This window comes from Mangifera indica, chromosome 3, assembly GCF_011075055.1.
Source record: "Mangifera indica cultivar Alphonso chromosome 3, CATAS_Mindica_2.1, whole genome shotgun sequence".
NCBI classification, from domain to species: domain Eukaryota; kingdom Viridiplantae; phylum Streptophyta; class Magnoliopsida; order Sapindales; family Anacardiaceae; genus Mangifera; species Mangifera indica.
The window spans coordinates 14,635,377-14,707,465 of NC_058139.1; the positions used below are offsets into that span (position 1 = coordinate 14,635,377).

Below are 72,089 nucleotides of genomic sequence, written 5' to 3' on the forward strand. Positions count from 1 at the left end.
TTATCTTGCAAATTTATTTTTAAGTGCACTTTGTTATTATATCTTGTACATATGTTAATCAATAACTAATTAATACTTACTGCATCTCTAATAAAGATAGTTGAGATAGAATCTCATCCCAGGATGTCTTTTGTGTGTCATCTCAACATTCGGATAGCTCTTGAAACAAACGAGGTATCTACCCATTGATGTAGCGAGTCCAGTGTCTCGTATATCTAAAACTGTAATTTCAACTTAAATCGGTTACTATATATATTTAGAATCGTATTAAATTAATTTTATTTTAATCACAATTTTTTTTAAAATTAATAAATGTCACAATTACCTAAAACGTTAGTGGAAATCCCATGATACCATACTATTTAAGCTGGTTTTCCTTCTTCTTTTTCAGGCCAAAATCTATAAAAGTTTGGAAGGTATTATCACAAATCGAATAATATGTCATCTGCCATACTCGTACTCCCCTTAGGTATGCATTAAACCTATTAAGATGATCAACCAATTGTAATATCTTCTAGGGAATTATCTTCCTCAAATCATTCCCTAATAACCCCATATAAAGATAAAACAACAGCGCTAACTTTGTTGCATTAGTGTCATCCTACCCCTATGGCCTCTGTTGGAAAACACGACTTAGATCAGCATATGTAACTAACTTACACCTATAAAAATATGTTTAGAGGATCCAATATGTGGCCTTCGATGGAATATAGATGTCAATATCTACCATATGACTGAATTGAAGGTCTGTCATAATAGCAAACTCATACAGACTGAACCTTACATCCACATTATTAACTTAAAACCATAACTCCTCTCTCGAGGTTACCATATTTACTGCTTTAAAGATAAAAGAGTATATTAAAACCCTACTAATCGGTTATCTTTCCAAGAAATGTCCAAAACAGGTATATCGAAAAATTTGTAATTGTCTCTTTGTTAATAATTTTTTGATTACAACTCTCATATCTCTATATCCATGTGTAGTAACTTGACTCTTGAAGTGTTTTGCGATAGGAAATCACATTTTATACTTGCTCTCATACAATTTTCTCTTTTGTCCCACTCCCTATATCAAAATTAAATTGTGATTATATTAAATTTATATGAATTTTATTTATAAATTATTCAATTCTGAACATAGCGGCCTTATTTAAAAAAAATAGATATAAAATTTGAATTCTACACATCAAAAAAACCTTAAGATGCACAAATTTAAATTTATCCCTTATATGGAAAAAATAAAAAAACCCTAAAATTTTGCATAACATCATTCTGCCCCCTAAATCCAACCACATGAATTCACATGGTGGATAACTTTGAAAAAATGCATTTTTCCCTCCACCACGCGAATTCACGTGCCAACCACACGAATTTGTGTGATTGACCATTACCTCGCATGTCAACCAACTTTTCGAATTTGTATTTCGTCCTATCGCACGATTAAAACTCATATTTTCATCTCTAACCACATGAGTTCGTGTGGTCCAAGAAGTTTGAAAATGCATAAAACCTCCTCATCTCTGACAAATCTCACCACATGAACTCATGTGGTCAGCGTCCCAATTACGTGATCACTACTGAATTCGTGTGGTTATATTTCACCTCCCAAACTTTATTTTTCAATCGTTATTTTATCAACAATCAACTTTATACCTAATATAACACAAAAGCCTAAACAAATCAAGCAATTTCATCAAATCTTTCAAATCGGAACCCTAACACTAAATATGCAAATTTCACATCAAATCGAGTAAATCTTGAACCGAAATGCATAAAGAGATGACAATGATTATTTTACTAACCTTTTTGTCTATTTTCGTCATCGGAAACGTCACAAAAATTGCCTGATGTGTGTTTGAAAATTTTGTTTTCGTGTGTCAAACCGCTAAATGCATCGTTTTCTTTGTTTTTTATATGAGGGGTATTTTCATCTTTGTAGGAATTTAGGGCATTTTGGTTTAAAATTCAAATACAAGGATACTTTTATTTTGCCGCCTTAACTTTGGAACAATTTAATTAATTTCCCTTTTGTTTCCCCTGATCTTGAAAAATTCTAGAAAAACTGTGTGAATCCTAGGAAATCATTCTCTTTGCTGTTCATTAATCACGCTTCAAACTTTTTTCCTTGGTGTTCCTGTCTTTGTTATCCAACAAAAATTCCCACTGAGAATTTAAGAGTGTAAACGCAAACATCACCGAAAGTAATTCTTAATATCCCATTTGCATTACCCGGATTCACCGTCTAAACTCGCAAAGATGCCATCTTAAATTTTTCTGCAAAAAATGAATACACCTATTGAAGAATATTCTGAGAATTTTCAAAATCCAAGAGCTTCATCCAAAAACAAACAACGTCAACTCAAGGGCGGAGAATTTGAGAAGAGAAAACATTTTTTGAATACATGGAGTCTTGACAAAAAATTAGCTACATAATCAGGGTTTTCATAATTTATTAAAAAAGGCCAATAATGCAATCAACAATACATTTTCTTCGGTTAAGTTCAATGAAAAATCCAGTGAAATGAGGACTAGGGTTGGATTTTAAAAATATGTAGGGGTTTAGTAATCAGGCCTCCACTAGTCAATTTTTAATATGATTTTATCCGTACCTGTCTTCTCACATGCGTTGTCCTTTGAAAATTCAAAGATGGTAGTTAACTTAGAGAAAACGCAATGAAAAAAGGTGCATTGTCTGTCAACATTGGCACGGCTTTCACACTCTAGTTTTCCAAGCCATTATTTAGCAAATAACTTTATGGTCATGAAACCATGAATTGAAAACATGTTATTTTCCTTTCCCACCTAGTTCAATGACTTGAATTTAATCATGTACATACTAATATTATGTGTAATTAAATTTGACTATCACCAATATATCCTTCACCTTTTTCTTTAATATAGTAATTTCTTAAGAAGAATTAATCAAGGCAAATTGAATCGGATAATTAGGATTGCTTTGTCTATTATCTGTGTCATTTTTGGTAGCTTTTATCTTTATGTCAGCATAGGTATCTTACTCTCCTAAAAATATATTTTAGAATCTTTTAAAGCTTAGGAGGGTCCTTAAAACACATAAAGAAAGTATTTGTAGAGGTAAAACTCTTTTTCAGAATTTAATCTAGTGCATAGTTTACTTCTTGGGTATAATAAGAATGTTTATGTTCTAATTCAAAGAAAGCAGACTTTGTATGCTAGTAATAAGGCTGATATTAGGACCAAAAATAGAATCCTTAATAAGAATAATGTCAATTGCATCTTTGCAATCAGACTCTATCTAAATACTAGATAGATGATGAGCTCAAACAAACTTAAGTCTATAATAGATAGACACAACTCTGCAATAATGGGTGTACAAGATTCAAACGACACCATAAAACCATTCATGAACTTACCTCTATTGTCTCTAATCCGCCTGCCAATGAAAGTAGAACCTGAACTATAGTAACAATAGCATCTACATTAACTCTATATCATCCAGCTAGAGGAAGTGTCTATACTTTCATTATGGGACAACACATGACCACCGGGTATATTTTTTAAAGAAAGGTTCCAAGCTTCCGATATTCCAGCCACTTGTCTGTGAATCTAAAAGGGGTCATCATTTTGGCCTTAAGTAATCTAAGTTGTGAACATCTTAGTTTCTCCAAAACCATAATGAGTAAGTAGTGACAAAAAATGTGATGTCCCATTTGGAACAAGTATGAGTCTTAGACAATAAAAGATTACATCATAACTATTCTTTTTTACTTGACATAAAAAATAGGGCTCTTCAACTAGGGGGAATGAGACTCAACCAGATAGACAGAGCAAAGTAACAATCTCTAATTGCACAGAAATGAACAAGATGGGTTAGTAGATGTTAGTATCATATATCCTTTCATTTGTACAATTATTTTCCTTCTTAAATGTTGATATGAGAAAGATTCGAAGACACAAGATGTCTTATACAAGGTGTGGTTAATGTAATCAATATTATTGATATATAGATTTTAAATGTGTTTCATGTCAAGCATATAATAATTAGATTCCCTTGATTAAGAAAAATGTCACCCTACCCTACCTAATTATACGAGCAATTGACTTGCATATAGCTCCGACCACTGTAATAACTCACCCAACATTTGATACTTGAATCGGCTCTAAGTTATAATAATGAACTTATAAGAATATCTAATTACCAGCTGGGCATTTGTTTTATTATAAGAATATTCTTAAATAACAAATCAATATATTAGCTAATTTATTAAATAAATTTATAAAAAATATATTTATAATAATAAATGATCCCAAAAGAAACAAAACCGCGTTGGCCAACAACACCAAAAGCAGAAACAAACGAAAAAGTTTTCAACGTCAATATTGTATGATGCATGTGCCATGCATGTGCTTTTGTAGGATTTCCGATCAATCACAGCCGGAAAATTTGGACCTCCATTATTGATTATGACATTTCACTTGTTTTCAGTATCAATTTTTTTTTTTTAAAGATTTTATTCTTCTGAATTTGTGGCCGACACTCGCCCCAACTTTTATTTTATTCACACTCACTATTCAATGTTTTATCAAGTTTTATTTCTATAATAATATATCATTATATAATTAAATAATTTTAAATTAAAAATAAAATAATATTTAATTATATAATAATTTATTATTATTTATTTATAAAATTATATTCGTTATTTATATACAAAATATTATTTTTATTTTATGGTTTCTAAATAAAAATATATATATTGGGAGCTTGGGAATGAATTTAGACCATTTTAGAAAGTGTTGGTCCATAAATGTTTTTGTTTTTGTTTTTTTTAAATCTTATCAGTATACTGTCTTGAAGGGAATTTATTTTAACTTTAAATTATTAGAAATATTGATAAGATTCTGCTCGAAAAAATAAAATTACATTTTTTTTCTTTCTAAAGTTTATTTAGAAAAACGTTTTTAAAAATAGAATTGAATCTTGAATAGACCATCAACATGTTATAATATTTCTTTGTTTATTTTTTATTAATGAAAGATTTTATGAAATTTGATTCTTCCAAATCTTCATTGAAAAAGTTTACTACAAATGATTATAAAGTTACGTCTGGGGATGAAATCATGCATGTCTGAATTTCTACGTCGTGATTTAGACATTATGGAAGAAATAAAGTAATAGAAAAAATAAAATCAAATTGGTGTTTATTTATTTATATATATAAACAAGAATAAACGCAGCTATATCTGATTTAGGTTAAGTTGATAATTGGTTATGGGGTCGCCCTGCCTGTCGGTTCATAAATCATAATAATAAAGAATGATTATAACATGACGGCGATGTCATTATTATCTATTTTTTATTTAAATCATAATAATTTATTTAAACCTTCTTTTTTAATAACTTCATACAATTTTAATCCATTTTTTATGCATTCATGTCTATTTCTCATTATCCCTCAGGCAACAAATTATTTTTTATCCAAGTTTTAGTTCAATTTTAAAATTATATTCATAATAATTAAAAAAATTTAAACATTTATCTATGATCTAATTTCTATTTTTTTTGTTAAAAATATAGTAAAATCGTTATTTTATTATTAATATTAAAAAGATATAAAATTTATTATTTTTTCTTTTAAATTTTAAAAACTAACAATTTTACCTTACCTTAAATATTTAAAACTTTGAAAAGTAACATTTTCACCCTCAAACTTAAGGTTTTCATATTTTTTAAATTGCAGTCGTCCCTTAAAACTTCAAAAACTGTAGTTTCACTCCTGTTCACCACTTTTGAATAGGGATAAAACTACTATTTTTAAAAGTTTTGAGGGACAGTTATAGTTTGAAAAATATGAAAACTCTAGGTTTGGAGATAAAAATATTACTTTTTAAAGTTTTAAAACTTTAAGTAAAAATAAAATTATTAATTTTTAAAATCTTGAAAAAAAAATTTAATAAATATTATATTTTTTAAAATTAATAATAAAATAATAATTTTACTCTTCCTTATAATAAAAAAAAATTAACATAAATTAGATCATATTTGGGTTTTTAATTACTACGAATGTGATTTTGAAATTGGGTGGGAAATAGTGCTTGGCCCTTATCCTTGACACTAAGAATAGTAATATAAACAGCATTCATAAAGAATACCCGCTGGCCATTTATCTGATAAACAATAAATACCTCTCGAACAATATCTCATCAATCCACTTGTCGGCGGTGAAAAATGCTCATAAACAATATTTATAAACCCCTATTGAAGGGATATTAATTAAAATAGGCGAAAAATCTTTTGCTTATACCTTTTTAGGTAAATATATAGTAGTTTTACTTTTATAAGCAAATTTTTTTGTAACTTTTATAAGCAAATTTTTTTGTAACTCCAAAAATACCCTCCCAGCCCTGTAGGTGTAGGCGCTGGAAGGAAGGTGTGCTGCACGCGGTGTGTGCGGAGTGCCCGCGGTGTGTGCGTAGTGTGCGCGGTGCGTACGCAGTGCGTGCGGTACGCACAATGCGTATGCAGTACGTGCGGTGTGCGCGGTGCGTGCCCAGTGTACAGTGTGTACAGAATGCGTACACCCTCATATAATATATATAAACAATTGCGCGCACACTTTCTTATATATATATATATATATATATATTAAATAATATAATATAATATTTAAAAATTATAATAAATAAATAAATATATATTAAATATTATAATATTTAATATAATATACATAAATAATAATAATAATAATAATCATTTTTAAATATATATTATATTATAATATTATATATATAATATATATTTAAAAATTATTATTATTATTATTATTTATGTATATTAGATTAAATATTATAATATTTAATATATATTTATTTATTATATTTTTTAAATATTATATTATATTATTTAATATATATATATATATATAAGAAAGGGTGTGCGCACCCCGCACTCTGTTTATATATATATATATATATATATATATATATATATGAGGGTGTGCGCACTCTATATGCACCGCACGCACCATACCTTCTTTCCAGCGTCTACACCTACAGGACTGGAAGGGTATTTTTGGAGTTACAAAAAAATTTGCTTATAAAAGTAAAACTACTGTGTGTTTACCTAAAAAAGTATAAGCAAAAAAGTTTTTGCCTATTTTAATTAATATCCCCCTATTGAACCCACGTCTACCAATCAAACCTTGTGAATAATACTTGTGAATAGTGCCTGTGAACAATACCCGTGAATAATTACAGCCCCTACCCGCGCACCCATGCCTACTAACCAACTCTGTGAACACTAGCAATGAACATTACTTGTAAATAGTGTTCATAAACAGTATTTATGAATAGTATATCTCCGTTTTAATTTCTTCAGTTCAGAGATTAGTGTCTTGAATATATTTGTATAAAACGTAAAAAGTGAATTAAAATTGTATAATATGAGTAAAATACATAAAATTTTTAAGCTTAATGCAATTTATTTGTTTAATTGTTTTGCGCCAAATTAATAATGTACACTGTTTTTAAATTCTTGATTTCTTGTGTTAATAGTGAGAAATGAGATTGATTATGAAGGTTTTCATGGATTAGGAAAAGAGAATAATGAAAACGGTGAAGGGATTTGTTCTGAGAGAAGAGAATAATCCTTTGATGCTGAAGCTAGTAATTTAGAGAGAAGCTTTCAAGTTGAACAAATGCATGAGAGCGTAGAGCGAGAAAATAGTGTTTAAAGGGCTTGAAAATTGAATAAGCATACAGCAATTCTTCAATTTTAAGTTCGCCATGATGACCCAAATGGATTTGGATCACATAAAATTGTACTTTTTTTAATTCTTTTAAATGAAGACCTGTCCATACTTATTATAGAGATAAACCCAAAATAGTGATTAGATCACAATTTTTGCACCATCAAATAACAAGATAAATTAAGATTTCACAAGCATAATAAAAACTAAATCTAACCCTTCACTTCAAAAATTCTAATACTCCATTAGTTTTACTAACCCTTAAAATCATAATTTTGATATTGATTGATGTCATGCAGTAAATGTATTACAACATGACCTGAGGTTTGTGTTTATAAAAATGGATTCGGTCCTAAAGACATGGAAAAGGTTCTCTGATAATGTTAAAAACAAATGATGGTGCGGCTTAAATATATATTTCATATAATGAATACACAGATCGGATTTCTGGTTCAATAATAACAGTGAAACTATAAGAGCTTGATTTGCCCTGAAACCATTCTTCAACCAGCATTCTCTCGGTTGAATTACTTCTTCCGCCGTTCAGTTCTAGGCTTCCTTAGTCGGCTGCATCTTCTACCAGATCTGGGAGGCTCTCCAGAACCTGTATAAGTACGAAGTAGTTGTAGTAAATATTAATAAGCTAATTAATAAAAATGTCGTCACAATCTTACAAAAGAAGGTGAAGTGGAAATTGTTGATTACCTGATACAGATGCCATGAAGCATAAGCATCTGTTGCAGCATATTGTAGTTTCGCCTTTGTTAACACATTTGCCTCCCAATTTCCCAGTCTGATTTTGTTGGGCTTCGGAAGCTTCAAAGTTAAGAAACTTAGCTAACATTTCCCAACTAAAATATTCAAACTTCTTTCTGCATACCAGATTACAACCTTGAACAATACATAACAGACAATACCCAGGAGGAAGTTCATAGATTATTCTAGTTAATTGTCAGATTAGCATGTAGTTTCTGTGATATAAATATGTATAACTCAGCAGCACGTTTGTCAACCAGGTACCACAATTAGAGTCACAACCAACAATAAGAAAAAAAAGAGGACAGAAGAAACCACAGAAAAAAAGCGCACAAGGTAGAGAGTACTAACTTATATTCACTGCAACTTTATATTTAGCAGAAAATGACAATGCGGTAGTACATATTAGTCATTACTAACCTCCCACGTGCAAATATCTTTATTTAACATACATCCAGCTTCTTGCACATCACAGGTAACTTATTAGAATTAAATGCCATGTAAGACATGTAGTTGGTGAATCTAAAAATTTAAATTATGCAGATCATTTTTTAGTATATTTCATAATAACTATCAACCTGACCGGTGCAAACTAGGGAAAATTTAAATCTATCCAGTAAGGCTTCATTCAGCACACTTTGATATGTACCTCTTTGCAAAGAAGCATTTCAGTCAGGGATGCAAGGCTCCATTTCTTAAAACTTCCACCTAGTTTTTTATTTGCTCGATAGCAAAGATCATTCACACCTTTAACAGATACATCATAATCATTAAAAATTTTAGTAGCATCATTGACAATTCCAATTCCAACCTGTAAATGCCAAGCTTTACGTTAAAAGTATAAACTAAATATACAATGCAGGAAATCCTGTAGATGCAGAACTTCAAGTAAGAGATGTTACATACCTTTAAAACTGAGGAATCCTCAAGGAGAGACCGCAGGCTTGGAGGAATTCCTGAATGAATAATATGCATGACATAACAATGACTGGTGTCACCACAGATCTGCATAACTGCAGCCTTTCCTGGCAAAACACCTGCAAGATCAGGGCTTAAGAAATTAATGATCCATAAATCATATAATAAAAATTCTAATTTATCAGACTATTGTATAAGCATTAGCCAAACAGATTTCACTAGAAGACTGATATTTAATGTTGTGAAACCAGCAAATCTATGCAACTTTAGATTTAGATAGATAAACAGTTGAAAATTTGTGACTAACCAAAGATCAAGGTCCCGTGTCCAAATACCATCTATGATAGAATCCAAGACATAATTTGGTATATAGGGCACACAACAACATTTCCACAGAAGACTAGCAATGCTGAATTCTATCTAACCACATGAGAGAAGATATCTTATCGACATTTGATAGATAGCAATGACCATTTAAATTTGTGGTCACGGTGGGACCTAATGTTATTTGATCATTGTTGCATGAATCAAATAACGTAATTCAAAGATCATTTTGAGGTAGACATTACTTTTATATCTTAGCCTTGATGAGGATCGGTTGATAAAAGGATTTGATTGCACGGTATCCGGGTCGTTGACATGTTCATGTCTTTCGCTAACTATTCATTATTTAAATGGTCATGATGTATTATTAGAGATCAATCTTGGTCTGTTGAAGACTAATTGATTGTAGATCAGTCACAATTCTACTCACCGCCAACATGATGAATAACCTATGAGTCACATATAATAGGAGATTGAATGCAAAATTCAGAAGTTATGGGTTGTATAGAGTGAATCACATCCAGTTTTTGGAACGGTGATTTTGAGCTCTATGAGGTTCTTGGACCTAAGTGAGATTTATTTATGGCCGGCTCGAGTTCGGCTCGAGCTCGACTCGATTTATTTATGGTCGGCTCGAGTTCGGCTCGAGCTCGAATCGAGCCGAGCTCAGCTCGAGTTCGGCTCGTTTATGGCTCGGCTCGGCTAGTTTTTCATATCAAAACGACATCGTTTTGAATATATATAGATCAAAACGACGTCGTTTTGTATAAAAAATTTTTAAAAAAAATCTACCAAGCCAACTCGAGCCAGCTCGAGCTCGGTTTGAGCTCAAACCGAGCTCGAACTGGCTCGTTTCGGGCTCAAACCGAGCCGAGCCGAGCAGAGCTCGAGCTCAAGCTGGCTCGGCTCGAGTCCAACCCTAGTCTAAAGATTCAATTTTTAATGAAAAAAATCAATGAAAAAATCTAAGTAATCCATAAACTGAAAAAATCAATCAAACCGTCCAAAGAAACCAACATGAGAAACACCTTGAGAACAATCATCAGCTTGTCCAGGAACCTCTTACACTGTGAATTAGCAAGGTTGGAGAGCCAAATTCCGATTCAAAGGATGGAAATCGAAAGAAGAAAAGTGATTATGCTGAGAATGCTAATGAAGTTATTGTTCAAAGGAAACATTGTGAAAACTGAAAGAAGTGAAAACCCCAAGTGCAGGAACAAATCTAATAAGCTCAAAAGGTTCGTGCGAGTGCCACGAAAAAATTTTACACGTGTTAAGTTGCATGAGCCATGCATAAGAATTGGTCTTAAGAAGAACCACGTCAAATGCTTGTTTATGAATAAGTTTAGTAGTTTTTATTTAAATCCAATAATATTGTTACTTTGTTGCAAATTAGTTGTTAAGGTCCTAATTCTTAGGGATATAATTTAAGGATTAGATAAAGTTGTTATTTTTTTCTTTTATATTTTGTTAGGAACCCAACTCATATTCTATTCAAACACAAAAACATAGCAAACTAAAACTATTTCATTAATCAAAATATTACAAAGATAAACTGAACATTTCGAAGAGTTCGAGGCCTCCCATTTTTCGGTCGTTCGTGGCGTCGGAGACCTCCCTAAATCAGCCAAAGATGACTGCCCTCAAACAAAACCCTAATATATTTTTTCTTCTCCCCTTTTGAAACTTAAAACATATATTTATAATAAAGAGTGATCGTTGGATTGAAGACAAGTGTCTCAATCTTAACATTTCCCTCCCCTTCAAGGCAGCCTTCTCCATGAACATTTTTTGACGACTTTTCACTTTTCCAACCATCATCTATCTTCTCCGCTGGATCGAATGTTTTGATACCATTTGTTAGCAACCCAACTCTTATTCTACTCAAACACAAAATTAAAACACAAAAACATAATAAACTAAAACTATTTCATTAATCAAAATATTATAAAGATAAACCGAACATTTCAAGGAGTTCGGGGCCTCCCATTTTTTGACCATTCGAGGCGCCAGAGATCTCCCTAAATCAGCCAAAGATGGTTGCTCTTAAACAAAACCCTAATATATTTTTTCTTCTCCCCTTTTGAAGCTTAAAACATATATTTATAATAAAGAGTTACCGTTGGATTGAGAACAAGTATCACAATCCTAACATATTTAAACTCCTTTCAGGAAAAGAACAGAGGATGCTTATTCCAAATAAAATTTTGTGGTTGTTCTCACCCTAAGTTGAACTCTCTTTCGTTATTAATTATAAGCTTTGATTATGACCTACCATTGGTATCAGAGCTTGACACAATGGCTACTAATAAAGAACGAATTGAAAACCTTGAAGCAGGACTCGGTGGATTGCAACATAGGTTTTTCCCACTTGGAACTCGGCGTCACTGATTGACTGCGCAAATTGGAGGATGTCATTAGTAGGATGTCTGAAGTCCTTTCTAAGCAAGAAACACCCACCAAGAGGACCAATGATTGCCATGGGAACTCTTCCAATGGTCGATTCCACAAGACAAGAGAAGGAACTCGGGATACCAATGAAGGTAGGCAACCCTTGCTCTCTTCCAAATTAGCCAAACTCAAATTCCCTAGATTCTTCGGTGACGACCCTACCGAATGGTTCACCAGAGTGGACCAATTCTTTGAATATCAATGCACCCAAGAAGCACAGAAAGTGTCCTTGGCTTCCTTCCATCTAGAGGGTGAAGCAAATTAGTGGTGGTAATGGCTGCATTGGGCTTACAAGGAAGATGGCAAAGAGGTGACGTGTAAACTATTCATCGAAGAACTATGGGCTCAGTTCGATCCTACAGATTGTGAGGACTTCAATGAAGCCTTGTCAAAAATAAGGCAGGTCAGCTCCTTACGCAATACCAAAAAGAATCGGTATGGACACAAAAGGCGTTGGTCGAAACATTCATAGGAGGACTCAAGGTAGAGATAGGAGAAGGAATTCGGATGTTCAAATCGAAATCCTTGAAGGAAGCAATTAGCCTTGCAAGGATGAGGGATGATCAAGTTAGCCAACAATGGAAACTCATCAAGCCAATTGTTTGAACATCAGCTGACTCTTCTTCCTCAACACCAATCAAAACCTCAACTCCCGTGAAACAGTTGACTTGGGATGACATGCAAAAACGGAGGACACAAGGACTTTGCTTCAATTGTGACGAAAAGTTTGCACCTGACCATAAGTGTCGAGGTCCTCAACTCCTTTTGCTAGAAGGTGGCGATGATCATTCGGATGATGCAGTGAACCTAGATGTTCAACCCGAAATATCTCTTCATGCTCTCTCGGGTTGGTCGACATTTCAGACCATGTAGGTGATGGCAAAATACTTTGAATTTTTCTGTGGCACTCTGTTAGAGAAAGAGTTTATGTGAGGAAGAAAGGAAAGAAGCAAGCTGCAATAGGGAGACCAAGTGGCCAAATGGGAGAGCTATCAGATGGCAAAAACCTGTTGGAGAGACAAGCAACAGACAACAAAGAGGATGCAATGCCCAGCCTTTCAGAAAATAGGACCACTGAGAGTGTGTACACTGAGGTGGCAGCCTTAGAGAGAGAATGCAATTATGAAATCATGGGGGAATATAAGCAAGAGGCAAAAAAAGGAGCAAGAGAGGAAAAAGAAAATTGAAAAAGTAGAGCATTGAAGAGGAGTCCCAGCCTCTCGAGAGTTGATGGAATTGTTCTTGATTGTTGTTATTATTTTTTTCTGTAATGTCTCTTAAGTAGTGATTGTGCTAACATTGAGCTTATATGAACCAGATTGAATTCACTTTGAAGTACTTATTAATACAAGAAAAACTAATTTCATTGCTGTTACATTTGATTTACACTCAGCAGTGTTATCCACATTACATTCTCACATTTATGCATCTATTTCTTACATTGGTTTCTTTATTCATTGGAGTTGGAGCAAACAGCTTGTTGTGGCAGCGTTAGGTTCCTATCATAGTGGCATCAGAGCATGACTAGAATGGAGGCTGGGGTGGAAGGAGTTGAGAAAGAAATAGGAGGGATGAAAGAAAGTTTGGAGGGGATGGGTAGACAGATGGTTGAGATGAACAGAGAAATGAGTGACCAAATGGATAACATGGAATCGAAGGTTGAATCTCTTCATGGGTACCTCCGTGAGTTGCGAGATGCCATCGTCGGAAAAGAGAATGAAGATAAAGGCAAGGCCCCAATGGGCCAGGGGGCATCCCCTTCTTATTCGCCTTCCCCATCGCCGCCGCCGCCGCCACCACCACCACCAAAGGCAGAAGCTCCACCCATCATAGGAGAAAGGGAGACAGAAGAAGTACAAGGAGCAACCTCAGGAGACACTACTGAAGGACATCAAGATACCCCTTACCAACGCTTAGACCATCCCATATTTAGCAACAACGATGCTCTCGAATGGATTTTCAGGTGTGAAAGGTACTTTGATGTCAGCCATTTGGACGACCAAGAACAACTCACAGTAGCCGAGGTGTGTATGGAAGGTATCGCTCATGGGTGGTTGAAATGGAGAGAAAAGAGAATGAGGTTTCGGAGTTAGGTGGAGTTTAGGAACGCTATGCTCAAACATTTTCGATCAAGGCACGAACGGACACCCCAAGAGGAGTTATTGGCTCTCCGACAAATAAATTCAGTTCTTGAGTATCAGTGTCGATTTGAGTTACTGTCGTCGGCGGTGGATGACATGACGGAAGAGACCTTAACTGATTTATTAATGAATGGCTTGGTGGATGACATCCGAGCAAAGATCAAATTGTTTCATCCACGTGACTTGGAGAAGGCAATGCAACGTGCAAGAGAGGTGGAGGAGAAGAATGAGATAATTGATGGAAAGTAAGGAGTACGACCTGACCCAACAAACCCAAAACAAGCGACCAACCCCACCCGTTTCCCAGGCCCATTTACCTTTAATAGCCCAGCAAACCAGCATTCGAATCATGCCCAAAGCCAAACCGCGTCCAACCTGACCCATACCGTTCATCTCAATCCAAACCGAAATACATATCTGACCCATCAAACTAGCCCGATTAGAAACCCCGAAAATACCCATCCCCCTCCTCAAATTCACACAAACCAAACTCCACAGGTAACCTCCACAACGATGAGGGCTCCCATGAATTCAATTGCATCTTCTTCCACTCTCCAACGAGATGGAAACCCACGGCGACTCTTCGACGAAGAATATCGAAAGAAGGTAGAGAAAGGATTGTGCTTTCGCTGTGATGAAAAATTTGTACCTAGCCATAGATGCAAATACCAACAATTGAAGGTGATGATAGCTGGTGAAGAAGAGGAACGAGAGGATGAAGCTGAAAGGGAAGAGGAGCCAACGCCGGTGGAGGAAAGAGAGATGGAGGCCACTTTAAACGTAAGTTTTGTGGTCGGTATTAATAAGCCAAAAACCATGAAAATCTTGGGGTCTGTTAAAGGGAAGGAAGTGGTGGTTCTCCTGAACAGCGGAGCCACCCATAATTTTATTTCAGAGCAGTTGGCGACGGAGCTGAGAATTCCAACAAAGTCCGCAAGGTTTGAAGTGATCCTGGGAGATGATCGTAAAGTGAGCGGATTGGGAAAATGTGAAGGAGTTGAAGTGAACATGCAGGGAATCAAGATCACTTAAGATTTCTTGCCTTTTTGTTTATGAGGGATTGACGTTATTTTGGGAATTGACTAGCTCACTAGATTGGGAGAAGTAAAGATAAATTGGAAGCATCAAACGATGAAATTCACGTGGAATGGCAGTAGGATGGAATTGAGAGGTGATGTGTCATTAACTCGATTGGAAACGTCGCTTAAAACTATGCTGAAATCTGTATGGGAAGGTGGAGAAAGCTATTGGATTGAAGTGAAGCCAGCCATGAAAGAAGTTGTAACTATGGAAGAGAATACTATGCCAAAACTGAATAGATTATTAGAGGAATTCTCTCCCTTGTTTTCAGAACCATAAGGTTTGCCACCTAGTCGCACCAAGGACCATGCAATACGTCTAATGGTAGAAGCTCAACCCCCTAATATTCACCCTTACAGGTATCCACACTACCAAAAAAATGAAATCGAAAGGATCATCCAGGAAATGCTCGTGGCTGGAATCATTAGACCTGGCACAAGTCTGTTTTCGAGTCCAGTAATTCTCGTGAGAAAAAAAGACAGTGGGTGGTGATTTTATGTTGATTATCGGGCATTAAATAAGATCACAATCCTTGATAAATTTCCCATACCAACAATTGACGAGCTTTTAGATTAATTGGTTGGAGTCGTGATTTTCAGTAAGTTAGATCTTAAATCTGGCTATCATCAGATACGTGTTAGAGAAGACAACGTCGAGAAGATTGTCTTTTGAACACACGAGGGGCATTATGAGTTCCTTGTTATGCCTTTTGGACTGTCGAATGCTTCAGCGACCTTTCAAAGTGTAATGAATGAAATTTTCAGGCTTCATTTGCGAAGGTTTGTTCTAGTGTTTTTCGATGATATATTAATGTATAGCAAGGGAGTTCGGAAGCACTTACTACACCTCAGGGAAGTGTTACGTTTGCTACAGGAAAATAGCATGGTAGTTAACAGAAAAGAGTGTTCATTTAGGTGTGAAAGAATGGAATATTTGGGGCATATAGTAACCAAAAATGGGGTGGAGGTTGATCCAAGAAAAATTGAAGATATGCAAAATTGGGCCACACCAAGGGACTTACAGGAATTAAGAGGATTTTTGGGGTTGACGGGGTATTACCGTAAGTTTGTTAGCAGCTATGGAAGGATCGCAGAACCTCTTACTAACTTGCTAAAAAAGAATGTCTTTCGATGGAATGAAGAAGTGTAGAGGGCTTTTGAATGTTTGAAGGCTACTATGACGTCTACTCCCTTGTTGGCCATACCGGATTTTTCAAAAAAATTTATAATGCAGACTGATGCTTCTAGGCAAGGATTAGGTGTTGTGCTCATGCAAGAAGGGAGGTCGATCGCATTTCTAAGCAAGGCGTTATCCCCAAGAAACAAGGGGAAATCGGTGTATGAAAGGGAGTTAATGGCGATAGTATTAGCTTTTCAAAAATGGAAGCACTATCTTTTAGGACGACACTTTAAGGTACGAACAGATCAGAAAAGTTTACGCTTTTTAACCGAACAACAGATAATCGAACATGAACAACAGAAATGGTTGATCAAGATGCCAGGGTTTGACTTCGAAATTGTTTATAAGTCTGTGTGTGAAAACAAGGCAGCAGATGCCTTATCCAGTAACCCAAAATTTAATGAAGAAATTAAAGCCATTTCCGTAAGTAAGGTGGTGGAAACAGAAGGCATTTAACAAGAGGTGTTAAATGATGCAAAGCTCTAGCAGGTGGTTTAACAAATAATTAAGTAGCAAGGTGGTTATAAAGGGTACTCACTCAAAAACGGCACCCTTCTTTATAGAAACAGATTGGTGTTGCCGAGATAGTCACGACTCATTCCTCAGCTTTTGGCAAAATTTCACGCCTCCCTCTACGGCGGACATTCAGGATTTTTTAGAACATATAAAAAGATTAAATCAATATTATTTTGAGAAGGGATGAAAAGGGACATTAAACAATATGTAGCAAAATGTGAGGTATGTCAACGAGTTAAATACGAAGCAATGTCTCCAGCGGGTCTCCTGCAGCCACTACCAATTCCATCAAATATTTGGAAAGATCTTTCAATGGATTTTATAACGGAGCTGCCAAAGGTCAAGGGGGCAGATGTTATACTAGTGGTTATCAATAGACTCACGAAATATGGACACTTCCTCACAATTCGCCATCCTTATATTGCAAAAGACATCGCTGAAATTTTTATAAAAGAAGTTGTGCGACTTCACGGCTTCCCTTGATCCATTGTCACTGATCGTGATAGCGTCTTCATGAGTAACTTTTGGTTAGAACTGTTTAAGGCAGCAGGAACGACTCTAAAATTCAGCTCGGCTTTCCACCCCCAAACGGATGGACAAACTAAGGTCATTAATAGAAGCATTGAAGACTATCTTCGCTATCTTTGCTGGGACCAATCGAAGGCATGGGTTAAATGGTTGACATGGGCTGAATATTGGTATAACACGAGCTTCCACAGTGCAACAGGGATGACACCATTTAAAGCCATATATGGGAGAGAACCACCACCTCTGTTAAGATTAGTATAAGAGGATTCAAAGGTGGAAGAAGTGAATGTAATGATTCAAGAAAGAAATTCGGTATTGGATCAATTAAAAGTGAATCTCAGCAAGGCTCAGTCTCAAATGAAGAAAAATGCAGATAAACATCGTAGAGAGGTGGAGCTCCATGTGGGGGATTATGTATTTCTTAGACTACAACCCTATCGATTTCGTTCGTTAGCTTCCCGCCGCAATGAGAAGCTAAGTCCACGTTTCTATAGGCCATATGAAGTAATCGAAAAAGTAGGAAAAGTCGCATACAAGCTGAAACTACCTGATACAACACTAATACATCCTATATTTCATATCTCACAGCTCAAAAAACAAGTAGGAGCGAAGACTACCTGTCAGCCACTACCAACTGGATTAAATGAAACAGGGGAGTTGGAAGTACAGCCTGAAGAAGTGCTTACTCATAGGTACAATCAGCAAAAGGAGTTAGAACTATTGATTAAATGGAAAAATTTACCTACTTATAAAAATTCTTGGGAGCTCTTTGTTAAAATTAAACAACTCTTTCCTACTCTGCACCTTGAGGACAAGGTGCCTGTTGATGGCAGGGGTAATGTTAGAGAAAGAGTTTATGTGAGGAAGAAAGGAAAGAAGAGAGCCGCAATAGGGAGAACAAGTGGCCAAATGGGAGAGCTAACAGATGGCAAAAACCAGTTGGAGAGACAAGCAACAGACAACAAAGAGGATGCAGTGTCCAGCCTTTCAGATTATAGGACCACTGAGAGTGTGTACACTGAGGTGGCAGCCTTAGAGAGAGAATGCAGTTATGAAATCATGGGGGAATATAAGCAGGAGGCAGAAAAAGGAGCAGGAGAGGAAAAAGTAGAGCATTGAAGGAAAGTCCCAGCCTCTCGAAAGCTGGTGGAATTGTTCTTGATTTTTGTTATTATTTTTTTCTGTAATGTCTCTTAAGTAGTGATTGTGCTAACATTGAGCTTTATGAACCAAATTGAATTCACTTTGAAGTACTTATTAATATAAGTAAAACTAATTTCATTACTGTTACATTTGATTTACACTCCACAGTGTTATCTACATTACATTCTCACATTTCTGCATCTATTTCTCACGTTGGTTTCTTCATTCACTGGAGTTGGAGCAGACAGGATGTTGTGGCAGCGTTAGGTTCCTATCACACTCGCATGGACCTTCTGAGCTTATCAAAATCCTAGATTTATTAATTTTATTTACCAGTTTTTTCCAAATTTGACCAAATTTTTATTCAGTCAATATTTAAATGAAAACTAGAGCAGATAGAGTATCGGTTCTTGATTTGACCGGGTGAACCAACCAGTCTGGTCCGGTCTAGTTTTCAAAACCTTGTATAATAAGCACTGTTCTTTCCTTAAATGGATAAGCAAAGACTCACGAAGATTCTTTGAGATGAAAAAGCCACCCACATGAGTAAGTAATTCCAAACAACTTTCCATTTGTTTTAAAATGCATATTATTCCCAAGATTCTAATCTTGGCAATTTCATATGAATATTCATGTTCTCTTTTATCTTTTTTGGAATGTGATATGATATTTTGATCTTGCTCTTGCAAATCCAATAGTGACTAACAAGGACAGGAAAAATGCAAAAAGCTAAAAAAAAGAAAACAAATGAAATCCTTATAGGAATACATGAATGCATGAATTTGCACAAATTGAACACAGTATCAAACAGAAAAGCAATGCAAAAAGAGAAGATATAATACCTCTCTTGAATGAGGGTCTCCATTCAATATCAAACCCTATTGCAACTTGACCAGTTTCCTTTTTCTTAACTTCAAGAAACTGTAAAAGCTCCACTGCAGCTTTCTGTACCTCTGTTGATGTTTTACTATACAATATCTGACCTCCAAAACTTAAAGGTTGGTATTTCATCCTTAAATTTGCTGCCATTAAACGAGATAAATGAACCAACATTAAAATTCCATTTGTCTTTATCAACTTCAATTTAAATAAGCATATTACAAAAACATGTGTTTTAACAAAGAATTCGATTAATGGTAAATTATAAAACAGAAGTTATAGGGCTCGCTTGAAAACTTGCGAAGGCTATCTGAAGCTCAATTCCAAAAATTTCTCATTTGACAATATAAATCTTGATAACCATTAGACAATAATGATTAAAAAAACAATACAATTATTACAAATTTTGCTGTTTACCAATCCAGTAACGCTAACAAAAACATGAATTGCAGCCACATAACTTCCCGTATAAGAAAAAATTTGTATTCTGCGTTACAACAGTGTTAAACTTTATAATTATAACGTTATTAGACTAATATACACATCCCAAACAGCATCTTAAAAATCATTTCCTAGCTATTAGTGGTCCATACTACAAAATTTTGATCAGCAGATAACTCGTAAAATGAAGAAATTAATAAAATTTTCCTGGTTGAATATCAGGAAAATCAATAACCAATAGACACAACAATTAACTAATGATAAAAAATACCAATACAACGATTACAAATTTTTGTGTTACAGATCCAGCAACGTTAACAGGAACACGTATCGTAGCCACATAACTTCCGGTATATGTTACAGCCCAAACAATGTGAGTCTTGTTTACTGTGAAAAGTGAAATTATAATGGCATAAATCGCAAATAACGTCTCATAAAACATTTCACAGTGACTAGATGGCGATACCACAAAATACTTCAACCCCAAACGCTAGTAAAATGAAGAAATGAAGAGTAATTTTCAGATTATCACCTTGACAAGGTGTAAGAGAAAATGAAGATGAAGAAGGCGAAGCGAGAAGGGAAGAGGGTAGGTAGCGGTCAGTTCTGAGACGGGCTTCGCGAGTGTGGTCTGCTCTTGAGAGTCTTTTCTTAGTGTAAGAGGCTTCGATTGCGTCGATCATTTGGAGTTCTTGATCTGTGAAGGGTTCTTGGAAATCCATTTATCTTTTATTTTTTTGGAACGTTTCAAGGGAACATGGGATTTTAAGGAGTTTCAAGTTCAAGGAAAGGCAAGGAAACAATTCGCTTCTAAAGTTTATTCATTTAAAAATGGATTATTGTGAACTAAACTGAGATTTTGATTGACAACTTACTGCTGTAAAATATAAACAATGAAAGTATATTTACTCACTTAAAATCATTAATTTTAACTAAAATTGTCTAAATGATTAAATTATCCATGTATAAGTGACACTGTTATTTTAAAAATTAAAAATATAATAAAGAATTTTCTAACAAATTAAAATATAAATAAAATTATACGTACAAACAAATTATACAAATTTATATATACAAACTGTGTAGTAATTTATGATTAGGTGATGTAATTGTTTATTTTTTTTCTCTCAACCCAAAATCATCCAATTAGACACTATTATATCAAGTTGTAACAATAAGTTTTTATAATTTATTTATACATGTATTACTACTTTTAAAATACATACATGCATACATACATGCATACATACACACATACATATATTCATACATATATATATATATATATGATATCCCTAGGTAAGTGTGAGAGGCATTTAATCATTTCCTTTTGGTTCCAAGCTATAATTATTGCTCTATTGATTGGTCATTATTTTTTGTGTGTGTGTGTGTGTCTCCATATACAGAGATTGTATACACTCAAGTGACCCCAGAGGGGCGTTATGGTCTTTATGCTCAATGTTATGGGAGTTGAAATCGTGATCTCATAATTGTAGCATTTGTATAAGCATGAGTTGATCTTGTGTGATATTTGTGCTTTATTTAATAGGCAAATCATGCTTCGAAGAAAAACTAACATTTTTTTTTCATAAAATACAACACACACAAAGTAAACTAAGGAGAGAGAAAAGAGCTTAAAATGTCGTGAAAGGAAGGAGATAATCAAAAATCCATAGCCACATGAATATCGTGCTTCATCGAAGGAGAGGTAAGCATTCTTCACCATTTCTTTCATTTTCATATTGTATTTTAGGGAGTTATTTGTATAACTCATGAATTGGGTTGTTGTATGTTGTTTGGATGGTTTTGATTCAACCTTTCGCCAAAGAAAGTTTGTTAAATTGCTCAATTTGAGTTCGTTAAGCTAAAATTAAAGGTGACTCACATTTGGCTCGAATAAAATGATTTGGCTCTATTCAGTTTGAATTCAACTAGATTTTGTAGTTGGAGTCAATGATTCAAATTTGTGACTCGATTCAACACAAATTTATAATTTAAATTGATAGTTTGAATTTATGACTCAGATTAGTGGCTTGAGTTCATGATTTGATGGAAAGACATTCTTATCATTTTGAGTTTATGACATATATGTTTTACTTTGTGAACATTATATTTATTTTATGAATAATTATGTTATTTTAGACATCATATTTATTGTGAGATGATGATATTTTTATCTATATATGTGATGGAAGCATTTTAGTTATACCTTTTTGCATGCACAATTGTTAAGTGTTTATAATCATGCATTAAATTCCATTGAGTTAAGTTGAGGTTCAAGTTTGACATGTCTCTTCGAGTCTATATCCATATAGAGGTATGCATCTGGAAAAAGTTGTGACACAATTAGGTAATATTGTAATGATGGGTAACATAGTCATTTTGGTAAAACAACAAGAGTTGTTTAGTCATTACACAAAGAGGTTTTTTTTACATCTTTTAACCCTTGGTATAAATGGGTGGCTCGACTTAAGTTAGATCACTTTCTCTCAAATTTTTTACTCTCACCGTTTAATAAGCATTTTTAGGTTTTTAGTTTAAGCTCTGCTAGGGTTTCATATTTCTCTTTGAAGTTTGATTGATTAGCTTTGTTTGATGAGAGGCAAGGTTTCCTTTGGCTTTGTATTTCACTATGTATAACTTATATTATTTAAATCATTATGATTAACAATTATTGTGTTGTATTTGTAATCTAACTTTTAATAACTGATGTATTTGACTAGAGAAATATTTTTGCCTTGGACATAGGATTTCTTTGTGAAATCCAAACTTGCATGTGTTCTTGTTGATTTTTTGTTTTTTTCGATTGTGTTGTTTGATTCAACAAATCTTTACCTAATATTCCAACATTTGAAATGCATTCCATTTATGAATATCAATATGGAAACAATGTATACACTTTAGAACCATGGGTAAGTTCAAGTGGTTTGTCCATAAGCAAACAATAATTATAATCTATCTTACAAAAAGGTAAGGTTCAAGTTCAAATTATGGTGATTTTTCTAATTATATTAATATTGATCAAATTATTGAAATTGTACACAAAGTGAAAGTTTTGATATTTTGGCATAGTGGAAAGTATATCAAAGTACTTATTTTGAGCTTTCTGTCATGATCATTTTATTGAAATTATGCACAAAGTGAAAGTTTTGATATTCTAGCATAGTGGAAAGTATATCAAAGTACTTATTTTGAGCTTTCCGCCATGACACGTGATCTAATAATGTCTTTGGTGTTTACTTTAGCATCGAAATTTGCTTTTAATACAGGTGGATGCATTCTCGAGGACGTGGTCAAACCTTTATTCAAATATAGTTGATGTGATTATGTACTTGAAAGATTTAGTAACAACATAATTCAAGTTACAAAATCGCATAGTCAAAAATATTTTTAAAGACTTCAAAAACCTAGATGTTGAATATGCGTAAACTAGTATAGTGAGATATTGGTACTGTAAATTTTAGAAATGTGTTTATTTTCTTTATGTATAATTTATTATTTTTCTGTTGTGTAACCATTGTTTTCATTTCCCATAAGTGAGATATTTTCAATAAAATTTTAGAGTTTTTGCCTTTGTTTGAATTAATTTGAAAATGAGTATGAATTATGCATTTTAATTTATAAATTTTAAAAATTAAAATTTTTAAAAATTTAATGAGCTAACCCGAGAAAGCCTATGGGTCGACTCGTTAAAGATTCATAGAAGCACAATTTAAAACGCATTGTGCTCTACCTTTAGCCTTCCAATCTAGTGTGTGGACTCAACTTGTTAGGCACAACTTGATCCCTAGGTATGATAGGCAAGGTTGGATTCGAATCAAGCTAAGTTCGAATTCGATTCGATTTGTATATAGTAAAGCTTGAGTTTGAGCCCGAGCTTATCAAGCTTATGGAAGTTAAGCTCGAACTTGGTTCGGCTCATTTCGAGTTTGAGTTTTTAACTATTTTGTTATTAAAACAATATCGTTTTAATACATATTAATCCGAATGAAGTCATTTTGTATCAAAGTTTTTAATTGACAAAATTGGTGAGTGGCTTGAGTAAGCTTATATAGAGCTGACTCGTTTTGTGTTAATTCGAATTGAGCTTGAGATCAAGTTCAAATAGACTTGGGTCGAATCTAGTCCTAATGATAGGTCATATTGATGTTGACATGACACAATTTATTGTCGTGTTTGATTCCGAAATTGCATCAAACATAAGATAAGATTATTCTTAGTACAATCCTAAACTAGACCAAACAAGAAACAAAACTATAAATATTTCTATTCTATCTTATCCTAACTTAATCTAACCTCATGTGCCATAGGCAACCTAAGATTTTTAGGTTTTCAATCAGATTAAATGACTATTTCCTACTCAAGGATTAATGAATCGACAAATTCGAATTCTTTAACTTTGAAAAGTCTAATTTCCCACTTATTATCTACTTTCATTAGTGATTGTGCTTGTTTTCAATATAAATTTTTTTTTTATCATTAATTAATATAATGATGAAATTACCTCACCACATAATAAAAATTTCAATTGTCAATGTCTTTAATTTTATTTAAATTATAATATAATTTACCCATTTATCCTCTCGTAATTATAATTTGTTATTTTTCTTTTTTAATCTTTTCTATTTCTTCTTCTCTCGATTATTTTTACCATCAACCATCAACTATCCTCTTTCTCTTTTTGTATCATCACCATTACTTTTCAATTTTCTCAAAAGAGTCTTCTAATAACTTCACATTTACATTTACTTAAATTGAAGAGAAATGAGTAAAAGAAAGATGAGAACAAATAAATTTACATTTATTGAAAATAAATGAGTGAATGAAAGAAGATGAAGAGATAAATTGAAATTTATTGAAAGAAGTAAGTAGAAGAAAGAAGATAAATATATATTTAGACATTTATTGAAAAGGAATAAGTGTAAGAGAAATAGGAAAGTGGTTAGTGAGAAAATGAGTAGGAGAAGGAAGAAAAAGAGACAGATTGAAATTTATTAAAAAGAAATAAGTAAAAGTTGAAAAGGAAAGGGAAATTAAATAAAATACCCCATCATATCTTAAACTAGGTAAAAATACCCGATTTTCTATTTCCAAAGTAAAAATGCCCTCTTTTCAAAACTTCAAGCAAAAATGCCCCAAAAATTTAAAAATATCAAAACTACCCTTCACCACTTTTATATAAACTTTCACTCTCATACCTTTTTCACATCATTCAAACTCTCACTTTCATTTTTACTTAATATTTGATACTGTGAGTTTGTTTGGAACAAAAAAAATCATACTTTTGAATTAGAATTAAAAAAATCAATTCGTGAGAACAAGGTATTTATATGAATTTTAATCCAAAATTTAATTTTATTTGTTAAATCAAGTTCGTATATTATATAAAGGGGATATTGGAATATTTGACAATATATTAGGGGGAAAATATTAGAAAAATATGGGGGCATTTGATATTAAACAATGTATAAAGGTTTTAAATAAAATATTAGAAAAATATATGAGCATATCGATACAAGACAACATGTGAGAGTGTTAAATAAAATGTCAAATAAATATAAGGGTCTAAATGAAATGTTAAAAAAATATGAGGGTATTTTGATATTACACAATGTATAAGGGTTTTGGGTTTTAAATGAAATATTAAAAAAATATAGGGATATTTTGATGCAAAACAACATTGAAGGTATTAAATAAAATGTTAGATAAACATAGGAGGTTAAATGAAATATTAAAAAAATATAAAGACATTTTGATATTAAATAATGTATGAAGGTTTTAAATGAGATATTAAAAAAATATAGACGCATTTTGATACAATACAATACATGAAGGTGTTAAAGAATGTTAGATAAATATAGAAGGTTAATGAAACGTTAAAAAAATATGAGGTATTTTAATATTAAACAATGTATGAAGGTTTTAAAAGAAATGTTAGAAATATAGAGACATTTTAATAAAACATAGTGATATTTCAATACAAGGCAATATATGAAGATGTTAAATGAAATATTAGATGAATATAAAAGGTATTTTGAAATTAAATAAAATATTAGGGTGCTAAAAAATATGCATAAAATGAAGGGGTATTTCGATATTATAAGAGTATCAAGTTTATATATGTTATAAAAATATATGGTGTATTTTGATATTGTATAATATATTAGGGGGTAAAAAATATTAAAAAATATAAGGGATCTTTGGATATTAACAAATATATTAAATAAATATTTTGGTTTTAGATAATGTATGATGGTGTTTAATGAAATATTGAGAAATTAGAGGTGACGTATTGATATTCGAGTATATATGAAGGGTTAAATGAAATTGTAAAAAATGTAGTAGTCATTTTGATATTGGTAAAAGTTTATTGTGGATTTTTTACCGAAATTTGCTATTATAGGATTGATGATTGAAATAACTGGTTATACTACTGTTCATTTCCAAATAAAATAGATCTAGCATGATTAGAATACAATGAAGTATGTTGAAGGTTTAAAAAAAAAAGAAAAAGACAATTTTCCACCCAAGTTTTAGTCAAAATTCAAAATCATACCAATGACAAATGAAAAACTCAAATACCTATCTATGAGTTAATTGTCATCCAAATTTTTAGTTAGAAACAAGGATAAAATCATTATTTTACCCATAAACCCTAAAACCTAAAAAATTTTTCATTTTCTCCCTTAGTTTAGAAAACTCACATTTACCCCATGATTAAACTTTGAAAAATTTATTTTCCCCTTTTTTGAAGTTTCATCTTTGGTGGCTTAAGGAACTAACTATCAATCGAGAAGAAGCGAAGGTCAAGGATGATGAAGGACGACCTTTTGTTGAACGACAAAACTTCATCTAGATTGATAAAAAGAGACGAAGGATGACTCTTTTTTCGTCGATTTGGATGATGAAGGGTGAAAAGTGTCGACCATCAGTTGGAATGATGGTAGCCAAAGAAAGAAACAAAACTTTATGGATGAAATCTAAACTTTTCAAACTTTGAGGATGGGTTAAAGTGTTAGTTTTTACAATTTGGGAGGTAAAATGATATAAATTTTAAAATTTTATGGTTTATGAGAAAAATGACAATTTTACCTCTGCCTCTAACTAAAAATTTGGATGGTAGTTAATTCATGGGTGGATATTTAGGTTTTTTATCTGCTGTAAGTATGATTTTGAGATTAGACTAAAATTTGGATAGAAAATAGTCTTTTTTCCTTCAAAAAATTGGTTAAAATTCTATCTAAGAACAGCATTTGAGGGATTTATCCAATTTTTGAGTGAAAAATATGGTATTGATCTAAAACTACATCTAACTATGCATGAAACCAAAAGGTATCAACCTCAATGCCCCTGTAAAAATTAAAAATAATGAAGATATGGAGGGTCTTATTAACATGTCACAATACTTCCAAAAATGTATTCTAGTATTTGTTACATATACCACAATCTAAGGACAAAAAGAAGAAGAAATAGGTGGCAATGATGAAAGTGAAGTGAAAAGGAATTCGATGGGGAAGACTTGATTGATTTCCATAATGCACTCTATATTATTGTAGAATGTGTTTGTGGAGATAAAAAAAGAGTTTCAGATTTGGGTGACTTCAATGTAAACAAGATGATTAATGTTTCTTTGGATGCGTTGGACTTCGGGGATATGTCACTTGTTAATTGTGATATAAATAATCTCTAGCTTGAAGATCTTATTATAAGTGGTAGTAATTACTTTAGACCATTTTTTGATAATGTCCCCACGGATCCATTTATATGGCTACTTGATTTTCCTCTACAGTCATTAACATCATCAAGTGGTGTAGGATCAATATGAGAAGGGAATGCTATAAAACTTGGTGACATTTTTCATGATTAAAAACACTTTAAAGATGTTGTGAATCAATTTGCCTTGGAGAAAGAATTTCAATACAAAGGGTTAAGTCAGACACATTGAGATGGAAGATTAAGTGTTATGATAAGATATGCGAGTGGTTTCTATTAGGAAGAAGAATAAAACCCAGTCAAGTATTCTGAATCCGTAAAATGAATCCCATGCACATATGTTTAGTAAATCAAATAAAACCACATCGCAGATAAGCTAGGGCTCAAACTTTAGGTCAATTAACGAAGTCAAAGTTTATACTGATTGATCATATTTATCAACCTAAAGAGATCATTATCAATATTGTCGATAGGTATAAAATTGGCATATCATATTCACAAACTTGGCGAGTAAGAAATTGGGTATTACATTCATTAAGGGTTTCACCGGAATAGTTATTTATGCTTTTACCTGATTATTGCTATAATTTAGAGCGTGTTAATCCCAAAACTGTGACACGTATAGAAACCGATGATGAGCATTATTTTTAGTATTTTTTCATGGCATTGGGTTGTTTCATCTGTGCAATTTAAACAATATCTTTGGATAGTTATTTGTATTAATGTTGTTTTCCTGAAAGGACAATATTTGAGACATTTATTTGTTGAGGTGGCTCTAGATGGTAATAACCAAATCTATCCAATTATTTTTGGCATCTCTAAAAAAAAAAAAAAAAGATCATTAAATGTGATGTTGGTTTTTGACAAAGTTTAAGGATTTTATCAATGAAGTACTAGAGTTGACAATAATCTTAGATCGACATCATATTATATACTCTACAGTGGTTGAAGTCTTTCCATATTTCAACCATAGATGTTGTTGACATCAACTTCTTTGTAACATGCGATCAACTACAAACGTAACTCACAAGAAACATGTTTATGCATTTGTGAAATTTTTCTATATTTGAAAAGGGAAAAGGACAATTTTCCACCCAAGTTTTAGTCCGAATTCAAAACTATACCCATGACAGATGAAAAACTCAAACACCAATTTATTGGTTAAGTGTTGTCCAAATTTTCAATTAGAAGCAAGAGTACAATTGTTATTTTAACCATAAACTTTGAATCCTAAAAAATTTATATGATTTTTTTTCTTTAGTTTAGAAAACTCACAGTTACCCTTCATGATTAAACTTTGAAAAATTCACTTTTCTCCCATTTTCAGGTTTCATCTCCAATAGCTTAAGAAACTAGTTGACAATTAGAAAGAAATGAAGGTCTTCTCTGATGGAGAGTGACCCTTCATTGTCCAGATCTAAACGACAAAACATCATCCAAATTAAGAAGACTTGACAAAGGATGATGCTTGTTCATCCTTTGATGCAACGATGAATGACAACAAAGTGTCATCCTTTGTTGTCTAAATGACACGACAAAGAATGATATTTCGTCATCTTGTATCATCGCTTTTGAATGACATGGTGAAGAATGATGAAGTATCGTCTTTTATCGAGTCTTCTAGATGACGAAAGACAACGCTTCATCGTCCTTTGTCATCATGTTTGAACGATTGTCCTTCATAGCCAGATCTAGAAGATAGGTGGAAAGCGCCAACCATTGCTCAAAATAATGGTGGCAACAAAAGAAAACAATAAGGGTGAAATCTAAACTTTTCAAACTTTAAGAATGGGTTCAAATATTAGTTTTTAAAATTTAAGAGGAAAAATGATATAAATTTCAAAATTTTAAGGTTTATAGGTAAAATGATAATTTTACCCCTACCCTTAACTAAAAATTTAGACGGTAGTCAGTTTATAGGTGGGTGTTCGGGTTTTTTATCTAATGTGGTTATGATTTTGAGATTAAACTGAAATTTGGGTAGAAAATGGTCATTTTCTTGTTTGAAAATTTTATAAATTTTTGTAACGAAGTGCTCAAATTATTAACAAAATCACTGGTAGTGTGTTTATATTGGAAAACAATGAAGACATATACAAAGACAAATTTTAAGGCTATAATAAAATCTATTGATGAAGTGCACCTTCAAGTACGGGTTTACTTATGTGAAGTGGGGTTTCACCAATGGAGTCGGACATATTTTTCAAAGCACATGTATAACATAATGAAAACTAACATTATAGAGTCATTTGATATCTTCGTTAGACACCCACAAGGTTTGCTCATCATGACACTCGTCAAGTTCATTTGAGGTACATTACAATAATGCTTTTATAAAAGGAGAAACGATAGAAGTATGTAATTGTAGTAATACTAATTATCTTATTAACCATGATTTTTTACACTTATGTTTGTTTATTAATAGATGTGCAAATACTTTTAAAATTACAGATGAATGCCTCCACCTCGTTACACTATAGACAAAGGAGAAGTTTGGTCACCATGTGTTGAAGGTTGTATGCTTGGAGGTTTTCCCAATTACAAATGCTCGGTATTAGGTTATAAGTAGTGGTGGATGCATAAGCATTGTGGACTTTCATGAAATGGTTTGTATGTGCTTGAAGTTTCAACTTTCATGTATTCCGTGTAAGTATGTCGTATGTGTTGCAAGACATATGAGGCTCACCAATGTCTATGTGTGGGTTCATCCTTTTTACACCACCGAATACTATCGTGTAATGTACGCGAAAAATGTCAGGTAACTCGAGAACCAATCTGAATGGTTATCTGTTGTTGAAGAAAGAGTTATCTTACCCTTGTTCTTGATCATCATGAATTGGGTCGCCCTTCAAACAAAAATTGATGTCTTTCACAAGGTGAGATCATTATACCTAAGGTTTGTAGTCAGTGTAATCAACCAAGTCATATTCGAACACAATGCAAAAGCTCAACACTAGTTCCAAGCTCCATCCCATCGGGTTATCCAAAAAAGATAAAAGAAAGAAATCTTCATAACATTCTATTTAGTTTGATTAATATATGATTTATTTATTTGTTAAAATGAGTTGGAATCGATTTAATTTGATTAATGTTTGATTTAAGTGCTTGTTCATATGAGATGTAATCTATTTAGTGTAAGTAATGTTTTACTTATGTACTTGTTGGAATAAATATTATTTATGTAATCTATGGAACATTATATCATTCTTATTTATGTTCCAAACATGTGTTAATTTCATTTACTCAGTTATTATGTTTTATCCATTGTTTAAGTTCACATTCATACTTTATCAAGTAAGTTGCAATAAAACTGAAAAAAATGACCAAAATATGAAATCAAACGCATAACCAATAAACCATCATAAATAAATATGAATAACCAATGATATGAATACAAATGTACATATATGATCTACTCAATGCAATGAAAGTATAACCGTGAAGCCAAGTGCCTAACATTAAGGTGGAACTTGCAGGGGAAATCTAAGCTTCATAAAAGTGCCAAACATTATGAAGCATAACATAAAAATACCACAGTCATCACAACTCTTACCTTGTTAGAGGACACCCTCTGTTTGATGCAATATCAAGTGATCCTTTCATAGTGTAAGCCCAGTGGTGGTCTTAAAACTTGCCCTTGCCAACAATGTTGAGATGAATATGGTGTAGGGTCGTATCCACCACACAAGCCTATCGTATTTACCTAAGTAAGTTGTCTTAGAGTTATATATAATGATCAATCAATCACGTAAATCTAAGACCCTAATGACCTAATAAACACAAGTGAAGTTTATAAGAATGAAAACCTATAAATATTGTTAAATTATAATGGACACACATGTTGTATATAAGTAAATTATGATGAAAACATGCATACAATGCCTTATTAACCTCCCCTCATAGCTTGCAAAAACAAATCAAACATGTAATCCACCTCTACCATCTTTGTGAATAGCTCAAGCCACTCGTACTCATTTGGTGGCATGGTACTCCAACTCTTATATGTCATCTCGATATGTCCTACAAAGAAGGTGTAGGTTATCATCCAACTATATGGGATAATGACCTATTGATTGTGTTGGTGTCGACGTAGTAATGCCAATAAGGAATCTATATGTTGTAATGGATATATAACACAAATTGTATTATGTTTTCACGAGATATAAAACATTAAACCAAAGTCAATGGATATAAACCACTTACATAATTGGTTAGCTACTCGCATAACTCGACAACTATATGCCAAAAAATGACTTTGGACTTTGCTTATACGCAATATACATCATAGTCATCGAATGTTACATCTGCGGTGTACCATCGAGGAAAGCTTCCTCACGTTCTACAATAAAGGATGAAATGGTATGAACCTATTGTTTTGGATTTATATATGGATGCGTATGATGGACTTTTTCGGATAACCCTACCATGAGTAGTCCGCACCAACTAAAAAATTACATAAAATTGTTAATTCAATAATTTATCTAAATTAACAAACATGATGAAATCAATTAATATTACTTTCTCGATGTAAGACAAATAAGGTTTGATGGGAGAATCCTTTATTATTGTCAAATCAACCATTTGTACTACTAGTATAGACTAGAGAAGTAATTTAATATTGTCAATGATTAATATATCTGAAAATGTATGAATTATAATAGATATACCTTCTTGAGTAACTCATCCCCTTATGAACTAACATTAATGACCTCTTTGCTCGTGCTGGGGAGGTCAACAATTAACCACAATTATTCATCCTGAAAAGAAGGAAAAAATAATTTAAATATACATAATAATATTTAACTGGATTCATCTGACTAAATAATAACAATCTACATTACCTTCACCATCGAGGAAGGTGTATGTAGAAAACTCTCAACCGAGGCTCCCTTATAACTAGTGCCCTATACAAATATTAATAATAGACTATTCGATGATATTTCATATAAAATATATTAATAACAATTAATTACAAACCTTTGATGGGGGAGGTGATGGAATTGAAGGGCCAACGGGTGAGAGCCTCCTAACACCATCGTGAGTACCCTATATGAAGTTAATATGCATATTAGATAAATAGGTAAACGCAATTTACAGAATGAATAAATAAGATATGGTTTATTACCTACTCGATTGTATCTGGTCATGTACGCATCATGATGTCCTCCAAATGACTCATACGATCCTCTAGTTGAGCCATCTGTTCTTCCAAGATAGACATTTGGTCCCACAAACAAGAAATCTCACTCAATATCATATTGCTTTAGTAGGCCAATGCAACATCTAAGAGGGGTAGCATGGGTGACGTAGTCAATGGGCACTCGTGCGTGCGGTGCTTGTTAACAAGGTCCTAAATGTCATGAAGATATGTGGTCTCGATGGTTACGGTCTTAATAACAGGACATGTAGTCTACTTGGTAACAGAGGCCTGAACATCGATAGGTGTCTCAAGACTAAGGGCCTAAATGTCCATAAGTGGCATCATCGAAAAAGCTTTATCTCCTGTCAAGGAGGATAAGGATGACTAGGCATCTAACATACCCATGTAGGCAACAATGTCAACATACCATTGTGTAGCCTCATTAATCAATGACGATTGGAGTGGAAAAGTAATATCATCCTACTCATTTAGATATATAATCAAACATATTTGCATTAATCAATAAATTAATTAACTAATCAATTAACAATTACATACCTTATCACCGATAAATATAATTCTCATATGACTTCATCTAGGAATATCTCTTATATGCCACTTGAACATTTGTGAAGATGCATCAATAGCAACCAAATCCACCTAATTATATAGGGTGTCGATCGTCTAGTAGATCCAATACTACAATGTAAACATTAATATTTAAATTCAATTAATAATTTTTTTCACTGACAATCAATATATATATAATTAAAAAACATACACTTGGAATGCAAGCGAGAACCCATAGATATCATATTTACGCATATATAGCATTTGACCAGAGCATATCTTGTCACTTGCTTGGGATATCGACTTGTATGTTATTTCCTACATCGAAACACCACACGGGTAGGAATTGAAATCGTCCGAGTAATCGAACAATTGGAGATACTCTACAAATATGTTTTTTTTTCTATCGTTCCTTAGTAACTCCATATGAAAGCAATATAACAGGGCCATTTTGATGGCATCGATATTGTCATCGCCCTATGACCTCATCAGGAAAACTCACTCCAAACCATGATATTACACTTTTAACATTCTCGAAAATATGTCTCTCGAATCTTGTGTCCAAATTTTTATGGAATATATAATGAAACAGTAGTGATACTAACTGAATGGTAGTCAGTCATAAATGTAAACTTGAATAGGATGAATCTCACGTCAACACCATTAATCTTAAACCAAAACTCATTTCTCCCTAATCCCAGAAACAATTGTTATAACATAAATGAGTGTACTAACACTCCGTTAAATCTAGTACCTAATAATAAGAGCAAATGACCAAAACATGTCCTCTCAAATAACCGCAACTGTATCTGTGTCAATGTAGATTTAATCATAGATAGTGTAGTTCGTTGTACATGAGAAGTAACCTCTACTCAAAAGTGTTGTCTCATTCAAGATTTTTAATTCGTTGTCCTCACGTTTTCTTTTATAAGAAATATCTTATAAAAATAAATTATTATCGTGACAAAGTTGGTAAGAATTTCATAAAAAAAAATAGACATAAAATCAAAAATAAAAATAAAAATAAAAAACGGATTTCAAATAAAAAACTACAAGTCAAGAAACTCTAAAATGATAAAAATAAAAAAACCGATATAAAATAAAAAAAAACTACATGTAGAAAAACCCTAAAATGATAAATATAAAAAATGGACCAAAAAATTCGAAAACTATATATCGAAAACCCTAGAATAAAAAAAAATCTAAAATTAAAAAATTACATGTAAAAAAACTAACCTGAAATTTGAAAAATATATGTCAAAAACTCTAAAATGATAAATATAAAAAAAGAATAAAAAATTTGAAAACTATATGTCGAAAAACTTAATAATAATAAACATTGAAAAAATTGATTTGAAAATCAAAAACTACATATCCAATTACCGTAGAATCACAAAAACTAAAAAGTTGATTTGAAAATTGAAAACTACATGTTGAAAAATTTTAAAATAACAAACATAAAAAAAGACTTAAAATTTAAAAATTATACATCAAAAAACCGTAAAATTAAAAAAAACTTGAAATTCAAAAACCGCATATAAAAAAAACCTTAGAATGACAAAAATTAAAAAGCCGACTTAAAATTCAAAACTACATATTGAAAAACTCTAAAATTACAAACATTAAAAAACAGATCAAAAATTTGAAAATTACATGTCAAAAAATTTTAAAATGACAAACATAAAAAAAGGCCTGAAATTTGAAAACTACACGTCCAGTTATCCTAGAATCACAAAAATTGAAAAATCAATCTAAAATTTGAAAACTATACATGGAAAAACTTAAAAATGATAAATACCAAAAAATAGACTTAAAATTCAAAAACTAAATTTCCAAAAACCTTAAAATGACAAACATAAAAAAAAAAGACCTAAAATTCAAAAACTACCCGTCTAATTACCCTAGAATGACAAAAATCGAAAAACTAATTTAAAATTTAAAAACTATATGTCAAAAAAATCAAATGATGAATACCAAAAAACGGATCTAAAAATAAAAAATTATGAGTTGAAAAACCTACAAATGACAGAAATCGAGTAACGGACATTAAATTCGAAAAATAGATGTTAAAAAACCCTAAATTGACAAAAATCGAAAAACCAATCTCAAAATTCAAAAATTACATGTCGAAAAACCTAAGAATCACAAAAATTGAAAAATGGACATGAAATTTAATAATTGTATATCGAAAAATCCTAAAATGTGAAAAAAACAAATATAAAATTCGAAAACTACCTGTTAAAAAACTCTATATTTAGATAAAATATCAATGTGCCCCTTAATATTTTTTCACTCTCTCACAGGTCCTGAATGTTTAAAAATATCAATTTTTCCCTTATCAATTTCTCTCTCTCCTACATGTCCAAAATGTTTAAAAACTCCCACGGGTTTCATTGTTTTAAAAATCAACATCCCCCCCTTGTGGTTCTCCATGGGTTACTATTCCAAAACTTGCAATTTTTCCTTTCCCTTAAGGTTCTCTTGTAGACCCCTCAGTGTAACTATTTGTTTAGAAAATTGCATTTTCCCTCTCTCCTTTAGTGTTGATTCAACTTGGGGGATATTTCTCAACCTTGGGATTCCTTGGGTTTGAGAAATATCCCCCACAGTGAAGTTTTGACTTCAAAATTGGATAAGTTTTCAACAAAATCTCAGTTTCCAACTACCAATTCAACAACAAATGATTGTACACTTATTTAAACACAATAACTCAAAACTAATTCATTTAAAACAAGTAAAAATCAATGCATAAAATCAATTGTTCAAATCTGAAAAACCCTAAACTAAAAAGACCCAAAATTTTAATCTAATCGGTTAAATTTTAATATAGAAATGATTTAAATAAGATAAGAGATGATTTACTCACTTTCTTCATCATTTTTGTCATCGAAAAACATCAAAAATTCCATTCAAATTGTCAAAATTCAGTGGCTTTACTTGCTTCATGGAAGACCCATCGAATTCTCTGATTTTGGGAAAAGTGGGTTGGGGAAAATTTGGGTGAGAATATGAAATTTTTTTATTCATATATAAAGACATTTCGGTTATTTTAGATAAAGAGGGCATTTATGTTTAAGTCCAGAAAAAATTAAACAATTTTACTTAAACTCTTGACATTTAGAGTAATTAATTTAATATCCCCTTTTTAACTAAGCAGGGTATATTAGCGCAATTAGTTGAAAATCTTATTAATAGTATATAATGTATTCACAATTTTCCCCTTATAAACATTTTCCTAAATATAAGTGTTTATCAAAACCTTACAAAAATTAAATATATTTAAAATTTTGGCAAAATATGAGTAGAGATGTATATTATTCAATTTGGTACAATTTGAAAGATTTTTCAAATCAAACTTAAAAAAATAATTTGAAAATTTTTTAAACTAAACTAACTCATTTTATTTTTTAAACCAAACCAAACTAAACCAAAAAAAAAATACAGATAGCTCCGATTTAAATTATGATTTGATATCATTAAAATTGTTTATTTTTAAACATATATTATTTAATAAAATTAATTAAACTATTGTTTTCTAAAATATATTATAAATATGTAAAATAAATATGAAATATATATAGAATATACATATAAAGAAAATAACTAAATAAATATAAAAAAACAAATTATACTCCTAATCGTTTATTAAAAAATTTTGTTAACTATAGTTATATTTATATATATGTATTTTAAAAAGAATATAATTTATAGTTTGATTCAGTTTGAAAATCATTCAAACCCTAATTTAAACTTAAAAAACTAGTTTAAAAATTTTTATTTTATAAATCAGTTAAAACTAAACTATATTTTTTAAATAGTTTAATTTAATTTTATTATTTGAATTGGATTATGCATTATCCTAAGTATGAGAAATACAAACTTGAAAAATTGGACATATCATTACTTAAAAGCCCATGGGCTCCGAAACAGCCCAGAACAGTGCGCTGAAGCCTGAGGCCGTAATCAATCCACCGTACCCGCTTTTTCTTTATCTCTTTTCGTTTTCTTCTTCTGTGTACAGTCTCTAGTGCTTTCTCAGTGTCTAAACAAAACCCACTCTTTTTCCCTCTCTATTTTTTTCTTAAACCCTCCGTTAATTTCCCCAATGTTTGTGCAAATCAGAGCATAGCTATTAAACCAACAAAATTTGAGGGACAAAATAAACTAAAATAAAAAATGAGTACGGTTGATAAGATGCTTATAAAAGGAATCCGGAGTTTCGACCCGGAAAACAAGAACGTCATCACCTTCTTCAAGCCTTTAACTCTGATTGTTGGCCCCAATGGCGCCGGGAAAACGGTAAAAATAACCCATTTTTAATTTGGCTTTTTATTATTTTGACTTCTGTTTGTTGAATAATTTGTGGGTTCCTATGCTTCCAGACCATTATAGAGTGCTTGAAGCTTTCTTGCACTGGAGAGTTGCCTCCCAATGCAAGGTCTGGCCACAGTTTTATTCATGATCCCAAGGTCTTATTCTTTCTCTTGGTCTCCTTTGTTACATGCATTCTTATAATGCCATTTTCTTGAATTATAATTTGTTTGGTTGTTGTGGAAACCTCGAAGGAAAACAATTAGTTGGGAATTTTAGTGTTGAGTTAAAGGAACTAAACTAGACTCAGTTGTACCTGGGTCCTTAATGAGAATATTTACTTGTATTTTTTTCAAATAATATGTGTTTCATTGCCTTTTGTTTTTTCCCATGTAACTTAATGCAGCTTATTTTTGGTCTTCTGTTTAAACTTTTCTCCGACAACACTCAACATTTATTTAAGAGGATGTTGTGCGAAAAGAGAATTGATGGATGTTAAGGAATTTATGAGAATTGATTGTGTCTTGTGGAGATCTATTTTAGGAGTTTGTTGTTCGGTTTTGCTCATATGTTTAGAAAATTATAAGAAGTAGCAATAATGAATTTTAATTCTCATTAAATCTCTAAACATTCAGATGAATGAAAAAGTGGGCTTAAAGAGTTATCACTGTTGCTTGTTTTCCGCTAATTTATCTTTTCTCTCATTGCAAGTCCAAAACAATTCAAAATTTGAGACATCTTTGTATAATGGAACTACGCAACTGTATTATGCCTTGGTTTAGTGGAGTTTTCTTTTTGAATTCTAAACACCAAATGATTCAAAAAAGATGCTATTATATTGTCTTAAATTTATGGAGTAACAGGATAGAAGATTATTAAGAGGAGACTTGATTCATTATTGTAGGTGGCTGGAGAAACAGAGACAAAAGGGCAAATTAAGCTTCGTTTTAAGACGGCTGCAGGCAAGGATGTGGTTTGCATAAGGTCATTTCAACTTACACAAAAAGCATCTAAGATGGAATACAAGGCAATTGAAAGTGTGCTTCAAACGATAAATCCTCATACAGGGGAGGCCAGTACAAGTTCTTTTGTCTCTATGCTCTTTTCAGATTTCTTTAATATGTTGATATTTCTAGTTACAGCTAAAGACTAGCAATTTTGTATTGTTTTGCAAAACTTGTTTCCTTAAATTTATGTGGAGATCAAAACAAGAAATTGAATTTTGTGTTGTCACTATGTTTTAGAAGACAACTATCATTTTCGGAAAGCAGTGTTTTGAAGTTAAAGTATTTACTCATCTGGTAAAGTTTTTGTCTTTTCTTTGTTTCAAATGACTTAGATATATGTCTTATTGTAATTACTATAGTATCTTATTAATCTTTTTGATAATTTATAGGAGTAAAAAGATAATACTTTCTGGAAATTAATAGAATATTGAATAATCTCAAACATGTATCATTATTTTTGAAATGAACTTAAAAAAGGGGAAAATAACTATGATTTGTCATTTTCTAACAAGAGTTAGACATGGAATATTTTTCAGGAAAGATTTTTAAGGTTACCAAACATATATTTCTGAAGTCTAGAATGAATAGACTTCTAACAGTTTTGATTTTTACACAAGAATGGTTAACATATATGACAAGAAAAGCCTTGTATGTGACTACAAGTTTAATATCAATGTAAAACCAACAATTTTATGGGATGATGTTTGAGTGACTCCCACCGGCTGTTGTATAGTATTAGCTGTTTTTTGAAGCTTTTGTTATAGAAACTTCTAAGGTTTGTGTTTGTGAGAATCGATTGGTCTTGAGAAACTGATAAGTTTGATGGAGAAATTTAAAAAGAAATCTTGTGTATGGTAAGGAGTTTGAACATGGTACAGTTATGCCTCCGATAAGGTTGTAAAAACTGTATGCAAACTTGAGATCCTGTTATGTGTATTATATATAGCTTACTGTGGGTTTTATATGGTCACTTATTAAGGCAAGTGGAGACAAACTAGAATTCTGTTTGGGTGGTGAGCCAATGCTTGAGGAAAAAAGGAAACATATTTTGATTGGATAATGAATTTGTTAACTTACTCTGTATTTTAAAATTACAATTGCTTGCTAAAAAGAAGGTTTTTCGTATCACCCAGATAGACACATTGAAGAGAGGAACTTCTTATTTGATGTAATTTTTAATGTAGTATTGGTTGCAAACCTGCCACTGGAGATGACAGTTAATACTTCTATAGTTTCAAGATACTTGGTTATTTCATTGTCAATTTATCAGCATTCTCTTTTACTTTTAACAAAAAAGGAGGAAAGATTTACAAGGAGGCATCTAATTTATATTGTAAAAAGAGAATGATGATAAATATATTTTTACCTTACTTTTTCCAGTGAATTTTGTGCTCTTCAAATTGTGGCTTTCATTTGATAAACTCTCTGATCGAATGAATAAATAATTTCTCTCTGTTTTTCGCTGAATTAGTATCCCTCTTAATGAGGCGCTTGCATTATTGTTTTTACTTTAAAATTTATTTTATTATATGCTGCTGCAGAAAGTTTGCCTTAGTTATAGATGTGCAGACATGGATCGGGAAATACCAGCTCTAATGGGTGTTTCAAAGGCCATTCTTGAAAATGTTATATTTGTACACCAAGACGAAGCCAATTGGCCATTGCAAGACCCCTCAACATTGAAAAAGAAGTTTGATGACATCTTTTCTGCAACCCGGTATTCTCATATTTCTGCAGGCCTTTTAGTTTTTTCCGGCAAAAAATTATGATTATTTTGAGTTTGTTACCTTTTTTTATTTTCCATACAATCAATATTTAAGGGTTTAGTGCTGGATTAAAGAAGGAAAAGTAGAGAAGAGAAACAGATTGAACAAAGATGACATGCTTCGTCCAATGAGGAGACAACCCTTTTATGCTGTCTGATAAATGTATGCATATTTAGAAAAGTTTCACCATTTGGTCTTAAAATTCAATGATTCTAATGATTTCCCACAACTCGAACCATGTTTATCTCCAAGGTCCTACCTTGGATTATAGAGAGAAAAGAATTTTAGAAAAATAAAAAAAAGAACAAAAAGATGCTTAAAGATTAATTCATTATATTTTCATGTATTTGTCCAATCAACTTTGACTTGTTTTAATGTTTTGAAACAATGTTATGGTAGCCACATCTTCAATATAATTATATATAGTTCTGTCTACAGACACAACCAGATTGTCATTTATCCATTGATTTAGCATCCAATTTTACAAACAAATTTTCACAATTTTGATGATTGATAATGCTCTATCATAGTGGGAACAAAATCCTTATAGTTGATTACTAGTAACCAGTGGGCTAAGTTAAAGGGAAAAGTTGTTGCATTGGTTCAAGCTCATCAGCCTGTTCAGCAACTTTTGATTGGTAACTAGAGTAAGCCAGTTGGTGCATTGAACCTGTTTCTGTATTCTGCATAAATTATTTTTATTATATCTAGTTATAAGAAGAATGTTTGGCTCATCTAAACTGTATCATGAGCTATTTTAGCCATAAATTTTTCTTGGTATTGGCATTATGCCTTGTAACTACATTTTTTCTATGTAACAAGCACACAACCTACATAGTTTAGAATTCTGAAATTTACCTATTAGTGACCTTACTAACTTGCATTTGAAAACCCAATTATATCCAAATTATCTAATAGTTTCAGAATTAGACCCCCATCAAGGACACCTTTTGAATATGTTAAACACAGAGCACCAACTAACCACTAATACAATAAAAATAATAATGTCAAGTATCACATTATAAAAATTGAGGAATTATATTGCCATCAGTCTTTTATATCTTCTAGGATCTTCAAAGACTTTTCCTTATTATATATTGAACTTCGTTTTTGATAGATCTGCATAGGATCCATCATACCAATTAATCAAATAGATCAAAGTAACATGTTTTTTGAGATGATTATAATCTCTTCTTTGACCAATTGCTTAAATAGAGAAGAAATAATGTGGTTTTCCTAGACTTTCATTTCTAAAATGTTTTAAAATTGAAATTTAAGAGATTGTATGCCCTCAATATCACTATAACTTATCATTAAGTTATTTGCATAGACTACAGATTAATTGTAGTTTATCTGTATGTTCTGCAAAGAACATTGGCATGTAGTACTATTGGCATCACTATAGCATTATAGGTATTCTTTAACATATTCCAAGGAATTATAGGAATGGTATAACTGCATTGAGCTGTGATGACCTTAAAAAATAGCTGAAAGATAGAAGAAATTTCCAGACATTTTCTGATTAAGAATATCCATGTCTTTCTTTGACAAGCATTCACACACATGAAATAATAAGCCTTAATATTTAATCCTAGATGGAACACAGTGGAGTGACCTAGTACTAATATTACGACAGTGCATGATTGACTGCCTATGAAATTATAGCTGTTCATTTCTCATACATATATTGTTCTGCTATAACTCTTTTTATATAATATCTTTATATTTTTCAGAGTATCTACTGTATAATATTCAATTACATTGTCATAGTTTCCCTTAATTTTGTACCAAAATGTCTACTATTGATGTTATGCTGGGTTGCCATTGTAAAGTTTAAACAGTTACTTTTCTAGATTTCTCTCCTTTAGTTATAATCACTTTAACAGGGTTTAGAAACAGATTACTTGCATGACGTTCTTTTTTAGATAGAAAGGTATTTCACAATTAAAGGCCTTCCAAGATGTCCTTTATATGTGGCTTTTATTGTTTTCCTCTTCACTACAGTTTGAAGTTTTTAGATTCTTACTGTTGTTTTGTTTAAATAAATTTCTGATTACCGTATGCAAAACAGGTATACAAAGGCTTTGGAGGTCATTAAAAAACTTCACAAGGATCAGAATCAAGAGATAAAGACTTACAAGCTGAAACTGGAGAATCTTCAGACCTTAAAAGATGCTGCATATAAGGTTTTCGTTTTGCCTTTTCCTTTCTTCTCTTGATTGTTAGAAAATTATTGTAATGCATATATTTATATTAGTGAAACAATTAATGGGTTTCTTGCTGGTTCATAACATAAGAAATTGAAAAATAGAGTTGTGGTGTCTTCACTATACAATTTTTCAGTTTGGCTTATCGGAAGTGTTCTGTTCACAGTATCAATTTTATTGTTGGTTCATTTTAAGAAGAGAGAATTGGGGAATGGATGAACTTGGTTTCATTTGCTGTGCTTTAGTCAAAGATCTTTATTGGTTTAGCTGGTACTAGTGACAATTTAGGACATGAACACATCATAATCTTTGCTCTTTAGTTGTTACCACATGCAAATACGTATGCCTTGCACTCTAGTCAAAGATGAAGTTTGCTCTTCTAGTCCATTATGGACACTGGCTGTATTAGTTGTGATACTGCATTCTTTTCCTTTTAGCTGTCAGGACTGTTATATTTTTACTGAGCAGAATTTGCTGTAAAGTTTTGTGATAAAAATATCCGAAAGCTCCTGAAAGAGAACTTTTATACTCTCCTTTTATCTTTCTTTTTCTACTTCTTATTTGTTTTCTTTTTTTGACTGTGAATTTTCAGTTTAGTTTGTAGACTCAAGACACTAGGTCTCTTCCTTCTCTTTTAGCTAGGTTTTTTAGGCACACAAGTTGCCAATATTTCAACTGCTAGCTTTATGTTCTTCAATCTTGCTGATGTTCTTTTCTAGTTGCGAGCTGCTGCAGTCTCATTTTTTATTTTTATTTTCGGTCGAAGTACATAACTTTTTGCAGTGGCATTATTTATCCATGTAACCTGATTATGTTTAATATTCATTGTACTGCAACTTTAGTGAGGTTGTCTTTGTACAGCTGCGCGAAAGCATTTCTCAAGATCAAGAGAAAACAGAATCCTTGAAAAGTCAAATGCAGGAGCTCGAAAGAAACATCCAAGTTGTGGATGCTAAAATTCATCATACTGAAACAACACTGAAAGATTTGCGTAAACTACAGGACCAGATATCAACTAAAACTGCTCAAAGGAGCACTTTGTTTAAGGAGCAACAGAAACAGTATGCAGCTCTTGCTGAGGAAAATGAAGGTAAATCAATACACATCATGGGATAATTTTGTTTCAGCTTTTGCAGTTATTTTTTGATGGATGCCTGCACACATGTATGCATTATTTGTGTTTTTATAAATTGTTGTGCCTTCTATTCTGTATAGAGCATTTATATGCTGCATGTGTGAAACCACTCTCTAGTTTGTTGTGTTTGGCAGCATAAAATTTTCCTTTTTTCTGTTGGTCAGATACCGATGAAGAATTGAGGGAATGGAAAACCAAGTTTGAAGAAAGAATAGCAATTTTAGAGAATAAAATTAGCAAACTGGAGAGAGAAATAAATGACAAGGAAACAGAAAGTTCTTTCCTGAAGCAGAGTATAAATGATTGCATATGGGAGATTAGCAAGCTTCAGACAGAAGCTGAAGTAATACCGATTTATATGAACATTTGATAATCTAAACGTTGTCCAAAATTAATTTATAATCTGATTCAAGCTCACTTTCTTTTCCTTTTTCCTTTAGGCTCATATTTCCTTGAAGAATGAAAGGGATTCCACCATTCAGAAACTATTCGCAAGATATAATTTAGGGTCTCTTCCAGATGCACCATTCAGTATTGAAGCTTCTTTGAACCTCACTAATCGTATAAAGTCAAGGTTAATGGATCTTGAGAAGGATTTGGAAGATAAAAAGGTGGATTTGGCTGTTTTATGCATGGTTCTCCATTTTTAATAGGATTTTGAATATTAGAATTTTTGAATCTTTCACCTATGGTCCTTTACAAATTTCTATTGATCAGTTTGATAACAACTATAATGAGGGGCATTGATTATTTCAGAAGTCAAATGAACAAGAACTTAAGACAGCATGGGAAAGCTACATGGATGCAAATGATCGTTGGAAGAATATTGAGGCTCAAAAACAAGCTAAAATGGAAATTAAGGTGGACTTCAAGAATGCATGTTATACCGACTCAATATTAATTTTTGCATGTTCCAAAGTGGTGATTGAAATTTTGGTTTTATACAGAGTCGTATTTTGAAACGCATTGGGGAGAAGGAAAATGAACGTGATTCATTTGAACTTCAAATATCTAATGTCAATCTTTCTCACATCGATGAGAGGGAAAATTACATGGTGAATTTCCCTTCTTAAGTGTCTTGCTTGGTTGACTGCCTTCATTTAAGAAGTGACACTAAGCCATAATGCAAGTATTTTCTCCTTTTTGCATATTTTTGTATTTTGACAGCGAATTGAGGTTGAGAGAAAGACTAATCAGCTTGCTGAAAGAGAATTTGAATTAAACATACGCCAGAAGCAGAGTGAACTGTTTGGCATAGAGCAAAATCTCAAGGCTTTAAATCGAGAGAAAGACATAATGGCTGGTGAGTCTGAGGACAGAGTGAAGCTGTCTCTGAAGAAGGCAGAGTTGGAGACTCACAAGAAGAAACATAAAAGGATGTAATTTTGCATCATTTGATTTATCAGCTTTTATTTTATTCTATACTATTATTATTACATGTATGGAAATTTTTTTAACTATTTCTTATTTGTTTTACCCAGAATTGATGAGTACAAGGATAAAATCAGAGGAGTGCTTAAAGGGAGGCTTCCTCCTGACAAGGATTTGAAAAAGGAAATTACTCAAGCCCTAAGGTGGTTATGGTTATTACTTTTCTATATAATGATGTGCTATGATGATTTGAATATGTGTTCCTGACAGTCCCTGTGTTTGTGTCATTTTTCTATTGTATTTCACACTTGCTTTTGTCTAGCACAAAATTCAAAGTGGCAAGATTCATTTAAGTTATTATTGACCTATAAGCTTTAGATATGCAAATGCCGACAATAGTATTTAATCATAACGCACCCCTTCATGCATTAGGCATATGAAACCATCACAGACAGAAAATTAGAACAACAAACACAGACACAATTTGCATCAAGGGAATTTGAACACAAGACCATTTGGTCAATCCTGATTTGATACCTTGTTAGTTCACCACTTGACATAAAAGTTTAAGTTTATGGATATGAGCTCAACGATAGTATCTCTCTAAAAGCAGTTGTTGATTGCATTGCTTATATTTTGTTTGTTGCTTATTTCCAAGACAAAATTTCCAATCATTTTGTTGTTGAGAATGAGATAAATTACATTTAATTAGCTAGCTCATTTTATAGTTCGGTTGGCATGGTCTAGGATTTGAACTCTTAGATATGCCTATGCCATAATAAATATAAGAAACACTGAGTTATTCCTCATTACAGTATACATGCTATTCATAATTGTGAGCTAAGCCAGATTTGGTTTGATATTTGAAACTGCTTGTGTCCTTAAATGGTTCTTTGTTATTTTATATTCATTCCAGTTATCTACTCCATATATGTTCATTTGTATCAATTTTATTCCTATGTCATGGCTTTATAGGTTTTATCATTTCATAGGTCAGAAGTGCTTGGCAAGGTTAAGAAATGTGTTTGTACCTTGCTTTTGTTCAATACTTATTTTCAATAAGTGTTATGAGTTTTTCGTCACATTGACTCTTTTCCCAGTGCAGGGCTCTTGTAATGGAGTTTGATGATTTGAGCTCAAAATCCCGTGAAGCTGAGAAGGAAGTAAACATGTTGCAGATGAAAATACAAGAAGTTAATAATAACCTGTCCAAACATCGCAAGGATGTCGACTGTGAGTATCCTCTTTTATCGTGAATGAAGTTATTTTATATATTGTAGCTTTTCTCACATTTGAAGCTTTGGCCATGAGAGCTCTATTACTCATGAACATCAGCTATATTGCTAGGTTCTTGGTCACAATGCAGCAGCAGCATTGCATCCTTGCTTCAAATAATTATATAATTTATTGAACATTGTTCTCTCTATTTAGGAGAAATTGTTGGTTGATATTGTGACTTACAATGTCAGCAATCTTGTTCTTTATTTTTTGTTTCTCACCTTCGTTGCTAACCCATTGAATTTCAATTGTTTCCTTTACAGGACTTAATTTTTTTTCTTGTTTCTGCAGCAAAGAAGAGATTTATTGAGTCCAAACTCCAGTCCATGAATCGGGAATCTTTCACCATTGATTCTTATCCAAAAGTCTTGGATTCGGCTAAGGATAAAAGAGATGTTCAGAAAAGGTTTTTGGTTTTGACTTTAGAAATGACATGACTGGGTAAAGGTAAAATCTCATTTGTTGTTGATATGAAGTGGCTAATGCTATATTTGTGCATTACCTGCAGTAAGTACAACATTGCAGATGGTATGCGGCAGATGTTTGATCCTTTTGAAAGGGTTGCCCGTGCTCATCATGTTTGCCCTTGCTGTGAGCGTCCATTCTCTGCTGAAGAGGAAGATGACTTTGTTAAAAAGGTTGGTGTAATTTGTTATTGAATCTTTACAGCACATTGTGCATCAGTGTACTCCACATACTTTGTCATTGTATTTCATGATTTTTGGTCTTTCATTGGCTGCCTGTAAACATTTTGGCATCTTTGATATCTTTTAGTTGTTTTCCAAGCTGGCTGAATTTTATCTTGTGATTTTCAGCAAAGAGTAAAGGCAGCAAGTTCAGCTGAGCACATGAAAGTATTGGCTGTGGAGTCCTCAAATGCTGATTCTTATTTTCAGCAGGTGGACAAACTTCGTATGGTTTATGAAGAATATCTCAAAATTGACAAGGAAACAATCCCTCTTGCTGAGAAGAATCTGCATGAGCTAACTGAAGAGCTGGATCAGAAGTCACAAGCTTTTGATGATGTTAGTATCAGTTCTGCAACACATAACTTTTTCATGCATCTTAGATGTTGATACAAGAGTTTCAAATTTATAATCACCAAGTTCTTTCCTGAGTTAGTTCTTTCATTTATGATTAAAAATGTATTCCTGCCTGTTTTCCTCTTAATGTCAGATTTTGAGAGGTTAAATGAGTAGGGTCATGTCACAGTGAAAGTTTCCATATAAAGCAAGACCACAAAAAGTCTGCACACCATAGTTTACTCATGACTGTGATTATTAGTAATAAAGTGTGCATGAAATCATCACATTGCCTTGATGACAAAAAAAAAAAAAAAATTGCCGGCATCTTTCTGGCTTTGGATAAGTTTAAAAGGGGTATTTTTATCATTTGATTTGAACTGTCATCATAAAATATGGTTAAGAATAAGCAAGATTGGTATGGACTTTTTGGATTTAGACCGTAAACTCTTAATAAAGGAAAGAACATTGAAGTCAGGAACCAGTTTGAAGGACTACTGATGAGTATGGGAATGCATATAAGCTATATGGACTTGGACCATGCTGACTGAGACATTTCTCATTTACATTGTAGACCTGTGCTGTGAATGTTTTACTCCTGTTTGGGTTCAGTATGCATGTGGCATGAGCAATGAAGCACATGAGGAGCAGCTTTTAAGGTTATATAGATCAAGTGAATGGATCAGGTCATGGTCCCTAAGATCTAAGGAAGATGTGCCTTACGGAAGGAAAATTGTGAAGAACTGTGTGCTGCCAACCAAAAATTGCTGAAATTAGTTTCTGTTTAGTTTTGTTGTTAATAGTTTAAGTATGCAGCGTAATTAAGATTAAAAATAATAATTTTGGTGTATATTTCTTTTGCTTCCCTCTATTTTTCTATGTTTTTCATTCTGCAAATTCTGTGTGGTCATGGTCTCTTTTTATACAGTAGTGGGTCTGAGGAGTTCAGGATTTAAAACCTTTTCACTGTGAATTCAAGTATAATTTCCTGTTGCATTATATTGATCAAATGTCTATAATATGATGTATGTGGTTTAGCTAAGTTTGACAATGTGTTAAATGCTCCAAATGTAGGTGTTAGGCATTTTAGCTCAAATAAAGGCTGATAAGGAATCAGTTGAAGCCTTGTTGCAACCTGTTGAAACTGTTGACAGACTCTTCCAAGAAATTCAAACTTGGCAAAAGCAAGTTGATGATTTGGAGTACATGCTTGATTCTCGAGGACAAGGTGTTAGAACCATGGAGGAAATTCAGACAGAGATAAATGGTTTGCAGAGCACAAAGTATGCTACTTCAAACTTACTCACCGACTACATAATTGTATGATTTATTTCAGATATAAGAATCTCAAGTGATTAGTTAGAGCATGAACTTTGTACATTATATGATCTAAACTATTAATTTCTGTCATTTATATTATTTTTATAGCTTTTAGCTTTAATTTTTATAGCCCAGCTGTTAATAGGTTTCCAGCTGCGTCTAAAATAGGTGTAAGGCATCCAGGATTATCTGAGTCACCCGTAGGTTTAATTATCTTGTTGTACATACTATAATGCATATTTACGACTAGCAATTTATGCTTTCCTATTCTAATTTAATTGTTTCATTTTTTTCTATAATCTTTCTCCTGTTCTGTGTTTCTCGTCTGGTAGAGATGGTTTGCATAATGAACTGGAGAAGTTAAGGGATGAACAAAGATACATGGAGAATGATTTGTCAAACGTTCAAATAAGGTGGCACACTCTGAGGGAAGAAAAAGTTAAAGCAGCAAATACATTGCGGGATGTTAAAAAGGCAGAAGAAGAGTTGGAGCGATTGGTTGAGGAAAAAATTCAAGTTGAACTTGATGAGAAGGTAGTCTGTTCTTCCAAGATATTTTATTGTTACTTTTTCTGGTTATCAATGTCATTTGCCTGCAGATAAATGATTGTAATGCAATTGGGGTTTGCTTTAGCATTTATAGTCATGCTTCAGGAAATGTATTTGTTATGGGATTTGATAGGTTCTGCTGATTCACAATGTGCAATTTTGGGTTTATAAATAATTGTCTGAAGTGAATAGTAGAACTTTCTTTTTCTCTTAAGTGGAGTGATGTGTTTCAATAAGTTTATTCAGAATATTCTCTATATACATTCTTGTACTCCATTTGTCAACTTCTCATACCCATCACCAAATAACTCTGGTAAAAGGACTATATTTAGTTTGAGCATATAAACTCAGCTGTCTAGAGGAAAAATTTATGATGTTGGTTTTGCCATTAAGGTTTCAGTAAATGGTACACATGATGGCTGCAGTGATAATGTAGGCTAGGTTTTTGTGATCGTTTAACTCCAGAATATTTTAATAGATAGCTTGAGGTTGTTTTGTCCTTAGAGTTATGAACTCTCAACTGAATCTTTTGTCCAGAGATTATTGCAATTAATATTAGTTTACCGTGTTTAACTTTCCTCATTGAGTGAGTTATATTGTCTTTTTCAAGAATTGAAGTGCTAGGCTGAAAAAGCAAGAGTCAGTGTTAGATAGGCTGTAATAATTATTTCGCTTTTTGGAAAAAATTTAATAGCTTAGCTTGTTCATCGAGGCATTTCCCTTTTTTGTGATTTTTATTTTAAAAATCTGGTAAGTTTCTTCAAGTACATGGTCATATTTGTTCATTTACATGAAAGAATTTGGTTTGATCAATGATAACATGATCCCCTATAATAAACTCATGTTGTCAACTGTGTATCACAGATAATCTTCACATTTGTACATGGCTTTAGTTAAAATATTAATAGCATTCTACCTGTGCATCAACCTGCAAAATTCGTTGTTTAGTTTATCATTGTTGTTCTTATTTTTTGTTAGGAACCACTTATAATTAGTCAGCTGAATAAACATAAGTTAAGATTATTATGAATTATGATCAATCAAATCTAGATCTTAAGCTTCCTGGAAAACTTGCATCCTGAAGAAGCTAAAGTCCTCAGAATGGGTACTTTGTTATTAATTTTCAGGATTAACTCCTGATTGATCCATTTTCAGTACTTTTATATTGTGAATTTTTCAATTTGAAATATTGTAAGATAATGACGTTGATATAGTGAGATAGTAGATGATTGTATGATGTATGTATAACTGAAGTTTAGACTTACATATTGGAAAATATGTACTTACATCTTTTTATGGCCAATAACTATTATTCCATCTGTCTCAAAATTTTTGGTCCTTTAATAAGTTATTTGGCATTTGCACCCTTAGGTTTTGAAACTTAGCTTTATCTTGATCTGAATTGTATCAAAACATAGTAATTATAATAATAGTTGCTGCATGCATAACAAGTTTATGGTAGTCAATCAATTGCTTGACCTCTAGTGAGATTTATGTTGCTATTGTAATGCCATTTCTGGATAATACTTATTTCAGATGAAATAATTATACGTTGAGTTACTTCCTCTGACATTAAACTTAAGAGTGGTTTCACTAGTAATAAATTTAAGAGTTGAGGAGGTAAAATACAAATAATACTTGCAGAAGATGTGTTGATCAAGTTTGACAGTATTTCTAGTCAATGTTTATTGCTTCCCCTCTCTTGTTCATATTACTTTTGTCAAGCCTATTTCAGTTTAACTATATTGATATGTTTCCATTTTAGATTTTGCAAACTTAAGTATACTACCAATAGTTGAAAATTTCATGCTGGACAGTGTTCTTTGATTTCTGCCTGTTCCATATCATTTTCAGAAGCCTGCTTTAGTATAACAATATTTATGTATTTATTGTGTTGATTTTTGGAACTTAAATTATACTACCTTTAGTGTTGATTATCTGTGTCAATCATTTTGTTATTTTACCTAAATATAAAAGCGGTGATTTTTCATGTTTCATATATGGACTGTGCATTTTGTTAGTATAAGATCGAGTTTGTACTGGAGTAGCCAGCACATTTCTCGTTGTTTTTGTTATTATTTGTCAATTCGTTAAATCCTTAAATCAATCAGCCAATCTTCTTTGAGTATAGAAATCTCATCATATGAGTAAAAATCAAGTGGAGTTGAAGTCTAAATATTTACAGCAATAAGTTCTATTTTAAAATTTTTTAAGCTTTGTTATTTGTTTTGGCTTTTCTATCTACACTTAGTGTTGCTTCATTGATGTTAAACTTTATTTTGTTTTTATAGTTGTAATGCAATATCCTTGTTGATTTTTCAGCATTTATCAGAGGCGCTTGGTCCTCTATCCAGGGAGAAAGAGAAATTTTTGAGTGACTACAACAATTTGAAAGTCAAACTTAATCAAGAATATGAGGAGCAGGCTGAGCAAAAAAGAAACTACCAACAGGAAATCGAGACACTGCTTAAAACTACTTCTAAGATTAAAGAGTATCTTGCTGACTGACTTCAGGATTTATATGTGAGGTTCTTGAATGCCAAATATATTTATCATCAATATTGACTTTCAGGTATTATGATTTGAAGAAAGGTGATAAGTTAAAGGAACTGCAAGAAAAGAAATCTTCATTGGAATTGCAACTTCGAAATTGTGATACTAGAAAGCAGGAGATTTTGGTTGATCTGAACAAAAGCAAAGACTTGATGCGGAATCAAGATCAGCTAAGAAGAAATATTGAGGACAATTTGAATTACAGGAAGACAAAAGCTGAAGTTGATGAACTTAGTTCTGAGATTGAATCACTGGAAGAGGAAATATTGAAAATTGGAGGGGTTTCAGCTGTTGAATCCAATCTGACAAAGATCTCTCAAGAAAGGGAAAGACTTCTTTCAGAGGTATTTATGATCCCTGTTGACTTTATTTTTTCCTATTTGTTCAACTCATATCGTCAATATTGTTTGTTTATAGCAATGATGGCATTGTTTCTGGCCATTTCCACAGGATAGAAATGTAAATAACAAATTGGTTTAAAAAATGAGTGTTAGGACACAGACTTATTTTATAAATTATAATGAGCACTTTCTGAGTTTTTAGCTTTTGCATGGTATCATTGGTGATTGTTGATGTAACAAACTAATATAATTTGGTCAAGTCCAATGGCTAGAATGGACTTAAAGAAATTTTGCTGCTGGAAGATCAAAATATTTATGTGGCTTGACGCTTGTTAGACCAGAGGGGAGATGTTTTTTCTTTTTGAATCATCTTCACTAATGCACTTTTTATGTTTATATATTCCACTACTCATCCCTTGTGATGCTATTATATGTCAAACCTTTGTTTTTGATTCACAATCCTATTTAAAGAAAGCTAAATTATGGATTTTGTTTTCTCAACAGTTAAACAGGAGCCAGGGAACGATGTCTGTTTATCAGAGCAATATTTCAAAGAACAAAATTGATCTTAAGCAGGCACAATATAAAGACATTGACAAACGATACTTTGATCAGCTAATCCAACTTAAGGTGGGTGACAGTTCCAATTTCTTAATGGTCATCATTATTATCACTGTTCCATTTTGTTATTTGGCTTGAAAATTTATGGCAGACAACAGAGATGGCAAACAAGGACCTGGACAGATACTACAATGCACTTGACAAGTAAGCTATTAAAAATATTTTAGATGCCATTTGTTCTTGGTGTCATCTATCTTAATTTATTTACATTTCAAATTTCTCCTCAATTTACTCATTTTATAAATGTGGTTGTGTTCTCCGTTACCATTGTTTGTTTGACACTATATATCCATTGAACTTCTGTATATATCTAAAAAATTCTACGATTTAGAATGTCCTTGTTATTAGTTTGGTTCTCAGTGAATCCAACTAAAGAGGCTTTAAAATCTTTCGGTTTGACTCTTGCAATATCACTTATTTGTTGCTGGCCTTATTCTGGATCCAGTAATATTGATCTTTTGATCTAAACCTTGTAGAGCACTCATGCGCTTCCACACAATGAAAATGGAGGAAATAAATAAAATAATAAGGGAACTGTGGCAGCAAACATACAGAGGACAAGACATAGACTACATTTGCATTCATTCAGATTCTGAAGGTGCTGGGACTCGTTCTTACAGCTACAGGGTAATGGAAACAATTTTTTCCTTGTTTCTGTTTTTTGTCATCGTATGTACAAATATATTACTGTTATATCCTTAAAATCCTATGTAGGTTCTCATGCAGACTGGTGATGCTGAGCTGGAAATGAGAGGAAGATGCAGTGCTGGTCAGAAGGTGAGTAATTATTATATTCACCTAATTTGAGAGAAACTTAACACAATGAATCAGTTCTAAAGTGCCATTATTATGTTGGTTTCAGGTCCTTGCTTCCCTGATCATACGATTAGCATTAGCTGAGACTTTTTGCCTCAATTGCGGAATACTAGCATTGGATGAACCAACCACAAACTTGGATGGTCCAAACGCAGAAAGTCTTGCAGCAGCTCTCCTTAGGTATGAATCAGTTATATCTTTTCAGCTGTATAAGAAGTTATTTCAGCATTTACATATACCCATCTTTGTGTTATCATACTTTCGTCAGAATTATGGAAGACAGAAAAGGCCAGGAAAACTTTCAACTAATAGTAATTACTCACGATGAGCGTTTTGCTCAACTTATTGGTCAACGGCAGCACGCAGAAAAATATTATAGGGTCACTAAAGATGATCAGTAAGCTACTTGTTTATGCTTCTTTTTATTTTTATTGTTATTTTTTGCCAGTGTTGTATTTCAACTTATAACTTTTTTGAATCTTTTTATCTTAATCTTTTCAGTCAGCACAGTATAATTGAAGCCCAGGAGATTTTTGATTGAAGATTTTATATACAAGTTTCATGTGAATGCTCTGTTTCAAGGTGCTAAATGACATTGGAGGTTTTGTTTGTGTTTAGCACAAGCCCCGAAGGCAGTTCATGTGTAAACTTGTATTGTGAGGATTTAATTAGTTAATACAAGTTCAGGGACAACATTGAATACAATCAATTAAAAAGGCAAAATCATTACCGTTCAGCCGTTGTTTTGTTTTGTATTTTTGTTATTATCCTTATAGGGTTTGTTTGACACAACACACCGGATTGTATTTTGTTGATTGTATTGTACAGAATTGTATTACCTCAGATGGGATTAAGATTTGTACTATGTTTGTATAATATTGCACTGGATTGTATATCTCAATCTAAAAAATCATGAACATATATTCTATATCTCAATCTAAAAAATCATGAACATCTATCAAAGTGGATAAGATTATTTCTATAAATGAACAAATCTTTATTTTTCGCTTAAAATCAATCAATTAACTTAACCATATCAATTTCTAAACTCTTATTTGTAGATCCATGGTCTTTAAAACACAAAGTTAAATAAGAGAGATCATTACTTTCCATTATTAAGATTAATCTTAAGATGAAAACAAAGTAATATGAGATAGTTTCTGCAAATCATGGTACAAAATTTATGATAAATGTTTGTATTAATGTAATTATATAAGGTTTGTAGGTTTTTGAAAAAATTATGGATTTTAGTTTCACAGGCTAAATTTGATTGGTTTAATTGTTGTTTTGGTAATTTAGTTATGAATGTGATTGAAATTAAAGAGAAAATGAATGTACTTATATGAGATTGAATTAATATTTAGGTAAACTAGGTTGTATAGATGAATTATTGACTAGATTCAGATAGTTCAACTATGTTACTAGGTCATGTAAAATAGTTAATCTTAAAAAAAAAAAAAAAAAACCTATGAACTAGAAATAAATAGAATAGCCCTTCTCAACCTCAAATTTTAAACCCTAAGCCTAAGCAAGGAGTTGTTTGATTGATGTTAAAGAAAAATTATCTTGGTAATTTATATTTTATAACTTATATTACTTTATTTAGTTTATAAGTAATAAAATATTATAATAATTTTTCATTACTAATAGTTATGTGGGTGATAATATAAGGGTAATCTTATTACCACCTCCATTTTAGGTATTAAGAAAATTACTAAAGTAATTTTGATTTTGTTATAATTTTATTTTTATTAATTTTTAAGATAAAAATACTCTCATTTTTAATTAATATAACAAGTAATATAAAAAACATTTAAAAGTGATTATAATTAAAAATATTTAAGTAAAATAACATTTTGATATTCGTTTATTACATCTAACTAAACTATCTTGATATTTTTTTTATCACGCACACGCACATCAACCTGCACCCACACCTACGTGCACACACATACACACACACACACACACGTGCTCATGCACATGTGCACACACACCCACACCTGCACACATGCATGCACACATATAAACACTCTTCTTGTGTCAAAGCTAGTTAAGAAATTTTGAGTAAAAAAAATACCATCTCTTACCTCAACACTTAAAAGGCTGTTTCTCTTAGGTTGCTCACTCTGTCTTCATCTATTTATGGTCAAAAGAATTTTTACTCTCTTGATTGATGATGAAAAATAGTTTTGCAAAATGCCGGTTTCTCTTTTTGTAAAGAAAATTATTGTAGAGTTCAAAGTTATAAATATTATATTTGATTAATAATATATTATCTTCTTACTAATATGAAAAAAATGGTAGAGTTATTAATTAAAATAACCATTTTTAAACTAGGGTTTAAGGATTAATGTTGAGAGGATTATTGAAATTTTAGTTTTCCTTGCAATTTGGGTTAAGGTCTGAGGTGGTTATGTACTTTTCTTAAAGAGTTTTTTTTTTTTAAAAAAAAAAAATTAATTTTCCCTTATTCAAGTATGCTACATGAACTAGGTAATGTGTGCGAACCACCAAAATCCACTTGACAATTTTCCTATAATAATCATTTTGCTTAAAAATCAATTCAGTCCAATACAAATATATTCATACTCTCTTTAATCTCAACCAAATTCACAACTAATTTCACTTAAATAACAATTAAATCCATCAAATTCAAACTATAAACCTAAAACCATAACTTTCTTCAAAAACCATTAAACCTTGAATAATTGTTTAACATAAGCTTTTATTATAAATCATATAAAATGTGTCACAAAATAGTCATAAATTGCTTGATTTCCCATTTATTTTCAAATCAGTAGGTTGATTTACTTGATGTGATTGAAATTTAGCCGAAAACAAAGTCAAAGAGAAGAGGTTAACATGGACTTTAGAAAATGAAAAAGAACAAATAAAATTTGCAATTTATATACGGCGATAATTTCGTGAAACATGAATATGATGGTCAAGTAGGCAACCCGTAAATCAATCTACCAGTACAACATATTAAATTTAAATAAGTCATATAATCAACCTAAATTTACATAATATATATAAAGATAGTGGCAAACTCAACAGGGGTTAAGAAGGGACAAGTGACCCTCCTTGACTTTAAAAAACAAATTTTAGGCTTTGATGAATTTACAATTATACCCCTATTTTTGTATATTATAATTTATAATTTTTTATTCAAAACCCTTTCTAATTACACTTAACACAGACGAAACGGGGCAACTGTTTCTGGGTTTCTCATCATTTTCTTTGCAGAACTTTTCTTCTCCATCTCTGTATAAAATTAATGTTTAATTATTTATTCAACAATACCGCTGGAAATAGGACAACCTTATTCCTTGATTTGTTCCTCAGAAGGTATATCTCATCTTTGTTTCTGCAATATTGCTGGATTAGAACATATTCCTCATATTGAGTCTGCCACTGTTGCCACTGCCCATCGGGGTGAGAAAATTAAATTAGGGAAACCAATTTTAATATTTTATTAATGAATATGTCAATACTTCTTGGCAATTTTTTGTCCTATTTGTCTATAAATTATTTGTTCTTTGCCTTTTTCAAAATTTAATGTCTGTTATGAATTTAATACACAAATATAAAATGATTAATGAAGAATTGAGAAAAGAGAGAAAGCAATTTGAGAGAATAACTTTATATATATGATCCGGATGAAATGAAGAGAAGAGCAAGAGAAAAATTGTACTAATTACATGAAGAGAAAGGGGGTATTTATAGGCAATTTGCCTCCCCTCCAGCCAATAAAAATAATCCCTTCCAGGCTAAGTTTTTGAGGCATTTAATGCCTTCCCATCTCCTTTGGCTAAAGTCAAAAATAGGGGGTGGAAAAATCCACCATCTGCAACAATGTCAAAATTATTGGCTAACAAAAGCAAACTTTTCATACCCATATAATATATAGCGGCTCATGAACTAAATCATTATGAATTGAACTCTAGACCACTTTCTATTTCATGTTGGTAGATTTAGGTTCTCTAACCTCTAAATAAAGTTAACATTAATAAAGCAAACTTTTTATTAAAGAAACTATAATGTTTGCAATACACTAATATAATAAGTTGTTTTATATACATGATTTTTACATGGCACATTGATAAAATTCTTTTCACTTTCAACATGGGGCCATTGTATTGTATTGATTTTTTACATGCATTTTGTGATAGGTATTAGTAATAAGTAAAGTAACGAAAGAATCACACATTTTATTTAGCTCTTAAGCAATTGTTTTAGTGTTCAAGGATGCTGCCTGTATGCTTCTATTTTTTCCATTTATTTTTATTATGTGATAGTATGTTTCAACTGAAGTTTAACGGATAGAATGTAATTATATATTGTTGTTTAGAAATAGTACGAAGAAATATTTCAAAAGAAAATCAACAATGATCTCATCATATGAACAAGAGGATAATGTTGATGATTCAAGTAAAAATGTGGATGTCATTTTGCAAGATTTTCATATGCTTCCAGGCTTACAACTTAAATTTTAGATTATAATCCTAATATCTAAGATCAAATTAGACAATTGTATTTGAAAAGGGGTCCATGTCAACCAAAAGGCTATGAGTTTCTTTTTAGAGATTTTGATGGAATTTCAAGATGATTTGTTGTTTATTAGTTTAATGAGTTTGATCAATGGTTGGAATATAGTAGAGCAAAAGACACAGTATTTTGTCTTTGTTGTTATCTTTTCAAGCCAGATGTTAGTGATAAAGGGGGTGGTGATCACTTTGTTAGTCAAAGGTTTTCAAATTGGAAAAATAAGGAAAAACTGAATATTCATTTTGGAAGTGCTAATAGTGCTCATAATCAAGCTCTAAGAATGTGTGAATCATTATTGAATCAAAAGCAACATATTCAGAAATTTTTTGATAGACATTCTTCTATAGCATGGACTGAGTATTGAACTCATTTAATGGCTACAGTTGACTATGTCTGTTTTCTTCTAAGACAAAGACTAGCATTTCTTTGTAAAGATGAATTTGATAATTCAAACAATTGAGGGAATTTTCTTGAGCTTTTACGATTACTTACTAATCATAATGAAGATGTCTATAATGTTGCTTTAAAAAATGCTCTTGATAATCTCAAATTAACATCACCTAAGATTCAAAAAGATATTGTAAGCGCTGTTTCATATGAAACTATAAGTGCTATCATTCAAGATTTAGGAGATTTTTTATTCTCTATATTGATTGATGAGTCTCGTGATATCTCTACAAAGGAATAAATGGCTATTGTCTTGCATTATGTTAACAAGAATGGACTTGTTGTAGAGCATTTTATAAGTGTTGAACATGTTACTAGTACTACAACTCACTCACTCAAGATATCACTTGACAATTTTTTTTCTAGGCATGGGTTGAGTTTTTCTAGAGTTCGAGGACAAAGTTATGATGAAGCTAGTAATATGCAAGGAGAATTTAATGGTTTGAAGACATTGATTTTAAAAGAGAATATATGTGCTTATTATATTCAAATTTGAAATGTGCCAGTGATACGCGTTGGGCCTCGCATTATGGTTCGTTGATGAGCATAATCTTGTTGTATTCATCAATTATTGATGTTCTTGAAATTGTGGCAAAGGATGGGATAAACTCTGAGCAAAGATTTCAAGCAAAAAATATATTGAAATTGATATAGTCATTTGACTTTGTGTTTAGTCTTTTTCTAATGAAGGATGTACTTGGCTTTACAAATGAAACTTCTTAAGCACTACAAAGAAAAGATCAAGATACTGTAAATGCTATGAATTTGGTTGAAGCATGTAAGCAAGCTTTGCAAGTGATGAGGGATAGTGGATGGGAGAATTTACTACACAAAGTTTGTTCTGTTTGTGTCAATCATGACATTGATGTTTCAAATATAGATGATAAATACTGTATTAAAGTGTGCATTATTATCACATTGAAGTATTTTATAGTGTGTTTGATATGTAACTTCAAGAGTTGAATGATTGTTTCAATGAGGTAAACATGGAATTGCTTATTTGTTTGGCATGCTTATGTCCAAATGAGAATTTTGCTGCTTTTGATAAACAAAAATTGATGTGTCTTGTTGAACTTTATCCAGAAGATTTTTCTGACTTCAAACTCATGGCACTTGATTCTCAACTTGATGTTTATATTTTGGATGTACGTTCTAATTTCAATTTTTTTGGATGCAATGGGATTGAGATCTTACAAAATCGATGGTTGAAACTAAGAAGGATATAGTGTTTTCATGAGTTTATTTGTTGGTGAAATTAACTTTGATTTCCCCGATTGCCACTACTAGTGTAGAGAGAGCATTTTCAGCAATGAATCTTATGAAGAATCATTTGTGAAATAGAATGAGTGATCAATGGTTGAATGATAGCTTAATTGTGTATATAGAGAAATATGTATTTGATATTATTGATAATGAAGTCATTATACAATACTTTCAAACAATAAAATCACACCGAGGACAATTATGAATGTATTAGTTAATTATTGTTTTGTTAATACAAATATTTGTATTTATATTAATTTGAAATTTATCTGTGTTATTCTAACCTTGACCCCTCTAAATATTATGTTTGGGTCCACCACTATATAGAGGAGAGAGAGAGACACCACAAGTTTGCAAAAATAATGGTATTAATGGGTCTAAGAGTAAACTATAAGGTTTATATCTAAGAGATATTAAATTAAATGCCTCCTATCAAATGCATAAACAAAAATGCCCCCTTTTCAAGGGTTTAAGTGAAAATACCCAATTTTTTTAAAGTACCAAAAATACATTTCACCTCTTCTATATAAATTCTCACCCTTATACCTTTCTCACACCATTCAAATTTTTTGTTTCACTCAGTATCTAGCACTATGGATTCATTCAAACAGAAAAAAATTTGTGTTTCAAAGTTTAAGTTGAAAAAAATTTGTTTGTGATAAAAAGTATTTATAGAATCTTAGTTGAAAACTTAATTTATTTGTTAAATCAAGTTCGTAATATATATGAGGGGATTAAATAAAATGATAGAAAATATAGGGGTATTTTGATATTAGACAATATATGAAGGTGTTCAATGAAATGTTAGGATAATATAGAGGCATTTTGGTATAAGACAATGCATGAGGGTGTCAATAAATTGTTAAAAAATATAAAGTGTATCTTGAAATTAGACAAAATATAAGAGTATTAAATGAGATACGACCAAATTTAAAGGGCATTTCGATATTATGTGAATATGAAGTTCCTATATTTTATATACTTACATATTGCTTATGTCAAAAAATGAATGTCAAGAAAATATAAAGACATTTTGATAGTCGACAAAATATGAGAGGGTTAAAAAATGATATAAAAATATCGGGGGCATTTTAATATTAGACAATGTATAATAGTGTTAAATAAAATATTAGGATAATATAGGGGCATTTTGATATAAGACAATATATGAGAATGTTAAATGAAATGTTAGAAAAATATAAAGAATATTTTGAAATAAGACAAAATATGAGGGTGTTAAAAAATATGACAAAATTTAGGGGGCATTTTGACATTATTTGAATATGAAGTTCCTATGTTTAATATATACTTACATATAATTATGGGAGTAGTTTGATACAAATTTTTTAGTGTTAATGTGGATTTTTCTACTAAATGTTTTTTTTTTTTTACCAATATTGGTCATTGTAGGATTGATTATTGAAATGACCGGTTACGTTGTTGTTCATTACGAAAGAGAATGAATTCAAAGTTATCAGAACATAATGAAATATAGAGGAAGTCATAAAAGAGTGGTTAAAATTCAATGCAAAAGAACATTTGATGAATTTATTCAAATGTTGAGTGACAAGTGTGGTATCAATAAGATCCAAAACAATATTTATCTATGCATGAAACCAAAAGGTATCGAGCTAGATTACTTTGTAAAAATCCAAAATGATAAAGATATCGAAAGTCTTATTGACATGTCTAAATACTTTGAGGAATGTATTCTAGTTTTTGTTACATGTACTTTTATTGAAGTAGAACGAGCAGGAGAAAGAAGTGGCAACAATGATGGTAAATTGAAAAAGAAATTTGATGGGGAAGACCTTATAGATTTTCAAAATGATGCATTGTATACTGGTAAAGAATGAGTTTGCGAAAACAAAGAAAGGTCTTTAGATTAGAGTGACTTTGATAAGAATGAGATGGTTGACGCTTTTATTGATGAGTCGGACTTTAAAGAGACATCACTTGTTAACTATGACATATGTAGTCTTCAACTTGTAAATCCTTTTTATGGTGGCAATAATTATGCTAGACTTTTTTTGGATAATGTTCCAACTGATCCATTTAAGTGACTACTCAATTTTCCTTTGTAACCTTCAACATAACAACAACATCAAGTGGTTTAGGATTAGTACGAGAGGGGAATGCTATAAAAATTGGTGACCCTTTTAATAATAAAAAACATTTGATAGATTCAGTGGCTCAATTTGCATTAGAGAAATAATTCCAATACAAAATGGCCAAGTCAGACGGGGAGATGAAAGATTAAGTATGTTAATGGACAATGCGAATGGTATCTATCAGGAAGAAGAATAAAACCCATTGAATTATTTTGAATCCATTTTATGAATCCCACACACATATGTTCAAGAGATCAAATAAAGCCACATCATAAAAAGCTAGGGCTCTAGCTTTAGACCAATTAATGAAGTCAAAATTTACATTGGTTAATCATATTTATCGATTTAAGGAGATCATTATTGACATTGTCGATAGGTATAAAATTGATATATCATATTCACAAGCTTGATGAGTAAGAAATTGAGCATTACAGTCATTAAGGAGTTTACTAGAAGAGTTATTTATACTCTTATTAGAGTATTACTATAATTAAGAATGTGCTAATTCAGGTAACTTGACGCATATACAAACAGATGATGAGTATCACTTTCTATACTTTTTCATGGCATTGAGCTATTACATCCATGGATTTCAATGACATATTTGATCGATTATTTGCATTGACACTGCTTTCTTAAAGGGTCGACATCTGGGACATTTATTTATCACCATGGCCATGGATGATAATAACTAAATCTACTTCATAGTTTTTAGTATAGGAAAAAGGAAGATCATACAATGTGGTGTTGGTTTTTGACAAAAATTAAAGATTGCATCAGTGAAGTAACAGAGTTGACAATAATCTCAGATCGATAACATACCATTTATTCTGCAATGACTGAGGTCTTGCCAGATGTAAACCATGAATGTTGTTATCATAATTTTCTTTGTAACATGTGATTAAAGTACAAGTGTAACTTAAAAATAGCGTGTTTTTACTGGAAAGTAGTGAAAACCTATACAAAAGCAGATTTTAAAGTTATGATGAGAGCAATTGATAAGATACACCTTGAAAGTAGGGGATTACCTATGTGAGGTGGGCAACAATAGAGTATGACACATTTTCTAGGCCACATGTATAACATCATGACAACCAACATTGCAAAGTCCTTCAATGCACTTATTAGACATGTGCAGGGTTTGCCTATCACGATATTGGCCGAGTTTATTTAGGGCACCTTGTAGCGATTATTTTATGAGAGGAGAAACTATGCAAGTATGTATAGTTTTAATGCTAATTATTTAATCGAACATGTTTTTTAACAGTTGCGCTTATTGAGTAACGAATGTGCTAGGTAGGAGGTTTGCAAGGAAGAGCAATCATTCATCTTGAAAAGTGAAAAAAAAAAAATCTTCCATCATGTTAGATTTAACTGCATTCAATCAATTGAAGAACAACAATCCACCTACTTCCATGATCAGAGACGGTGTACATGAAGAACTCTCAATTGATACTCCTTCATGGCCAATACCTTGCAAGAATATGAGTAATAAATTATTCAATGATATTTCATATAAAAATATCATAATAAATAATTACTAACCTTGACTGGGGAAGGAGACGGAACCACTGGCCAACGAGCGAGGGCTTCCTAACATCGTTGCAAGTATACTGTACAAAGATATACATGTCAAACTAAAGGGTAAAAAAAATTTATAGAATGAATAAATAAAATATCCTTTTTAACCTAATCGATTGTATCTGATTAATACCCTGTACGAATATGAATAATAAATTGTTTAATGATATTTCATATAAAAATATCATAATAAATAATTACTAACCTCAATTGGGGAAGGAGATGAAATCGTAGGCCAACGAGTGAGGGTTTCCTACATCGTTGCAAGTTTACTATACAAAGATATACATGTCAAACTAAAAGGTAAAAACATTTATAGAATGAATAAATAAAATGTCCTTTTTAACCTAATCAATTGTATCTGATTAATACATATCACAATGTCCTCCAAATGCGTTATCCAATCCTTTAAATGAGACATCTACCTAGACATCTTGTCTCGCAAACTATCCATCCCCTCCAATATAAGATTGGCCCATTTGACTAATGTAGTATTATATATACATGCCGAGAGGCACAAGTGATAAATGCTCTGTCGTGGAAGGCATACTTGGATCACTGATAGTAACTAGCTCAACATATAAAGAAGTAGTGAGCTCAAAGTATAGAGATGTAACAATGGGCTCAACAATAGGTAGAACATCAACAGGTGACACAATAATAGTGGTATCAATCTGTGGAGATGCACCATCTCTAGGAGTCAAGGATGATGATGTTGGTGGAAGGGAGAAAGGATGCGAACCTGATGGTTCAAAATAGACAACATCATTAATCTATCATGGTGCACACTCCTCGTTTGGGGTAGTAACCAATGAAAAATTTACATAATTCTATCATTAAAATATAACAATTAACATTTTGTTATATGTCGTTTACTTAAATCAATCAATTAATCAAGTCAAGGTTACTAACCTTATCTCCATTGAATATAGATCTTGTATCACCCCAACTAAAAAGGTCTTTCAACTTCTACCTGAACATGCATGAAACCACTATAAAATTTACTAGGTCCACCCAATCAGTTAGTGAGTCTAACATCTTATATATCTAAAACTGTAATATCAAAATAGAAGTTTAGATTACATTAATTACTGCATCACGGATGAATATTTCTTTAATTTTCTAATCAAAAAATTATTTACATTGATCAACTTATCTGGAAATCCTATAAGACCCCACGACATTGTACTTTCCCATCCTATTATCGAGTGGGTATGACGATATCCTTATAATGGCTTTGCACATGTATCAGTATGTCATATCCTAAGCCACTAAACCCTATAAGTAAGCATTGAATCCATTAAGGTGATCAACCAATTGGAGAAACCGTGTATCGACCTTTTTTCAATTATAGTTCTCCAGTAACACGATATGAACAAAATATAGTAGAGCTAATTTAATGGTGTCCTCATCATCATCCCCCTATGGTATCACTTTAAATACCATCTCAAAATCAATATAGTTCAACATGCACGACCCCCAAAATATGTGTCCTTAATCCTATCTCCAACATCTCGTGGCACATATATCTCAATGTCAAACAACTTAGAAAAGTTGAGGTCAATGACAATAGCAAACTCGAATGGGTTGAACCTCATGTTAATCCCATTGATCCGAAACCATAATTGGTTTCCCATGTGACAACTTATAACCTTTCTCAATATGAAAGAGTGAACTAAAATTGTGCTAAATTTCATGTCTCTTCACCCTATAAAATATCCAAAACAAGTCTTCCCAAACATTTTCAACTGCCTCTTAGTTAATATAGACACAATTGGGGCTATTGGTTTTTGTTTTACTTAGGTTGTTATCTCTGTCGGGAAGTGTAGACTTTCATTGGGTTATCTCAATTCCCCCTTTTGGTTCTCATGTTTTCTTTTCTTTTTTTCTTTTTGTCGAATAATTAAAAAAATTGTTCTCATGACAATTTTCATAATAATATCACAATACTTTGAAATAACGGATTGAAAATTTCAAATTTATACATAAAAAACGACTAAAACTTTAAAAATTATATATCAAAAAACTTTAATATGAAATATACATATTCCTTAAATATAAATTATTACAATAATTCGAAAAAACCCAATGATGATTTGAAATCTACACATAAAAAAACCCTAGGATAGAAACAATTTTATTTGCCCCCTTAATCATAACAAATTTCAATTTGCCCCTCTAAACCATAGCAATTTTAATTTGCACCCCTAAACCTCATAATTAAATCTGCCCCCTAACCCTACAAATTTCAATTTGCCCCGCTAAACCCAAAAAATTTCAATTTACCCCTTATCATGTGTTATCACAAGATGATATTGTTTAAAAAAACAATAATTCCCCCCATCACAAGATATCACAAGGAATTACTGTTTAAAAAATCACTGTTTTCCCCTTATCGTGAAATACCAACCGTCTTGCAATAGATTTATCTAACTCGCAATACGCGAGATAGATAAATTTATTACAAGACTGCCTTACCGGTTAAATTTTTTTTACCAAAATTGCATTTCATGACCAAACAAATCTATGCATATTCTAACACAAACCCCAAGCATTTAATCCAAAGCATGCAAGAATCGACTTATAAAATCTATTGATCATAACTAAAAACCCTAACTCTAAAATGTGAAAATTTTTCATTCAATCGGTGAAATATCAACGCCAAAATGAATGGAAGTTGATAAAGAATTTATGGTCATCAAAAAACTATAAAAACTTGTCAAAGAAATCACGTCTCACAAGATGCTACAATGTCTCATGAATCACGAGATTCAGAAACGAAATTCAACAATGCTTTTGTTCTAAATCTCGCATGTTTTTAAGAAAATATATACAGGGGTAGTTTAATCATTTCCCGTTATTGGGGCATTTAATTTAATACCCCTATATCTAAAGACAAAAATAAAAGAAAACTAACCAAGTACATGAAACATTTCCCTAAACAAGTCAACAACACCACATGCTAAAACTTCTCTTACACAAAGTCAACAACAAACACACTAAACATAACTCGAGGCCTCTTCCTAAAAATGCCTCTTTACAATGACCTTTTAAAGATTTGAATGCAAAGATAATGGTGGGATTATAGTTAACAATTTATCATCAACCGAAAGATCCATAATATTAAACTCTTTAGCAATATCACACTTATCTTCTTTATCACCATATTAACTATTAGCCAACATACTTCTGTTCAACTAACTTATTACAAGTGCAAGCTTTTCCATTCCAATAATAAGGTTGTAACTCAATCTTCCTCTTTTTTCACTTGAATCTTCTAACAGAGATCTTTGGGAACTATTAGGATCAATTCTCTTTTTCAGTTTTCTTGTCTCCAAGATTCTATGAATCTTGGATTTAGTTTTTGCTGTGACTCTACTTGACCTACTCTATTAACAAGCCATAGTGGACATGGTTTGGCTTTCTAGTGTTAATATATAAGAAGTACTATTGCTCTTGAATGTTTGTTTGAATATTTATGCAAAATTATTTGATTTTTATGTAATTCAACTTCAAAATTTGTTGATTATCATAGGGTTGAATTCCAATTGTTGAGTGATTTTGTTGAACTATAGTTAAACTCTGATGAAGATATCAAGCATTGAAATTTAGGAATTTTTTACATAAGCCCTAAGTTTTTTTAAACATTTTTATGGAAACATTATTTGATATTCTTCATGTTCTTGTTGTGATTCTCCTAAGTTCACTAATTACTTAAAAAGCAATATTATGCATACACACTTTTGTATATAAAATTTTATTTCATATGATCCTATTAACTTGAGGTGTTGTAACCCTAGTTAGTAAATACAAGAATGACACAAATGGTGAAAAATATAAAACATGTATATATGAGTTTAATATAACATATCGTCAATAATGCGTTTCTAAAAGTATGAAATATGAACTATAATTTTAGAACTTTTTACATATCTCCAAATTAAAATCAATATAACAATTCATATGTAAAATATTTAATTAACTATTAAAATTAATATAACATAATATATCGTGTTCATCCATTGTACGATTAGGTGAATATGCAACAAGATTAATGAAAGATTGGTGCCTAAAATCAATCCATATATTAGACATTAAAAGAATTGCAAACGTGACAAAGTTACAAATAAGGAAGGCAATAGACAAGAAAAGTTTACTTTTTTGCAGAATAACGAAGATGAAAAGTTAAACCCAATAAAAAGAAAAGCATCGATCTGGCGTAAAAATATTTATGTGAAAAAACTTTTACTACTGTTATAACAATTAACCTAATGCAATGAATGGTAAGGTTAGAGATTAAAAAAATGAGTTTTTTTGTCATAATTATGGTAATTAATTAAAAAGTAAAGGGACACTTTCATAATTTAAACTTGGGCATCAAAACAACATCATTTTGGGTTTCCCTAAAAATTTTAAAAAAGGGAAAATGAATAAAACGACTGTTTAATACGCGTTTAATATGGGAAATATGTAAAATATACGTTTAATATATTTTGGGTTCAAAATTCAAAACATCATGTTTAATATGTGAATTAAATGGAAATGCAAATTAAACACAAATTATTCGTGTTTTTACTAACTATTGTTGTAACCCATAACCTTTTAATCTGTTTTATATATAAACACTCAAATAACAAGTTGATTAGAGAATAGAATAAGTGTTTACGCTATAATTTTACTAGAACTTGATGATTAAACACTTAAAAAGGCTAACAATGATGATAAAGATTATCAAACCTTGTTCTCCTAAAAAAGCTCAACCATTTTTGATGAAATTGTTATGTCAACTACTTATTTCTCTTATCACATTGATTCTCTTTTTTACCAGTTTTGTTTTCCTTGTTCAACTTTTAGGGTGTAATTGAGGAAGTGTTAGATTCAGTTTGAAATGTGAAATGGATTTAAATAGAAGGTAAACACAAAAAGCTAGGTTCCATGAGTCCATGTTTATTTAGAAATGCTTCTTATGGAATTCAAACTCAATGGTGTTAGAATAAGTATTCTAAAGCTAGTCATCTAGCCAATATATTCTCACCTCCTTTGATCTAAATAACTCTTCTAATAGGCTTGAGTTTGCTTCATTCTTTCCTTTATTAACCTCAAATCTTCTAGGTTAACTCTAGTCCCAACAAATGAGTCAAGGCATCTCTCTTTTATCTCATCATAGTGTAATGGTGATTTACATCTCCTACCATATAAAACCTTATACCATCATAATGGTTGTCTGGTAACTGTGATTGTATGCGAACTCCATCAATGGCAACACATCCATCTAACTCACTTGTCAATCTAAGTAGTAAGCTTTTAATATATTCTTGATCACTTTATTAACTTTCTCTATCAACCTATTAATCTAGGGATAATATGTTGTATTGAAGGCTAATTTCGTACCCAAAATGTCGAGACAAATCCAATGTCTCAGTTTGATACTATTGTCTTAGGTATCCTATAAAGCTTGACAATCTTTCTCACATATATCTAAACCAGCTGATTTGTACTCTTATTATCCTTAATTGTTATAAGTAAGTTGACTTGGTCAACCCAATCAACTGTGACCTATAATGCATTGTATTCTCTTCTGACCCTTGGTAATCCAACTACGAAGTCCATTTATATGTGTTCCCACTTCTACTTAGGAATGTTAAGATGTTATAACAGCTCGAATGGTCTTTGATGTTCAACTTTAGCCCACTTATACATTAAACACTTAGCCATAAAGTCTGTTTTATCTTTCTTCATTCCTAACCACCAGAATGATGTCCTCAAATTCGGATACATTTTTACACTCCTAAGGTAGGTACTATAAAGAGAATTATGCACCTCTACGAGGATTTTATCTCTTAAGCTATGTTCTCAGGGAATACTTACTTTCTCTTTGAACCTTAAGATGCCCTTAACCATATTGAAATTGGTATCAACATCCTCAATGATCTTCTACCTTATTTAACTATACCTTTTATCTGAAGCTTAGGCTATATAGATCTTGTCCAAAAAGTTGACTAAATTTGAAGGCCTACCAACTGTTCTATGATTACATTGATTTGCTCTCTTGCCAACTCTTGTTGTAACTCATTGTGAGCGATAATTGGTGTCAGGACCATTTTTTTGCTCAAGGCATCTACAACCACATTGGCCTTATCCAACTAGTAATTAATGTCATACTCATAATTCTTTACTAGTTCTAACCACCACCTTTATCTTATTTTAAGTTCCTTTTGGGTGAAAAGTACTTGAGACTCTTGTGATCCGTATAGATGTTACTTCTTACCCTATACAAATAGTGTCGTCATATCTTAAGAGCAAACACAACAGTTACCAATTCAAGGTCATGTGTCAAGTATCTGGTCTCATACTTCTTTAACTAATAAGAAGCATAAGTTATTACATTTTCTATTTGCATCAATACTACTCTCAAGCCCTAATGTGAGGCATTTGTATACAAGTCATACTTTTCCCCTTCTATCGACAAAGTTAAAACAGGAGTTGATGTCATCCTTATGAGTTAACTCTATAAAAGCTCTACTTGTAGGCATCTGACCATCTAAAAAAAAACATCTTTATGAGTTAACTCTATTAAGGGTCAAGTTAAATTGGTAAATCCCTCAACAAAATGCCTATAATAACCTATTAACCTGAGATAGCTTTGGACCTCCTTGGCTTTCTTAGGCCTCTGCCATTCTAACATGGTCTTAACCTTACTAGGATTGACTGAAATGTCATCTACTAAAACAACATGCCCAAGAAATACCACCTCATCTAATCTTAACTCACATTTGGAAAACTTACCATATAACCTACGTACCTGCGATACCTGTATTGTCACTTGGGACAACCCTTAAATCTCTAGTCTAGTTCCTTTTCTTATTCTTAATTATGCCTTAAACAAAGGGGTGTATGTCTCTTGACACATGGGGTATGTCTCACTTTACTCATACATGACTATTTACTCATTGTGGCCTTTCCCCTTGTGTTAATTTTTCTATATACACCAACATGCGCTTTTACTAACATAGGTATATGCGCCTTTAAATATTTTTTCTATTCTCTTCTCAACCATGCTACTTCTCAAAGGTATTATAGTCATTTTACCCTATACACGATTGTGCTAATAACATACATAAGAAGTCCACATATTCTAGTTGACTACTAACTAGTCAATGGTGTCCAATAATTATCAAAATGCTAAAAAATATTTTGAAGTTTATATATATGGACGTGTGTACCATACCAGATGATAATGTATCAAATCCAAAATTCAGAAAAGCAAACATAAAATAACACCCTAGTTCAATCTTTATATTTCTTTTTGAATTCAAAGCATACTTCAAGTGTTTATCATTCACTCTTAGTACTATTAATGTATCTCAACTTCACAAATCATGTATAATTTTAAATTAACTCAAAGCATAACACTTAACATGGGTCTCATGGTCATGAACTAAAGATGAATTATCACATGATAGAAAGCATTACTTAACTATAGCCTCCAGCCAAGATTCAACTAAATGATCAATCAACATGTAGTCTTCAAATCAATAACATTCACACAATAATCATGTTTATATAGCACTATATGTTATCATACCCTAATAGCATCATATTTGATGAGAGTTGCAATTCATGTTATTCATGCATCTATTACTATCAAATTTACACATTAAATCATTATTACAGATCACATAATAAGGTAACCATACATATTATCAATCATGAAAGAAACAAGTGTAAAAAGGCATCTCACTTACCTCTAATCGGTAAAAGCAAAAACATATAAGCATGTTTCCTTCTCTCTTCTTTTCTTATCACTATGTCATTAGAAATAAGTTATCAAAGCTACCAATGGAAACCTAGAAGATCAGGTGTCGAATTCTTTCTTCCTCTCAAGATGGTGTATGTGTTAGGTTAGGGATAAAAATCCCTAAAATGCAATCATCATTCCTTTTATAAAAACTAAAACTATGTTCAACACATATAGGCATATGTACAAGGCACACAATCATATGTCACTTAATTTAGAATTTACGTGGAATCATCTTATCTGTCTGACATGACAATGACACACAGGCATGACCTTCTATACATGGTCATGTGTCACTAAAAACTCATACTTTAACTTTCAAATTTCATTTTATCTCTCACATAATAATTAAACTCATGCATAAAGATTATTTTGCCCTCGAGACGTATTTATGGGTATTACAATTTCTTTCCCTTATTGGAATTTTGACCTTAGAATTCACTAAAAACAACTTAGGATGTTTTTCTCTCATGGTCTACTCTATCTCCCAAGTAGTCTTATCAATCTTATAGTTCCTCCAAAGTACCTTGAC

General features: G+C 31.9%; 2 protein-coding genes across 5 annotated transcripts; one reads left to right on the plus strand and one right to left on the minus strand.

Annotated features, from left to right (window-relative positions):
- Positions 1 to 7,991: 7,991 nt before the first annotated feature.
- LOC123210083 (Werner Syndrome-like exonuclease) lies at positions 7,992 to 20,903 on the minus strand. Of its 2 annotated transcripts, XM_044628277.1 has the most exons (6): positions 20,619 to 20,899; positions 19,609 to 19,788; positions 9,393 to 9,523; positions 9,136 to 9,297; positions 8,436 to 8,546; positions 7,992 to 8,334 (listed from the first exon to the last, which is right to left on the minus strand). In XM_044628277.1, exons 1-6 carry the CDS (start codon positions 20,806 to 20,808, stop codon positions 8,290 to 8,292), a joined length of 819 nt encoding a protein of 272 aa, XP_044484212.1. In that variant the 5' UTR covers positions 20,809 to 20,899; the 3' UTR covers positions 7,992 to 8,289. The 2 variants fall into 2 exon arrangements, with proteins under 2 accessions (XP_044484212.1, XP_044484213.1); XM_044628278.1 differs by lacking the exon at positions 7,992 to 8,334 and having other exon boundaries at positions 8,490 to 8,602; positions 20,619 to 20,903.
- Positions 20,904 to 37,514: 16,611 nt separating this feature from the next.
- LOC123211792 (DNA repair protein RAD50) lies at positions 37,515 to 54,699 on the plus strand. 3 transcript variants are annotated; one of them, XM_044630689.1, is made up of 27 exons: positions 37,515 to 37,808; positions 37,892 to 37,978; positions 38,725 to 38,892; positions 40,369 to 40,544; positions 42,665 to 42,779; positions 43,662 to 43,890; positions 44,100 to 44,278; positions 44,376 to 44,546; positions 44,692 to 44,796; positions 44,883 to 44,990; positions 45,103 to 45,314; positions 45,417 to 45,509; positions 46,412 to 46,539; positions 46,876 to 46,990; positions 47,093 to 47,222; positions 47,400 to 47,609; positions 48,681 to 48,889; positions 49,259 to 49,460; positions 51,798 to 51,967; positions 52,048 to 52,372; positions 52,874 to 52,999; positions 53,082 to 53,134; positions 53,467 to 53,617; positions 53,705 to 53,767; positions 53,853 to 53,986; positions 54,075 to 54,203; positions 54,308 to 54,699. In XM_044630689.1, exons 1-27 carry the CDS (start codon positions 37,686 to 37,688, stop codon positions 54,345 to 54,347), a joined length of 3,951 nt encoding a protein of 1,316 aa, XP_044486624.1. In that variant the 5' UTR covers positions 37,515 to 37,685; the 3' UTR covers positions 54,348 to 54,699. The 3 variants fall into 3 exon arrangements, with proteins under 3 accessions (XP_044486624.1, XP_044486625.1, XP_044486626.1); XM_044630690.1 differs by lacking the exons at positions 37,515 to 37,808; positions 37,892 to 37,978; positions 38,725 to 38,892 and adding an exon at positions 38,924 to 39,121; XM_044630691.1 differs by lacking the exons at positions 37,515 to 37,808; positions 37,892 to 37,978; positions 38,725 to 38,892; positions 40,369 to 40,544 and adding an exon at positions 40,737 to 40,755.
- The last annotated feature ends 17,390 nt before the right edge of the window (positions 54,700 to 72,089 follow it).

Excerpts from the sequence above, each read along its gene's own strand:
- LOC123210083 (XM_044628277.1), bottom strand. The coding sequence starts at position 20,808 with ATGGATTTCCAAGAACCCTTCACAGATCAAGAACTCCAAATGATCGAC. Across the intron at positions 9,298-9,392 it reads AGGATTCCTCAGTTTTAAAG|GTTGGAATTGGAATTGTCAA; the intron begins GTATGTAACATC and ends TGGCATTTACAG. Across the intron at positions 8,547-9,135 it reads AAATGCTTCTTTGCAAAGAG|CTTCCGAAGCCCAACAAAAT; the intron begins GTACATATCAAA and ends TTAACTTTGAAG.
- LOC123211792 (XM_044630689.1), top strand. The coding sequence starts at position 37,686 with ATGAGTACGGTTGATAAGATGCTTATAAAAGGAATCCGGAGTTTCGAC. Across the intron at positions 44,547-44,691 it reads AGGATTTGGAAGATAAAAAG|AAGTCAAATGAACAAGAACT; the intron begins GTGGATTTGGCT and ends TGATTATTTCAG. Across the intron at positions 54,204-54,307 it reads AGGGTCACTAAAGATGATCA|TCAGCACAGTATAATTGAAG; the intron begins GTAAGCTACTTG and ends TAATCTTTTCAG.